General features: G+C 35.2%; 4 protein-coding genes, 1 long non-coding RNA gene and 1 pseudogene across 17 annotated transcripts in view; 1 reads left to right on the top strand and 5 right to left on the bottom strand.

Annotated features, from left to right (window-relative positions):
• Nucleotides 1–2558, top strand: part of LOC136205856 (transcription factor LHW-like) — a 5815-nt gene extending 3257 nt beyond the window's left edge. For both annotated transcript variants that reach the window (XM_065996683.1, XM_065996684.1), the window contains exons 7-11: nt 1–1114; nt 1211–1312; nt 1781–1891; nt 1979–2104; nt 2221–2558. The exon at nt 1–1114 is cut by the window's left edge and continues 71 nt beyond it. In XM_065996683.1, the coding sequence (XP_065852755.1) occupies nt 1–1114; nt 1211–1312; nt 1781–1891; nt 1979–2104; nt 2221–2310 (1543 nt within the window). In that variant the 3' untranslated portion in view covers nt 2311–2558. The remainder of the gene's footprint in view (nt 1115–1210; nt 1313–1780; nt 1892–1978; nt 2105–2220) is intronic.
• An 840-nt stretch (nt 2559–3398) lies between these two features.
• LOC136205333 (ultraviolet-B receptor UVR8-like) lies at nt 3399–7299 on the bottom strand. Of its 4 annotated transcripts, none has more exons than XM_065995877.1 (11): nt 6986–7299; nt 6535–6608; nt 6359–6443; nt 5811–5942; nt 5526–5729; nt 5012–5335; nt 4867–4910; nt 4538–4720; nt 4042–4132; nt 3881–3924; nt 3399–3800 (listed from the first exon to the last, which is right to left on the bottom strand). In XM_065995877.1, the coding sequence occupies exons 1-11, from the start codon at nt 7188–7190 to the stop codon at nt 3678–3680; spliced, it is 1509 nt and encodes a 502-aa protein (XP_065851949.1). In that variant the 5' UTR covers nt 7191–7299; the 3' UTR covers nt 3399–3677. The 4 variants fall into 4 exon arrangements, 3 of the variants coding, with proteins under 3 accessions (XP_065851949.1, XP_065851950.1, XP_065851951.1); XM_065995878.1 differs by having other exon boundaries at nt 3881–3921; XM_065995879.1 differs by having other exon boundaries at nt 5096–5335.
• A 4451-nt stretch (nt 7300–11750) lies between these two features.
• Nucleotides 11751–15792, bottom strand: LOC136205634 (uncharacterized). 9 transcript variants are annotated; one of them, XR_010676038.1, is made up of 8 exons: nt 15560–15792; nt 15193–15491; nt 15016–15086; nt 14880–14924; nt 14387–14444; nt 14095–14248; nt 12197–13240; nt 11751–11955 (listed from the first exon to the last, which is right to left on the bottom strand). It is a non-coding gene; the product is annotated as an uncharacterized lncRNA (long non-coding RNA). The 9 variants fall into 9 exon arrangements; XR_010676044.1 differs by lacking the exon at nt 12197–13240 and having other exon boundaries at nt 15560–15787; XR_010676045.1 differs by lacking the exon at nt 11751–11955 and having other exon boundaries at nt 11962–12246; nt 15560–15787.
• A 15079-nt stretch (nt 15793–30871) lies between these two features.
• Nucleotides 30872–32397, bottom strand: LOC136207209 (tropinone reductase homolog). Its single transcript, XM_065998522.1, has 5 exons — nt 32282–32397; nt 31992–32199; nt 31682–31898; nt 31486–31604; nt 30872–31292 (listed from the first exon to the last, which is right to left on the bottom strand). The coding sequence occupies exons 1-5, from the start codon at nt 32356–32358 to the stop codon at nt 31110–31112; spliced, it is 804 nt and encodes a 267-aa protein (XP_065854594.1). The 5' UTR covers nt 32359–32397; the 3' UTR covers nt 30872–31109.
• Nucleotides 32398–40524: 8127 nt separating this feature from the next.
• On the bottom strand, nt 40525–41929 carry LOC136206134 (tropinone reductase homolog; annotated as a pseudogene).
• Nucleotides 41930–65374: 23445 nt separating this feature from the next.
• On the bottom strand, nt 65375–70638 carry LOC136206493 (tropinone reductase homolog). The gene is made up of 4 exons (XM_065997560.1): nt 70509–70638; nt 66710–66926; nt 65874–65989; nt 65375–65794 (listed from the first exon to the last, which is right to left on the bottom strand). The coding sequence occupies exons 2-4, from the start codon at nt 66855–66857 to the stop codon at nt 65606–65608; spliced, it is 453 nt and encodes a 150-aa protein (XP_065853632.1). The 5' UTR covers nt 66858–66926; nt 70509–70638; the 3' UTR covers nt 65375–65605.
• Between the last annotated feature and the right edge of the window lie 1451 nt (nt 70639–72089).

Below are 72089 nucleotides of genomic sequence, written 5' to 3'. Positions count from 1 at the left end.
TACAATGCCTCTCTCCTTGGAGGGGTCTGAAGCTCAGCTGTCATCATCATTTGAATCTTATCCCATTGAAAACTCAGATGCACAACTTTCCACTGTGCTCACATCTGTGAAAACTGAAAATTTGGAACCATTAGAACCTGTCAGTGCTTTTGAGTTAGAAAGTGACTATCCGTTTGTTACAAATCGAGATGTTATGCTATTAACTGTTCAAGATGCGTCTATGCCTGCTTTTCATAACTTTCCAGAAGCTTTTAACTATGGAACAGAAAATATGGTTGATGTTCCGTCCACAGAGAGCAAGCTGTTGGACCTGTCATCTCTGATGGAAGAGCTACATACATCTTCCGACTTTTATGACTACAGTGGGGGATTCTGCGGAGAATCCTTCAACCAAATCATGAACTCTTATCCCATTGACAGTTTGCCAGGAGAAATGTCTATAGGCAAGGGTGATAGTGATATAAGTAATGGCATTAGAAACAGTTGCCTTCGACTTACAGAGGAAAGTGAGTTGCACAAGGCAACTCGACCAACAACTGAGAAACAACCAAATGAAATATTCTGGGACTCAACTTTCTTGGCCAAGGATGCTCCTAACACCAACAAAAGTCCTACTGAACGAACTGAGCTCTCCTGGTTTGCAAGAGGACCTGATGCTGGATATCTGTTGGAAGACGTGGTTGCCAAAGCCAACACCAGTATAGATAACAACACCAGTGTAGATAATAGTTACAGCATATCCAAGAATTTTGTATCATGTAATAGCTTTTCAGGGAGTCTTACCGCGTGGCCTAAACCTCACAAAAGGTCAAATTCAAGTTCCCCGCCAAGCTATGATTCTATACCATGGAGCCAGCTGACTTCTGAAAGTACTGATGTCAGAACTGCTAACAGTACTCCAGACAGTTTTGAAAGCATGATGAACACAATGTTAAGGAAAGAACAACAGAGTGGAGACTCTGACGACATGAAACCGCTCAAAGGATGCAAGACCTCGAATACCAGCAAAAGAAGGGCAAAACCAGGTGATAATCAGAAGCCAAGACCAAGGGATAGACAGCTGATCCAAGATCGTGTAAAAGAATTGAGGGAGCTTGTTCCAAATGGTGCAAAAGTAAATACCATTACGTAATCATTAGCTGTTATTTCTTTATCAAATACCGTTTTATTCATTTTGTTAATATCTTGATGTTCGTTTTATAAAATCCAGTGTAGCATTGATAGTCTCTTAGACCGTACTGTAAACCACATGGTGTACTTAAGAAGTGTTGCTGACCAAGCTGAAAAGTTGAGACAATGTGCCCCTCAAAAGGTACGCCGAGGATCCATTAATCTTCGTTTTCTGTTCTCTGTGACAATTGCTCTCCTGCTGGTTTTACATGTAACCGAAGTGCTATCAAGCACATCAAATGAATGCACTTAGACTAATTGTTATATGGTAGACATCTCAAGATAGTCCAAAAATACTTTCATCACCAATATATTCTAGATTTCAAAGATAACAAAACCTTTTCAAGGAAAATATCTCATATTCGTATCCGTATCCATAAATCTTATCAGAATCAATCATGGTAATTTACCTTCCATTATGATTGATTCTGATAAGCACTTACCACTTACCGACCTACTCTGTATGTTATAGAAATTAAATACATAGCGCACCCCACTTTAAAAAAGAAAAAGTTGGGAAACTGAGCTAAAATTTGTACCTTCAGCTTGCGCATTACGCATGTCATTTCATGTTTGCCATGTTTGAACTTGTTTAAATGATGCTTCACAGCTTGATGGTTCAGCAAATGGTACAAGCAGGGCTATAGAATTTGGTAATGAGTTCCTTCAGTGCCCTATAGTTGTGGAAGATCTTGGCTATCCTGGCTGCATGCTCATTGAGGTTTGCCTTGTCAGAGTTGTCTTATTTTTGCTAAAGAATTTATTGCTTTCGCCCCTAACAACTTGAAGTCGAACGAACATTTGACAGGTACTTTGTAATGACGATGGTGTCTTCTTAGAGGTTGCTGACATAATCCATGGATTGCATTTAACCATCTTGAAGGGTGTACAGGAGAGTCGATCGGGTAACACATGGGCTCGGTATATTGTCGAGGTAAATATATTGTTTTCTGGCTTGACTTTTTCGTCAGAGGTAAATATATTGTTTTCTGGCTTGACTTTTTCGTCAGAAATTACGAGCATTGTTGTGACGTGTTCAAATTTTCACAGGTTTCAGACGGGTTCCATAGACTCGATATATTCTGGCCTCTGGTGCAGCTTTTGCAACGCAAAAGAAAACCCATTTCAAGTAGGATTTGATGCTTTATTCAGCTTTATGGAGGGATTAACCAAAAACTGGCAAGACTTTATACTTCCATGTCATTGTGTGATACTACTATCCTCCGACTAAACACTACAATGTATAATTAATGATTGCATACAAACTCTAGTTTCTCATGCAATGAAATGTAAGAAGGATGGCTAACCTCCTATTATTACTATTACACTAGTCAGTTTGTATATTTTTAAAAACAATTGAGATAAGGGTCAAGTTTGATCTTAATGCTTCTGGGGAAGTGTAGATTTAACCTTTACTTCTAATATTTGACCAATTTTAATTTTACTCCTATCTAATGAAAATTTGAACGGAGTGGTTTGACAATTATTTGACTCACGTATCGGACTTTCTGAATAAGTCTATTGATAAATTAATGTTTTTGAAAAATTAGAGATTTAACCTTCATATATGAAATGGTACAAATTTATTGCTAATGTTTTCAAACAATGTCAATTTTATCTTTATGTTATCGAAAATTTAAAAATGAAAGTTTGACTGTTATTTAATTATTATATTGAACCTTTCAAACAACAATTATATCAAATATATAAAATCTAAATCCTATAATTATGACATCTATGCTATTCTCACACAACTATTCACACACATTCACATTATAATTGTAATACTCCCCTCAAGCTCGATCACAAATATTGGGTATGAACAAAATTTACCCAAACTCTATTTAAGGCTAGTGAAGATATCTCTAAGTTGCTCATACATTTCTATGTAGAGCGTAGAAATGATATTCTCTTTTAGCTTCTAACAAAGAGAATGACAAACTCTTCAATATGTATTGATTGGTAATTTATTGAACACAATGTTGAAGCAATCTAAAGAGCTAATTAAGAGATTGCTTGATACTCAGATTTTGCTTCTTGCTCTTCCAACGATCACCGGAAATTGATCACACGATGATAATGCAAAACCGATCACCGGAATTGTAAAAACGCCAAGCAGAGAACAAAAGATAAAACAAAAGTTGAAACCCAATATCCCCAAATGTCTACTCACTACAGCATACTGTAAACCATAAAAAAAAAGCTATTTAATGCTATTCACACACACATTGACATTATAACAGTAACAAAAAAAATAAAATGAAAAACTTTACAAGATTTGACTACAACAAAACTTTAAAAAGCTTAAAATACATTAACAGAAGTGCAACAACATAAGTAAAAAACATAAAAACAAAAAAGATAATAAACTGTTTACCTAAAAAAAAACACACCATGCTAAGGGGAGCATACGTTGAGCATAAAGAGGATGACATGTTAGGGGGGAAACATCAGTATCCTAGCAACAAAACTTTCAACTTTGGTTAACCATCAACCAAATATTGTGTTCAATGTGGTGCATCAGCCAACAGTAGCGTGTGCCACCAGCCGCATGCCACATTTTTTGGTACATATCCTTCAGTTGAAACTTGAGACGGGATGTTGCGGTCTATTGAATCGCCCAAGCCGAGCTACACCAAAATGTTGACAGAAGCACATTATTACTTACTAGCACATCAGAATTGCAGGTTCAGGAATTCAAGACCCATACCTGTCCGTACTTGTTCCATCCCCAGCTATATACTTGGTCATCTTCTACATGTACAAACAAACAACACAGAGAATTTAATGACGTTATCTAATTGTCAGAGATATATGATTGAGCTTTAACTATCAGTTTTGGTTCCTTGCTTCAAGGATTCTCAACTTTACCTGTCAGAATGACACTATGCCGAGCTCCACAAGATACTATTTTTGCATGTTTACTTTCCAAACTCGAAGCATCCAATTTCCTTGGCCGAGTCTGGAGAGGAAGTATTAATAACATGTTTAGTAAATTACAGCAAAACAAGATGTTTCTTTCATCAAGTCAACCGAAAGCAATGAAACACCGAAAACCGAAAGGGCGCATATATATGAAGTATCATGCATACAAGAATTGATCCCAAAACCATTTAAACTAGCCAACTTCAGTCAGTATATCCCTCAAACTGAGACAAATATGGATTCTAAAGCTTATCATATTGCCACATAAAAGTAAAAAAGTAAAGACAAATAGTTTAGAGACTAGCCATTCGGTATGCTTGGACGTTGGAGCGTAGTTCCCAATGTCATATAATCTCGAAAGAAGAAGTGCTTGAGAGTTCCTAGCAAGAGCGTAACGCTAACGAACCTGAACGTTACTACTATACAAAGTTATGGAATTTACCTGAGCCTGGTCAGCCCCAGTCCCCAGTTGTCCAAACTGGTTCCCTCCAAAGGCATAGACACCACCATCAGCAGTAATACACACAGTATGCCACAGTCCAGCAGCAATTTTTTCTACTTCATATCCCAATAAAGAAGGAACACAAGCAGGTCTCAGCACATCATTTGTGTTCCCTTGTCCACACTGGATCACAATGTAAATTAGCTACTTTTTCATATATGGATGACTCCAGGACTTGTTAAGAAACAGAAGAGCCTAAGCCACCTGCCCTTATGGACCTTCTAGCATGCAACAAAAATTGGAGCCACCAAATAGAAGCAATAGCTTACCTGTCCATAGAGTCCCCATCCAAATGTAAGTAATGCTCCGGTATCTACATCGCGATCGAGGTCTGATTAGTGCAACTCAGCTTATTTGCCAACCAAGTCCAGTAAATTCAATCAAGAATTCATCAAAGAAGCTATGAGAATGTACTTGAATGGCCAATAATTCCAGGGGATTTGTGCAGGAGCTTGAATAGTTTCATCAGGGCCAAATAACAAGGCATTGAATGCTTACCTGTAACTACTGCACTATGCCGACCACCACAAGCAATTTCCTTCACATAACTTCCGGGAAGTTTAGAAGCTTGAGCTGATGATTTCATGCTTCCTTGATGGACCATCAGCGACCTATCTTTCCCAGAAGCACATGCATCAATGCAGGGAATGAGATGAGGTGAAGACACCATTTTTATCCGCGATCCCAAACCGAGCTGTCCTTCGCCTCCATAGCCCCAACCCCATACCTGTCCCATATCTGAAACTTTATGTTAAAAACATGATGCATCATGTGTCTTGCCATACATCAAAATTCTTCCAGTAGCTTCGTACTTCATACAACCTACTTCGTTCATATAACCTATACACAACTATATAGCCTAACTATGGAGGATACTACACTACACCTGAAATGTACAAGGTCGTGACCCGAGAAGCATTCAATCTACCTGAAAGCGCTAAAGTGTGGCGTCCACCAGCAGCGACGCTGGTGACTTTCACTCCAGGACCTGGTGCTACAAGAGAAGGTGAGTGTGTGAAAAAATCATCTCCAGGTGATGAAGTTTCAGAGTCTTCTCTAGCAACTGATGCTTTTCGTTTCTTCAGAATTTCCTCTCCAGCCTGAGAAAGTGACCCCTGGGCCCTTGGGCTTACTGAGGAATAATAACCTCTGTGACATTCATATAGAAGAAAGAGGGTTTGCTAACAAATGCAAAGGCCTCAACAGAGCTAACCTTGTTCCACCAGCAATGCATTTAGTGTTCCAGCAGTATCCGTTCGGACGCTTCCCGAAGCTGTTGAATTATTAAGGAATTTCATAGAGGGAACACACTCTTTCCAACCCCATGTGTACACTTCTCCTGTCTCTGCATATTGAGCATTCACAAGACCTTATTGAGATGTGTATATGGAAATTTAGACACGATACCGAAAAGAGGCAATCACTAAAGAAACAAATCGAGGTTGAATTGGAGGAAGACAGATTTTCTTTTAGAATTGGCACAGAAAAGAACACATTCTGATAAGCACAATGAAGAGAAATTACACTATACTTCCCTGCATATCAACAATGTTCGAAGAAATCTCCAAATCTTGTAACTACTCCTAACAAAAAATGTCAAATCCAACAATAATTTAGCCACAGTACCATCAATTCTACAAATGGAAAATTTCATTAACGCACAAAGGTGAAAAAAGGCTCAATGCTGAGTTTTCTTCATTTTCCTTCAGAGAACATGCTATCAAAATTGAAAGCAGAAATAAATGGGAATAAAACAGTCACCTGTTACTGATGCACAATGAGACCAGCCAGCAGCGGCCTTCACAGAGCAAGCCTCATCTGGCAGAGGAAAAGGCTCTGGTATCTCCTGAACAATGTGTAGCAGAAAAAAGATGTAAAATCAATTCAAACAGAAAATTTCATCAAAGTATTCACTAATCAGAAGTTCATTGCATTACCCCATGCTTTCCAGCAGTCAAATAGCTTTGGCCTTCTTCATCCGTGGAACCCAATGTCATAAGCTTTCCGGATCCTAGTTACAGGTAGTTGAGTAACCATAAGCATAAACAATTATATAGCAAAAATAATTAACAACAAATTGGAAGAGAAGTTTCCACATTTCATTTGCACATATAAATCTAACAAATGATTACCTTCTGTAATTTGAAAATGTTCTTAATGTAAAGCACTTTGATCACATAACTAATGTCACCTAGAATTGCAAGGTTTACTGGAACAAAATCTTATACAAATAGCAGGCTCATGAAACAATAGGCATAAACAACAAAGTAATCCTGAAGTCAAAACTATAACTAAAGTATACACTGGACAAATAGAAATACACAATTCCAATTCCTTTTACTTAGCAACTTAAAACAGAAATAAAATCAAAGATAAGAAAAAAGCAACCTGAAATGGCCATAGCAAACCCACAGCCTCCGCCACAAACGTCCTTCCACGAATCACCATGGTGAACCAGTACAGGCACCGGAGTGAGTATGGACGATTTCTCTTGTGAAACTCCAGGAAGATAGCCGCACACGTATAGCATGGTATCTATACATTCCTCCATTTTCAGCTTAACTTCCTGGCTTTTGTTGCCATTGATCGCCATGCCCTGAGAGAGAACAAACAAAAATCCAAAAACAATTTTTGGCTCAGAGATTTGGGTGTTTGGAAAGATGGATCAGGTGAATGAACAGTGAAGAATAAGAGTTGATATATTTAAGCACCAAAACTTTTAAAATATTTGTAAAACTGACTAAAAGTTTTGACGTATAATGTACTATGTTACACGTGGATGCCACATTTAAGTTTAGGACACCTGGCTTGCATCTTTGGATTTATTATTTATTTACAAAGAATTTGCTGGAACTTTCTGGAAGATAAGAACCTTCTCCTAGTTTTATAATGTTCTACTTGCTTAACACTTGTCTAAGGTTTTTTTATTTTATTCAGACCAACCGAATAGAATCAATTATTTTATGATCTGTGGTTGAATGGATGGTGATGTCCATGAGATTAACCCTTTTTCTAAATTTAATGGATAAGAATGGTGATAGTAAAGGATAGACTATTTTTTATTATATTTTTTTTAATCAGTGTTTATATATTTTATTGGATTTCTTTTATCCGTTTGAATTGCATCTTCTCTCGATTATTCTGCTATTTATACCTTTTTTGGATTTAGCAAGAGCGGAAACGATTTATTTTATACGTGGATCAATATATCTATGTGGTTGCAATAAAAGAAAGGACTCAGATCCGAATGTTCGGAAGGACCTAAATGATGAAGATTCGATTGCAGTTGCTTTTCTACGGAATTTGATTTCCATGAAGTATATGTATTTTTGTTTTTCTGTATGTTTTATGCCTTTTATGGCCTTTTATGCTCTTTGTAGTCGTTTTGGTCCCATTGTGGATTTTGTAAGGTTTTTTACCTTTTTCATTTCTTGTTGTAATTGTTCTTTTCGTATCTAATGAAGTTATTAACATTTTCATCAAAAAAAAAAAGGATAGACTATTCGTAGATAATATCATAATTTTTTACCTGTTTGTTTTTTTATTATTCATATTCGTTCTATTACCTAAATTGATAAATGGAATAAGGTACCAAAATAGGTTTAAGGTTTTCAGGGAAATACCAATTTAGGCTCAATATTCAAAATAGCACTAATATAGACTTAACGTTTACAATATAATACCAATTTAGATTTAACGTTTATAATATAGCATCAATTTAGACCTCACGTACAAAATAGCGCCAATATAGGCCTAACGTTTACAAAATAATATGAATTTAAACTTAACGTTTACAAAATATATCCAATTTATGCTAAACGTCATAATTAAATTAACCATATTATATTCTTTTTCTATTAACTTTATATGTTACTAGAAAACTCCGCCTGTGAGGGTCACTTGGTGGCCTTTACAGCCGGTCCCAAGCCCGGACAAAGGAGGAGGGTTGCGGTAGGTTTGTGGCGGCCAGCGTAAAACTTAACCACATCTTATGACATGAACCATAATATAAATACCGTTGGGGCGTTCCCTACTCAGCGACGCGCTGCACTTCTTAGACCCGGGTGTAGTGATAAATGTGCAAGGGTTGCTAGGTCGTCGCCCCGAAGCGGCGCGCCACCCCAGGACCCGGGGGTGGTGTCAAATATGCAAGGGTTGCGGGTAAATAAGCTAGTCCACGGTAATGGTAGGGGTAGGGGTAAGGGTAGTAGGTTACGCTTTGGGACATGGAACATAGGTTCTTTGACAGGAAGATTAGCTGAAATTGTAGATGTTATGAAGAGGAGGAGAATAAATATATTATGCCTACAAGAAACCAAGTGGGTTGGAGCCAAGGCTAGAAAGATAGCTCCTTGGGGTTATAAGCTTTGGTACTCAGGAAAGGATAAGGGTAGAAATGGAGTAGGTATTCTTATTGATAGGGAGTATATTGATGAGGTAGTAGCGGTGTCTAGGAAGAGCGATAGAATTATGAGTGTTAAGCTAGTGATAGGGGATGAGGTTGTGAATGTCATTAGTGCATATGCGCCACAAATAGGATTAGATGTGTCTATAAGACAAGCTTTTTGGGATGACTTAGAGAAAGTGGTGCAACAGGTTCCTAGGGATGAAAAAATGGTACTAGGGGGTGATCTCAATGGACACGTGGGTTCTAGGCGAGATGGGTTTGAGAGTGTTCATGGAGGGTATGGTTTTGGAGATAAGAATGAAGCAGGAAATGATATTTTGGAATTCGCATCAGCCTATGACTTGAGTATCATGAACACATGGTTTATGAAGAGAACATCCCACTTAGTGACTTATCGGAGTGGCGGTAATGCGAGCCAAATTGACTTCTTCTTAGTAAGGAGTGCTTGGAGAAAGAGTTATATTGATTGTAAGGTGATCCCTGGTGAGAGTACGACAACCCAACATAGAGTAGTGGTGCTAGATTTTCGAAGTAGGAAATGTATAAGAAAACAAACACCTCAAGTAGAGACTAAGATTAAGTGGTGGAAATTGCAAGGGGAGAATCAACAAAAATTTGTGGATGAGATGACCAAAAAAGATATTTGGACTTGCAATATGGATTCAGATATAGATTCGATATGGAATAAGATGGAGCATAGTATACGGGAAGTAGCGAAGGAAGTTCTAGGGGAATCTAAAGGTAGCATGCCACCGGGTAAGGACACATCTTGGTGGACAGAAGAAGTACGACAAGCAGTAAAGAGTAAGAGAGAATCCTATAAACTATTGGGGAAATGTAGGAGTGACGAGAACTACGAAAAATACAAAGAGGCTAAAAGGGAAGTAAAGAAGGTCATACGAGATGCTAGAGCAAAGGTGAATCGGGATCTGTATACAAGATTGGATACGAAAGAAGGGGAAAGAGACATATATAGAATTGCTCGGATGAGAGATAGGAAGACGCGAGATCTCGGAAAAGTTAAATGTGTGAAGGATGTGGACCAGAAAGTCCTAGTTGGAGATAAGGATATCAAGGAACGATGGAGGTCCTATTTTGATGACTTATTTAATGGAGATCGCCAACAAGATGTTGGAGATATAAGTATCCATCACGATATGATAAATCATGAATGCCTGCGGAGAATTCAAAAGGGTGAAGTCAAAATGGCATTAAGTAAGATGAAGTTGAAGAAAGCAGTAGGACCTGATGGCATCCCTATTGAGATTTGGAGATGTTTGGGAGAAAGAGGAATCGAATGGTTGACGACGTTCTTCAACAAAATTTGGAGAAACAATAAGATGCCATCAGAATGGAGGAAAAGTACCTTAATCCATTTGTATAAGAACAAAGGCGATGTCCAAGATTGTGCCAACTATCGGGGAATCAAATTAATGAGTCACACTATGAAACTTTGGGAGCGAGTGATTGAACAAAGGCTAAGGAGGACGGTGAAGATCTCGGAAAACCAGTTTGGCTTTATGCCGGGAAGATCAACTATGGAAGCCATCCATCTAATGAGAGAATTAATGGAGCACTATCGAAATAAGAAGAAAGACTTGCATATGGTTTTCATTGACTTGGAGAAAGCATATGATAAGGTACCAAGGGAAGTACTTTGGTGGGCCTTGATAAGGAAAGGCATTTCGCGAAAATATATTGACATCATAAAGGACATGTATGAGGGAGTATGCACGAGTGTACGTACTAGTGTTGGGAAAACTGAAGAGTTTCCTATTACGATTGGAGTGCATCAAGGTTCCGCACTAAGCCCATTTCTTTTTGCCATCGTTATGGATGAACTAACAAGTTCACTTCAAGATGGTATACCATGGTGCATGCTGTTTGCAGATGATATTGTGTTGGTTGATGAGACGAAAGAAGGAGTGGAGATGAAGTTGGAACTATGGAGGCAAACTCTAGAATCTAGAGGCTTTAAGTTGAGTCGAAGTAAGACAGAATATTTGGAGTGTAAGTTTAGCGGCCGTAGGAGTAGGGAGGTGTAGATGGAGATGTTGCCCATAGGATTAAAGCTGGTTGGTCGAAGTGGAAGAGTGCTACGGGTTTCCTTTGTGATCCCGGCATGCCTAATAGATTGAAGGGAAAATTCTACCGGACGGCAATTAGACCAGCATTGTTATATGGTACGGAGTGTTGGGCAGTGAAACACTGCCACATCCATAAGATGTCGGTGGCGGAGATGCGTATGTTGAGATGGATGTGTGGTCACACGAGAAAGGACCGGGTGCGTAATGAAATAATTAGGACAAAAGTAGGGGTCACATCTATTGAGAATAAAATGAGAGAAAACCGACTAAGGTGGTTTGGCCATGTGAGACGTAGAGCGCTTGATGCGCCGGTTAGGAGAACCGAAGAGTGGCAAAGGGATGTAGTGGTGAGGGGTAGGGGAAGACCTAAGCAAACTTGGAGGAGGGTGATCGAGAGTGATATGAGTTTATTGGGAATTGAGGAAAATATGGTAGTGGATAGGACGGAGTGGAGGGAGCGAATCTGTGTCGCTGACACGACTTGATTTTCACGGTTTTATATGATGGTTCATGTTAGCCGACCCCGAATCATTTCGGGACTAAGGCTTTGTTGTTGTTGTTGTTTATATGTTACTAGAAGGACACCCTCGCTTCGCTTCGGAAGAAAATTAGTTTAAAATATTTTATGCTAAAATAATATGGCTATTGGTAACAGCAATAAAAAATTAATAGTATATTTTTTATATATATAGTTATAAATAGAAGAAAAGTAAAGGCTATGTTGAATAGTTTTACAATAGGAAGTTTGATTGAAGACTAATTAAATTGCAACAGGAAAAGCGAAAGTTGCAAATACATTTTTAAGATAGCTTTGGATGAGATTAACATTGGGGATCATGTAATTGACAAAATGAGGTTGGTACCTGTTAAGAAGAAAAAAAAAGATCAACGTTATTAGCATAGGATAGTTAGAAAAAATCTAAGTGAGTCTTGTAAGAAAAGTAAATATATTGCAGATGAACTATTTTATTATCAATTAATAAAATACACTGTCATTCAATAAAAAAAATTCAATAGAAAAATAATAAAATGTATGCAAATAACTAAATAAACCATAAAGGATATATAAATAGAACAAAAGAGGAAAACAGATAGAATGTGTACCTTCACAAACATGCAGCAAAGAAAATTCTTCATGGATGGCACTACTTAGACTACAAATAAATTAATCATTTACAGAACAAAGAAACATGACTTATATAACCATTTCAATACGTGTCTCCAAAGAAAAAGAAAGAAGAAACAGATTGTAAATAAAGGAACATAACAAAACAAACAAATGATTAGATGATAGAAAAGAAACCTACCAGTAGAAATTGAGTTAACAAAAAAGGCTTAAAGCATTATTTGGTCCGTGACCTATCCAAAATTTTATTATTTAGTCATGACCTATTATTTGGTTACATTTGGCCCCTGATCTATGCTAATTAGTGAAATTTCATCCAATTTATATTAAAACTTAACCGAATCTTTATCTCATTGATAAGTAACAATATTTTGACACTTGAACTTAATAGATTTTAGTTTAGAGTTTGTTTTTTTATTGTTTTCTTTTTTAAATCTAAATAATTATTTCGACAATGTGGCAATAAAAACTTTAAGAAATACCGTGTCAAGTTCAAGTGTCAAAATATCGTTATTTGTCAATGAGATAACGATTCCGTTAAGTATTTATTCAAATTGGGTAAACTTAATATAATCACATGTACCCACCATGGAACCATAAATCCTTAATAGATTAATTGAATCAGTGATAAAAAAAATGTAAGCAAATTAAAATATGAATATCCATTTCTTGGTGTATATATAAATCTCCCTCTTGTATCCACTAAGATGTTGAACCAATAATGCTGATGAAGGAAAATATTTAACTCTTAGTAGCCAATCCTCGGATCATGTCATTTTAATTCAAATGGAATAAAAGAATATAGCAAAATTCATCAAAATCCATCAAAAGGGAACATCCCAGACATATGAAAACATATTAGAACTCTTTCCTAATATGACACTAAGAAGGAGAAAAATAAGAGTTGGACCTCCACAGAAAAAGATGAAATTTACTAAACCCAACAGCAAAATACTCCACAGAAATAGATCCAGCAAGGACAATTTGGGATAATAGGGTCGCTCATCTTAATCGAACTTAAACTGAAAAGGAAAAAAAAAACAATAAGAAAATACGAATAGTGAACAAATCACTAAAACTCAATGCATCAATAAACTAAAAAAACCCTACAATCAACAGCATAAAATCTCACTCTCAAACTTCTTTATATTTTTTCCAACCATAAACATCCACCCACATAAATAGATCAAGTTTTGTTTGAATTTTATCAGACAACATGAAAAATAAACAGGTATTTACAATGCATATGTTCCATACTAATTTGCACTCCCGTTAAAGAAATTACTAACCGAACATTTTATAGGAAAAATGAAATCTTACACAGCAAATAGAACCAACTCTTAAGGATGGTTCCGATGGCACCCCGTGCCTCATCTTTCTACTTGTATAAGGCTGATTGACAAAATAAATATATGCAGGGTTCTAATAAGATGGTAGACAGCATTATTAAATGCAATTGACTTGCATTTCCTAGCACAATCTCTGACCAATTCGAAATTATATAAACAGCAAGGAGAATAACACCAACTGGATCAATCCATAAAAAATGTTAATATCAGATAACAAAAAAAAACGTTAACACCAACTGGATCAATTCGATGACAATGCAAGAACTGCCACATATTTATTCTATTATATATGTACACTATCACCAAAAACAAAATTAAAGATACAATTATAAGATTTCATAATCCATTGTAATAGAAATGGAAGAAAGCATTGTGACAATTTACTTAGAATAATTTGAATGTCTATTGATCGTAATAAGAAACTTCCTTTTTTGAAATCATGAAAGGAACATTATCTGCAATGCTCATCTCACCCCAATTTAAACACATAATCAAAATACAAGTGCAACATAAGTAATTCGACTCACCTTGTAATCATTAGGAGCAGAGTAATACTTCTCATCATACGATGCTCAATGAAAGGCACACAGGTTTTGCTCTAGACTGATGTGACAGTGGGTTGTCTCTTTCCTTGCACGCTTCAGTTTCAACATCTATTATTTGCTTGCCAAAGAGCTCAACCTGAATCATACGGTTACTGTTGTATTATAACCCTTAGTCTCACTGTCAATAAATATGAATTGATTATCAAATAATCAATCATTAGCATGGAAAATGGAAGACTAAGATTGTATAGAGAGTAACTTTTAAGTAATTTACCTCCACATCCTCGGTCTGAAACCATTTTCCTTTCAACATAAAGGCCCAATCCGCAGATCTTGTTGGAAAAAAAATATTTGTAAGTGATTAATGGAAAACCATTAAAGAGGTCTATAATATTGTCCCTTCGCCATGTTTTGACATCTCTGTGCAAAACTAACATACTTATTACCAATCAATTAAGGCATTTTGAATTAACAAATGAAGTAGGTAAATAACATCTTTATGAAACAACTAAAGAACCAAAGCAAACAAACAGGCTGCCAAATAACATCTTTATTAAACAACTAAAGAACCAAAGCAAACAAACAGGCTGCCAATCGACTAATGCATTATAAGAAGTGGAATTGCAATATTGAATATTTAGAAATCAATGAGTCTATAGTAAGAACATAAATTTGATTACATCTGTAGCATAACTATATAAATTGCTAACTGGTTAACAAAAAAGAGACAGCTTTATAGGTTGGCAAGTAAAAAAAAACTCCAATACCTGTATAAAAAAGCCTAACATTTCAATTGCAACGTCTTCTTGGATCTGCACATAAGTAAAGTGGAAAAAAACCACCTGATCTAATTCAAAATTGAAATGCAATCACCAAAAAGCAGAAGATTTAAGAAGCGTATACCATCCATAGAAGAAAACTGTCTCAAAATCCCTGCCTCAGTAGCCTGGATGATGGTGGTGCGCCATAGGTCTCTATAGAAGAGAGAGAGAACCATTTTCAGATCATAAAAAACTCAAATGAAGAAAAATAGGCAGAGAAAATAATTAAATGTTACAGTAACTGGCCATTGAATCAAACCTCTATAGAAGAGTGGGAGAGAACCATTTTTAGAGTACGAAAAATCTCAAACAAACTGCAAAAAGAAAGCACAAAAATTAGGAATACATAGAATCCAAGGCAAATAGAAATGATAACTTAATCGTAAGTAACAAAGGAAGAGCTAGCGTTTGTGGAGGACGATCTGAGGTTAATCGTAAGTAACAAAGGAAGAGCTAGGGTTTGTGGAGGACGATCTGGGGTTTCCAATCTGCATATGGTGGTCTACGGAGTAGCCGAACTTCAACAATCTAGAGTTATCAAACTTCAGTTCCTAGATCCTGCAAAAGGAAACCAAAATAAAGCAAACATTATAAATCAAATATTATTAAATGGAAATCGGTCTTACCAGTCCGGCAACAGTAAAAGCGATAGGAGGCGCAAATAGAGAGGGAAACAAACCAGCAAACAAATAATAGAAATTGGTGATAAGAACATAGTACAAAATTAGGGAAAGAAAAGAAAATCGCCAAGAAGAAGAAAGAGCCGCAAATTGGCAGGAGAAGAGGAGGAAGAAAGATAGGGAATGAAAGAGTAGATGGAGAGTTGGAGTAACCCTAAGAGCTCGTTTGGATGGAGGTTAATTAAAGTAAGGTAGGGTAAGTAGTTCATTGAGGGTAAATTAAAGAGTAAGATAGGTGAGGGTAAATATTCTCTTATTTTCTTTACACTCCAATTTGAAAGGGAAGGAAGGTTAAGTATTTTCTTTGACAAAATTACCATTTTTTTTGTTTCATCCGTATTAGTTGATGTGTCATCAAACTCACAAATATTTGTGTAAATAAAATGAAATTCCTATTTACGCCAATAAGTGGGCTCACAAATATTTAAAATTACATGAACATTGAGTTTAGCAGTGGGGTGATTTTCAAAGATATTATTTCAATAGTTAGGTTAGTATGGAATTATTATTTGGATAATGCCCTTCTGTGGTCTTTCTCTACCTTCCTAAAGTAGGCCTTCTTCCTCTACTCTAAGTGAAGGGTTCTTACCGACCTGGTTTCTGGTTTGTTTTATTGCAAGATACATGTGTAATTTTCTGGGAAAAGAATTCGTGCAGGACTAGTTTTCATATTCTGGGAAAAGGATTAATGGCCGGGCATATTGAAGACATGTTAGCAAGGATAAAGCTAACCGGGCCAGAGGAGATTATTACAGAGCTGGACAATGAACCAGTTGTGGATAACGCCCTGAAACCCAAAAATTGTATCATTGGCAAGGTTATGACTCACAAGCCCCTTAATCTGAAGGGGATGGCTCAAGCATTTCAGATAGGGTGGAGAACGCAAGGCTTCCAACTGAAAGATATAGGTAATAATTTGTTTCAATGCGAGTTTGAGTCTAGTCGGGATAAGGAGAGGGTCCTCAATGAAGGCCCATGGCATTTTGAGCGTCAACTGGTTGTTCTTCGAGATGTACGGGGAGACGAACAGCTAACTGATATCAAGATGCATCTCTGTGAATTCTGGGTAAGAATCTTAAATCTCCCTCTAAACCGTCGGGACGAATCATCGATCACAACGGTGGCGGGCAGAATAGGACAGGTACGAAGCCTAGATACTGAAAGTATAAGCTCCTGGGACAGCTATGTAAGGGCGAGAGTACTAGTTGATATCACTAAACCTCTCCTTCGGGGGGCTAAGGTCAAGACTGGCAATGGTATGGTGGTGTGGGTGTCGTTCAAATACGAAAAGCTTCCAAGTTTCTGCTATTGGTGTGGGTTGATAGGGCATAACCATGTCGATTGTAGTGAGGTTCCTGAAGACTTTCAAGGAGAAGATTGGCCATATGAACAGTCACTCCGAGCAACTCCGACCAAACTTAGAGCAGTCAAATATGATCCAAAGCTGCTAAAAGTAAAGGAGACTCCCCCTAACAAGCCCAATTTAGTAAGGCGGAAGTTAAATACTGATGTGAGCCCTCTATTCACAAGCTGGGGTCAAACGGAAATCGGAAACGACGTTGCTGAGGGTTGCACAGCTATGGAAATTGTTGAAGATTCATGTCCGAATGCAGAAGGGCAAATATGTCAATTAGCAAAAGAAACTCAAGAGCAAAAAAAGTCAAGCACTTTAATGAGCCCTGGAAGCTATAACTCTCCAAAGCCACCCTACGCCAAAAATCAGATGGATGTGGACAAGATAGGGGCTGACATGCTAAAGGATATAGCCAAAAAAGAAGTCCTAATTGGCAATAACCTTGTCTCTGGCACACCTCTGAACCCCTCTTCATTAATGTACACAAACAAAAGGGCCCAGGAAATTGAATCAGCTACTCAAAGTACAGGACCAATTAAAAAAGCTATTCTTAGTGGGGAACACTACCTCAATTATGAAAAGTCAAACCTCCCAGCCACCCAAATCACAAATTACTCCACTTGTGTGACAACTCAGGCCAAATCCGAACCAAGTGGTAATCAAAATAGCAGAATGAAAATGAAGAAAATTGCAAGGGGAAGAGGGGCTGGCACAAAAGAGACGTTTTCTTCAGGCAATGGAGAGATGTTGGTCTTGGGGAATAATAAAAGAAAGGCTCCAGAAGTCTTTCAAGAGGTAAATTGTGAGCCAGGGGTAGAAGAGAAAAGGTTCAGGGGAGACTCGGAGGACTCAAATCCAAACAAACCGGCGGAGGCTGCTTGCCCGCCCCGCCCACAACTATGAGGTTCTTAAGTTGGAACGTCCGAGGTTTGGGTAACCCCCGGACGGTCCGTGAACTCTCTCACCTAGTGAGAAGTAATTACCCAACTTTGGTATTCTTAATGGAGACTAAACTAAGAAGAGAAGAGGTTCAAGGAGTAAAGAATAGATTCTGTAATTTTGAGTTCTTTATAGTTGACTGTGTGGGTAGGTCAGGTGGGTTGGTATTGATGTGGAAGAAAGATATAATGGTTCGAATCCTCGGGTACACACAACACTGCATTCACTTTGGCATTGAAGATGGTACAGGACAGGTTGTATGGAGGGGAACCGGAATTTACGGGTGGTCGGAAGCAAGTCGTAAACACCTAACATGGAGTCTTATGACGGAACTGCACCGAAGAGAACCATTTCCATGGATGTGCATAGGTGACTTTAACGAGATCATGTACTCAAAGGAGAAGGAGGGGGGCAACGAGTCAGAATACAAAAATATGGAAGCATTTCGGAACTGCTTGGACACATGTGATCTTTTCGACTTGAATTTTGTGGGTTCTCCATTCACTTGGACAAATGGAAGACGGGGATCAGCACTGGTTCGGGAGAGGCTAGACAGAGCTGTTTGTCAAGTTCAATGGGAGATTCTTTTCCCGAATACGGTCGTTACACATTTACCTCGCATAGCATCTGATCATTCCCCTATTTTGCTTGATACTGATGGCTTCACCCCTAAGAAAGCTAAACCTTTCCGATTTGAAAACATGTGGACGCGGGACCCTTCATGCCGGGAAGTGATCATTGAAGCATGGAATGAGAGGCCTACTACAGATCAGCTCTCAGTCTGTGGGAAGATTGGTAATTGTAGTAAAAGGCTTAGTCACTGGAACAAAGTGACGTTTGGTCATGTGGGAAAGAGGATAAAATCCTTATACCAACAACTTGTGAAGATGGAAAGTCTGCCAAATTGCAATTTAAGAGCAGAATCTGTAAAGAACATCACAAGGCAGATTGAGAGGCTTCAAGAAGCGGAGGAGGTTATGTGGAGGCAACGGACCCGGGTCAGTTGGTTACGCGAGGGGGATCGAAATACGAAATTTTTCCACTCGAAAGCCAGTTCTAGAAGGAAAACGAATGTTATAACAAAGCTACAAAATGAGTGTGGAGAATGGAAGGAGAATGAAGAAGAAATTGAACAGATTATTGTTCAATATTTCAGAAACCTATACTCCACCTCTAACCCGTTGCAATCCTCGGAAGTTCTAGAAGCGGTTGATAGATTCTTGACTGATGACCAAATTGAAGCCCTTTCACGACCTTTTGACAAATCCGAGGTTGAACATGCGCTCCATGAAATGGATAGCTCCAAGTCACCAGGCCCTGATGGGATGTCAGGTATGTTTTTTAAAACTTATTGGGATATCATCGGGTCTGAAGTTACAGACTGTGTCCTAGGTATATTGAATGAATCACAAAGGTTCCCAGATAACATGAACCACACTTACATTACCCTCATTCCAAAAGTTAGGAATCCGGGTAACCTCAAGGACCTTCGCCCTATTAGTCTCTGCAATGTGTTATACAAGCTTGTGTCTAAGACAATTGCTAATAGGATGAAAGGGATCCTGTACTCCATTATAAATCCTACTCAGAGCGCTTTTGTTCCGGGGCGGTTAATCACGGATAATGCACTGATTGCGTTTGAATTATTTCACTCTATGAAGCATAGGATCAAGGGAAAAAAGGGCATTTGTGCGCTGAAATTAGATATGAGAAAAGCTTATTACCGTGTTGAGTGGGGTTTCCTAATTGATATGATGAGGGCAATGAAGTTCCCCGAAAGCTGGTGCTCCATAATCCATCAATGTGTCAGTTCAGCAACCTTCTCTTTCCTGATAAATGGGGTTCCAAAAGGCTTCGTTAAGCCGACAAGGGGTCTCCGACAAGGAGATCCGATTTCTCCCTATTTGTTCATTATATGCGCGGAAGGGCTCTCAGCACTGATTAGGAAAGCTGAAATGAACAGACATTTACATGGTATCCGTGTACACAAGTCCAGCCCCTCAATCTCACACCTATTTTTTTGCAGATGATTCAGTAATCTTTTTCAGAGCTACTGTAACAGAATGCACCAAGGTCAAACAGATTCTTCTCCTATATGAAGTAGTCTCGGGTCAGAAAATAAATTTCGACAAGACGGAAGCCACTTTTAGTAGGGGGGTAAGCTGTGCGAGCAAGGAAAGCCTCATCTCCATACTTAACATACAAGCTGTTGAGCGGTTCACTAAGTACCTAGGCCTTCCGGTGATGATTGGTCGATCAAAGAAAGTTATGTTTAAATACCTTAAGGAAAGATTGATGAAACGAATCGGGGGATGGCAGGAAAAGCTGCTTTCTAGAGGAGGTCGAGAGGTCCTAATAAAATCTATAGCACAAGCAATCCCAGTATATGTCATGAGTTGCTTCTTACTGCCGAAGACGTTTTGTGAGGAGCTCCAACAACAAATTGCTAAGTTTTGGTGGTGCAACGATCCAAAGAGGGATAGAATTCACTGGAGTAAATGGGACAGACTCTGCCAGTCAAAATTGTATGGGGGCCTGGGGTTCCGAAACCTTTATGCTTTCAATATGGCACTTCTCGCAAAACAAGTTTGGAGACTAATAGAGAATCCTAACTCCCTGTGTGCCCAAGTCCTAAAACACAAATATCATCCCAGGCATGAGATTTTGGATGCTAACGTTGGCTTTTGTCCTAGTCTGGTATGGCGCAGCTTGTTGAAAGCTAGACAAATTGTAATTGAGGGATCTTCTTGGCGGATTGGCAATGGTCACCTGGTGGATATCTTTGAGCATCGCTGGGTTGAAGGGGTCCCTTGCAACAGGCCGCTAACTCTCTTTCATGATCTGTCATCTCGTAAGGTTTCGTGCCTGATAAATCTTGATGAGTTTCAGTGGAAGCAGGAATTAATAAAACAGTGCTTTGCCCCGGAAGTTGCAGCTGCCATTTTAAGATTACCTTTGAGTCGTTCTGCTGGGGCTGATAGAATCTACTGGAGGGACACCAAATCAGGAAGTTACTCAGTAAAGACGGGTTATAGGATTGCAATTTCTGGTCTACCTTGCTGGACGGAGTATGCTACAACGTCTATGAATCCCTCCTCTTTCTGGCGGAAACTTTGGAGCTTAAATCTGCCCCCTAAAGTTATCCACATGGTATGGTGCGCCTATAAAGAGTACATTCCCTGTAACTCTATCCTCTATAGAAAAGGGGTAATTAAGTTTGACAGTTGTTGGCTCTGTGGTTTGTCTGGTGAGTCAATAATTCATCTATTTAGGGACTGCAAAGGTGCTAAGGATTTCTGGAAATCGTCTATGTTGCCGCTGAAGGTCTATAAGATTGTTGCGCAGAATTGCTTGGATTGGTTGTGGCAGATTTCCTCTATGACTACAAAGCAGGAATTTGCAACTGTTTGCGGTATCCTGTGGATTATCTGGGCGGAACGCAACCGCCTGGCTCACCAGCAACCTCCAATTGGCACTGCTCGAGGTATGGCGATTGTCAATGAAATGGTGCACGGTTTGGAGGTTTTGTCAAGGGTTACTGATACAAGACCTGTACGGGAAAATGCAGGGAGTGAAGGCGAAAAGAATCCAAATTGCTTGTGGCGTCCTCCTGATATAAATGAATTTAAAGTGAACACTGATGCAGCTTTTCTACCTAATGGGAACAGAAGTGGATTTGGTTTCGTCATTAGAAATCACGAAGGATTGGTGCTGCTGTCGGGAGGTGGTCCAATTGGCTCCTCACTTTCGGCCCTCCATGTTGAACTTCAAGCGATTGCTGCTAGCATGAGGATTTCCCGGGATGCAGGCTTCCAGTCTATCACGTTGGCAACTGATTCACTAGAAGCGGTCAAATTAGTTCAATCAAAGTTCACGGGTCCAAATTGGTTGGGAGTGTTGGTTGAGAATATTCTGCAGATCAGCTGCTGTTTTCTGTGTTTTAGAATTGTTCATGAACAAAGATCTGCAAATATCCCAGCACATAAACTTGCTGCTTGGGGATTAAATTTAGCACAAACGGAAATCCTTAAGGATGATTTTCCTTCTTTTATCTCTGATTGTATTAATGGGGATGTAACTTGCTGTTATTCTTAATATAATGCATCGTTTACTATCAAAAAAAAAAAAACAGTGGGGTGATTTTCTTGGCATCACTATAATAAACTAAATTCATAGATTCTACCCTCCTCGTCATAGCTTTTTTTTAAAAAAAAAATTAGAAAAAGGTTGATACTTAATTTCAAAAGTAATTAAATCAATTAACCTTTAAAAAATGTATTAATCTAAGTCTTAGTAACACAACGAGACATGTTATTGATATTATTCCGTTAAGTTTTGCCAATTGTATGTGGAGTAATAGAAATGACGTGTCCAATTCGTTATCGATGCCTAAATTAATATCATTTTTTAAACGTTAAGCTTATATTGGTGCCATTTTGTACGTTGAGCCTAAATTAATATTTCTCCAAAAACTATAGACCTATTTATTTTGGTACCTTATCCCTTCTTTAAAAAAAAGTAAGGATATAAGAGTAATTTGATATAACTTTACCTTACTTTACCTTCAAACCAAACACAATTACATTATTTAACCATCACTTACCTTACCTTTCATCCAAACACAACAAGTTATTTTATAAACTTCACTTACCTTACCTTACTCTACCTTACTTTAATTAATCTCCATCCAAACAAGCCCTAAGGAACCAGTTGAGAAATTTCGAAAGTGCCCATTATGCAGACGACGTCGTTTTTCACTCAGTGTGATAAATACTCAAATGCCCACAACATGTGTTCTCTTGCAGTGATGCAATTGGCGGACAAATTTGGAAAAAAATATCAATATGTTACTGTGTTGAATCAATTGGAATTCACTGTTTTTCATTGGATTCATCTTTATATAATAGTATAGATATTTTTATTTAGTTCTATTTTCTTATAATACAATTAATTAGTATTCTTGCCCATTAAAACCTTATATTTGTTTTTCATTAACCATTTCATGACTCCTAAATTCCATGGCTCATGTAATATATGCAAACTAAAAGTAATGGAATATCTAGGGGTGTAACCGAGTCGAACCCTAGGTAGGCTCAGTATTGGCTCGTTAATATCTCGAATCGAGCCCTCTCGAATCGAGCTTTGACGAGCTTTGACCGAGCCGAGCTTTGACCGAATCTGACCGAGCTTTGACCGAGCCGAGCTTTTATCGAGCTTCTAACGAGCTTTAACCAAATTCATCATACATGCACAGAATAAGTAGCGTAAAAAATAGAAAAGCCTTATAACATACTCCATATGAGTTTAAAATATTTATAAAGAAAAACAATCATGTTATTGTCGAGATTCCAAAACAGTATATGGTACTTGTGATCGGAAAACATAAGTTCGGAGAAAAATTTCAAACAATGACATATATATTAAACTTTGTAATGTATTTTATTCTTTATCAAAACCTAATTGTCTTGCTAAATATTCAAATGTCTAAACTTTTTTGTATCATTTTTTATATGGGTTAAATCTTATTTGATTTGTGAATTGTGATGAAAACTAATAATAACTAATGAAATATATATTAAATATATATAATGAAATATATATAGTAATTAAAAATAATCGAGCATGCTCGCGAGCTTTCGAGCCGAACCTGAGGAATCTCGGACTCAGCTCGTTAGTGCTCGAGCCGATCCCGAACTCGAGTCGAGCCATATCGAGCCGAGCTTTGATCGAACTTTCACCGAGCCGAGCTCGAATAGTTTGCGAACTACCAAGGCTCGCTTGCACCCCTAGGAATATCAACAATAAGCCTATATTGGTGATATTCCATTACTTTTAGTTTGCATATATTACATGAGCCATAGAATTTAGGAGTCATGGAATGGTTAATGAAAAACAAATATAAGGTTTTAATGGGCAAGAATACTAATTAATTGTATTATAAGAAAATAGAACTAAATAAAAATATAACATATAAAGTTAATAGAAAAAGAATATAATATGGTTAATTTAATTATAACGTTTAGCATAAATTGTATATATTTTGTAAACGTTAAGCTTAAATTCGTATTATTTTATAAATGTTAAGCCTATATTGGTGCTATTTTGTATGTAAGGCCTAAATTGATGCTATATTGTAAACGTTAAGCCTAAATTGATATTATGTTGTAAACGTTAAGCCTAAATTGGTGCTATTTTGAACGTGGAGCCTAAATTGGTACTTCTCCAAAAACTTAGGCCTATTTTGGTACCTTCTCCCTTGATAAATTGTATCGTTCCATCTAAATTGCGAGTACTTTTATCAGTTAAGAATCAATATATAAAATAAAAAAATTACAAATTTAATAAATCATCGATAAATAATTCATCTATAAATTTAACAAATATTCTAAATCAACATAATCAGAAATTTTCCCATGCACCTTAATGAGTAAGTGAATTTGCTCATTCATCGTTAGATATAGGCTTATTAAATCTATGGCTCAGGATGCTTTGAATCTCCACCTTAGGATTCTAATAAGCATAGATCTAACGGTGAATGAGCAAATTCTACATGCTCATTAAGATGCATATGACCAAGACTGCAACATAATTAATAAAAATAAATTAGATTAGTAGTTAAAATCAATGGATAAAAGTAAATATTTGACGGGTAACAAGTACTAGATACCTGAGAATATTCTCATACCGGTTTCATACCCATCACAGATAAAAAAAATTTGAGTTTGTTGACCCATAAAATAAATTTTATATATTTACCATATTGTAATTCTTATTAATGAATATAAAAGAAAATAATAAATAAATAAATGAAAAAATTGAAAAAAATCGTCCTTCGACGTTACTGGTCTCTAGTTCGGCGAGCTGGCCTCTAAAACAAGGAAAAGAAGAGAAAAAAGAAAAAGATAAAAAATGACCATCTTTCCAGCAGTACCAATATCACTTCCACGGACCATTTGAGCCATCAAACAGACGGATTTTTTCACAAGGTCGAGTGTTCCAGAAACTAAACATCCCGAGGAATCCGTGGTATGCTCATAGGCCTAATTCGGATCCATATGGAGAGAGAAATAAGCTTCAAAAGTTAGAGTATGTGTCTACCATACCAACATCACTTCAATTAGCCATTTGGCGTATCAAACAGACAAATTTTCATACGAAGTCTAGTGTTCCAAAAACCAAACATCCCAAGAAATTTGTGATGTGTTCATGGGCCTAATTCGGGCCCATATGTAAGGAGAAATGAGGCTTGGAAGTAAGACCCATACCTACTTTTACCCTAACCAACTTAACTGCCCACTTACTCTAACCAACTTAACCATCCACTAGCAACTAAATAAGCTGAAATTAAGGGATAGCATAATCCATTGTTTTCACCATTTATTCAAATTTTATTGTTTGTTTTTATTAAATTTCTTTGAGACTTATAATCCATTTTATAGGTATGAATTATTTATTCAAGAATTTGAATTCCTAACACGAATGGAAGCATGTAAATAAGAATGAATTCTATGTCGAGCTCACCAACTATAAAGTATCACTTCTTGGGAGGCAAGCCAAGTTTAAATAAAAGTTTTAATTTCAAGTTTTTTCATTTCAATAAATTTACATTTACGTATTTTGTGTTTGTTTTGTGTGTGATTTTATAATCTCCAAAATTGTATACTCCATTCGAAGTTGAACTTAGTTATTTATTTTTTAGAAAATGAGAATCGAACTTGAATTTGCATACTAACTAGTTTATGTGGGAGACACAAATCTTGTATCTGTAAACTCATGGTCTATGATTGCATCTAGTTCTACTTTGTTTAGTTTGCTTATTTTCAGTCCATCGTTTTCATAAATTAAGAATTGAAGACATGTGTGATTGAACTTGATTTTATGGAAGTTATTTAGCATAAAACAACCTAACAAATTGTGAGTAATTTTGAACCTGAAAGCGCGAACATCTAAAAGCTCTATTTTCTTTGACATTTTCTTGGTGTGCTTTTTCTTGTTGAAAGTTACAGATTTTTCACCAAATGCCGAATTAAGTTTACACGCTTTGGTTTGAATAATAAACGATGATTGCTCTCCCTATAATTAACCTTTTCTTTCTATTTTTCTTCATTTTTCACCACCTCTAGGAAGTCTCGTTGAGCAATTTAACAAGTTTTATTTTGTTTCTTAACCATTTTTTTTTGCAAATGATACTCGTTTGTTCTAGCACTATCCGTTTTGACATTTTTATCATTGAACTTTATCATTAAGCAAGTTGCTTACCCAAAAAATGAATGAGCAATTCCTTACGTAAATAGACCATCTCTAACTACTGGTCTAGTTTGTTTTTATTTGACCTTGTTCTTTCGGGTCAATTCATTTTATCTCCATCCCTTATGACCGTGTTACCCTCGATCATATTCTTTAAAAAAAATCAGAAAAGAATAAAAAAATGTAGTTCGTTTTTGTCGCTTGTTTCCTTTAAAACAACTTGCTAGTAACACATCTTTTATGTCATTTCTTGTAAATATGTTACTTAGTGCTAGATTTTTAATCCAAAATGACTTTTTGACACACCCATAACTTAACCTCATTACAACCCGAACTTCAAGACTGTTTTTGATATTGTTAGAATGTTAGCAAGACAAGTGTAAATATGAAAGTAAACACATGGCCATCTAAATATTGTATGATTGAGTGAACAATCTTCAGTGATGTGTTTATTTAGTTTTTCCTTAAATCTTGTTTAATCAAGCCTATCTCCCTTTGCTTAAAAGTACGACCTTTGTGAATTGAAGTGCCACTTTTTGAGCATTGTGTTCTTGTTTGCTTTTTGAATACATGTATTTACAGCTGATCATTTTTGCATCACTTACTTGATCAAACCAGAAGGTTTTCTATCTCGCTTAGTATACTTAATGACAAGTAAAGCTTCAAAGTATGAGGAAGGATGGTTGTCATCCTTTACTATTTTAAGTTTTTTTATTTTGTGTCGCTCACTTGGTCAAACCATGAGGTTTTCTATTTCAACTAGTCTATCTTTTGGGTTTGGTTTTAGTTTACTTGAGGACAAGTAAAACTTCAAAGTGTGAGCAGAAAATGTTGTCATCCTTTAGTATTTTACGTTTTTGTTTTGTGTCGCTCACTTGGTCAAACCAGGGGGTTTTGTAGTTCAGATAGTATATTTTGCGGGTTTGGTTTTAGTTTATTTGATGTCAAGTAAAAATTTAAAGTGTGAAGAGGTTTGATAGGGATATTTTATTCCTATTTTTTATTACGGTTTTCAGAATTATTTCGTGTCTTTTATTATCTTTTTAATTAATTTAAATCAATTTTATCTTTATTTTGTCAAATCTAAGTTTTTAATTACATATCTAGTATTTAGTTTATATTTCTCAAATTTTAGCAAGTATTTTGCTACTTTTAATAAATTGATTTTCATATTTGATTTAGAGTTTTATATGTGCCAAATCATGGAATTAACTTACCAAAATATTATTTGACTTGGTATGGATAGAGGAGTTTTGGTAAGTTAATTAAATGATTTGGGTAAATATTTGATATGATTTAGTGATGTATTGATATATTTTCAAGGGATTGAGCAATTAGGGAAGGTTTGACTAACGTTTAAAGTGATTTTGCATGCATCCGGACCTTTTTCCACCTAGCTCAACGAGCTAGAAATTAAAAACCGAAGCTAGCCAGAAGCTCCTGCCCTCCTGCTCGACGAACTAGAATTTCTAGCCTGCTGAGCTGGTGCCCAAAGGATGGATTATGTGTGGCTGATGGCCAACTTATCGAGCTGGCCTTGAATCCTCTATCTTTAACTCGTTCTTGCTATTTTGAATATATAAATCAAACAAAATATTTCATAGCTTATTTTTAGGTTTTTGTTTTCTATTTAAAGACGTTGGATGTTTATTTCTAAAGCATACAACATTCAATTTAATTCATAAAATTATCTAGGATTCATTATTAATTAATAACTTTAGAATTAAGCATTCATTGTTCAAAATTCATTTTCAGTATTTAATACTCATTTAGTATTTAATATCCAGAGATAACTGTTAGCTTTACCCTTCCCATCAAGGTTCATCCTCCGATTCAAACGACGACTGTTTGAATTAAATAAAGCTCCGAAGGCGATTTCCTCTCCTTTTTCTTAGTCAATTTGTAAGATCTCTCCGGATTTGAATTGGTTGTAACAATTATTCCATTTTCGTCATATAAAAAATCATAAGTATTGGTAATACCATGGTAAACATACCCTGATTTTTGAGCCATTTGAGTTAGTTACGGCCCAGTCAGAGAATCACGTGCTAAGAACAATCATGGGATAAACCGGTTCGATCCTTAATCCATTTGTGCACCAATAGTCTATTCATAATTAAGTTTAGAATATTATTTCAATCTTCTGATTATCATATCATTTTCCATTATCATTCACAGGGAATAATAGTTAGCCTATATCAATAATTAGAATTAGAATTAGTAATTAAATTATGGAAGTAGAATAACAAAACAGAATCCAACTTTTTACTGCTTAAATAACGATTACGAATTGAGTAGTTTGATACTTGTGGTATGAATCGTGGATTTGATACATGGACTTTCTAGATTGTTACTTGATAACGATGAGAGTACACTTATCATTTAGTGAGTCTTTGAGTTTTAGCTCGAGGCGCATCAAACGTGTAGTTAAAATTCCATTATAAATCCACCTTCTACAATAGCTTCAGCTTCAAAAACTGTCGTGGCTGAACAAAACAAAGACATAAACCTTAATGGAGTTAAATATAATTAAGGTGATGAGTATTATAAAAATCCAATATATGTTTGAAGAGTAAAAGGCATGAGCCTTTTGAGTTAGTTATGACTAAACGCGAAAAAGAGCTACACCTTAGCATATAAAATCAAAAGGCTTATGTAGCCTTGAATAAAATAATCTCATAGCTCGTATCATCTTGTTCAGAGCGATTATGATGACATCACTAAGAAGTTCTGTAAGTATGGGAACACAATGCATTTATGGACCGCTTTGAAGCACAAGTTTGAAAGTATGATTCTGACAAATCTTCATATTCTAATGATCAAGTTCGAAGCTTACTAGAAACGTCATGATCATACATCACCTAATGGCGATTTAAAAAATGATCCGTGAGCTTAATGATATTTGTAATAATTTGACCCATGTGCAAAGGTCCAAGTTGTTATCCGTATAAATTGAACTCTAGAAAGGTTTGACATCATTAAATTTTTATTACAAATATTTATATTAAAAATAAAATTATAATATTTAACAAATAAAATTAAATAGGGTTAAGGTGCAAAAATACCCCTAACATTTTGGGTCAGGAGTAATTTTACCCCTAACGTCTAAAATGGTACAATTTTACCCCTAATGTTTGTAGCCAAGAGCAATTTTACCCCTAACGTTGATAAATTGAATCAATTTCAGATACTATTATAAAATACAGTCATTTTTTTTCTTTATTTTGCACCAATTGCATATCAATTTGTTCTAAAAAAATGATATAATGTTTTTTGTAATTTAATAATAAAATTGGAGATTAATATTTATAAATTCGGTGAATTTTTTGAATTTTTTTTGTCTAATTCGTATAAAAGACAGTATGTTTTTAATATTTTTTTCACATCCCAACATATGTTTGTGATTTGTTACTGATAAAATAACCCATGTGTGAAGTGTAGCTGACAAGATTCATGACCGAGAAGACAGTTTGATGAATTATTTCTCAAATTGACCCAATTTATCAACGTTAGGGGTAAAATTGCTCTTGGCTTCCAACATTAGGGGTAAAATTGCACCATTTTAGACGTTAGGGGTAAAATTGCTCCTGACCCAAAACGTTAGGGGTATTTTTGCACCTTAACCCAATTAAAATATTAGAAACATACTCAAAATTAATTGTAGAAGTAGGGTCAAGTAGAAATTAATTGAACAAGTAAAATCGCATTGAAAATTAATTGAACAAGCAAACTTATGCTGATAACGTGTTATAAATTTATGAATTATAATATGATTCTAACCACACTTATATATAAATTAATATATATGTAAATACATATGAATTAATATAGTGGAGAATTTAATTGGAAACTTATTAATATTAGTGTCATTACAAATGAAGATAATAAGCATATTATACTAATAGGCTACCTTCTCAGTATGTGGTTCTTAACTATGCTTATCTTTTATCAAAAAAAAAAAAAAACTATGCTTATCTTGATACTCGTATGTGTATAGTGCCATTATAAATACACATGTTTAGTTGTTAAAAGTATCTCTAATGGAGAGTGTTTAGAAGAATGCTCGGTGATGTGACAATGTTTTTGACAATTTTTAAAGAGTATCATCTATTGGAACAATGATGGTAGCTTGAAATTTTCAAACAATCTTGCTTAAGGTTGTCAAACTTTTTTTAATATAAAAAAATGATTTACTTGATTACTATTGATATGCACATGTATGACAATATTTATCATTAAAATAAATTGTATATAAAGTAATGATATGTACTGAAGCATTTTTTAACAAAAAAATTGACAAAAGTGATTTAGAGGATTGATGAAATAAAATATTATATTTTAATATGAGAGCATCTCCAACAATCTTCTAATTTGATTCTTAAGTTAAAATTTGAGAATGGGGAGTTAAAAATCAACTCCAACAGCCTCTTAGCGACTCCTCAAATCACGAAGAGTCTCTTCATCTTCTCTATTAATAGAGAATCTCTCACCGCTCTTAGTACCTTCTTATTTTATTTTTTTATTAATAATTTATTATTAAGTAATCTCTCTCCTCTCACTATTGGTAAGCATAACAATAATACGAGGAACATTGTTAGAGATAATATGTATTAGTCACTCTTAAATCACTAAAATCAATTATTTATATTATTTTTAGAGAGTGGACTGTGAGTCTCTTAAAGATGCTCTAATGTATTATATTTTGGCACTCTTTGAAACAACCTCTATAAAAAAAAATTTCAATATAAAATTTCTGCGTTACATAATAATAAATAATTAATAATTTCATAACAAAATGAACTTATTTGTGGAAGTAAAGTCTCATAATTAAGTTACAAAAAAATAAAATCAACTAGGGCCCATAAGATTACCAACCATGGAATTTTCTCGTTTTTTTATAATTATTATTTGTTTAAAATAATAATAATAATAATAAAAAGTCATCGATGAGGATATTTAGTTAGTGAGTGCATTGATGGTAAATCCTCCATCAACAGTGATAGCTTGACCAGTGATATAAGCAGCACCTGGAAAACAAAGATATACCACCATTGACGATATCTCTTCTGGCTTTCCTGCTCTTTTAACTGGAACTCTACTCAAGAATTGTGATAAACCTTTAGAGGCATTAACAGGATCCTGTCAACATTTTTTTTAACTTGGCTAAATTAGTTTATATAACAATTTTTTTAGCATATATATGTATAGATGCGAAATTTTTTTCTATACTTTCTGAGCAACACATTCAGTTAATCAATTGATCTTAAATATATCGAATAATATACACAACAACAACAAAACCTTAGTCGTGAAATAATTGATATTTATTTACCGTTTCACCATAGGATTCCACAAGTGAAGTATAAATGAGTCCTGGTAGAACTGCATTAACGCGAATTCCATCTTTCGCCCACTCACATGCAAACCCTTTCGTCAACTCATTCATAGCTCCTATCGAAAAGTTCCATACATGTTATGATGACAAAAAACGGACAAACCACAAGTATTTGTTTTTATATGTATTTTACCTTTAGATGCGGCATAAATAGCACCAGGCACAGTAACAACAGTACTTGCAATGGAAGAAATATTAACAATACTTCCAGATCCTGATGCCTTTAATAGAGGATGTGCAAGTTGACATAGATGGAAACATGATTCAAAATTTGTTCCCATTATCATTGACATATCTTCGGATTTTTGATTTAAGGCTTCTTTCATCTTAGCTGTTCCAGCGTTATTCACCTATTCAAAGCATAATTTTTATGTATGTAATATAGTTCTTTCTCTTGATAAAAAAAAAAAAGAAAGAAAGAAAGAATTAAAAGGAAAACATACAAGTATATTGAGTTTTCCATGGAAAATAGAGGAGACGGTCTCTATGAGTTTCTCTCTTTGATCTCTTTGTGATACATCGCATATAGATCCCGTTACTTTGAAGCCTTTATTTTTCCATTCTTGTAAAGAGTGGTCAAGTTCATTTTGTTTGCGGGAACATGTGTGAACGACAACCTCAAATTTTGCTAACTCTTCTACTATAGCATGCCTGTATTTATGTAAAATGTAACAAAATTTTATGTTTAAAGAAAGAAAAAGAAAAACTTGAAAAGAAGAAGATAGAAAATTACCCGATTCCTCGAGATCCACCGGTGACAAGAGCAGTCATTCCCTTGAGAGACCATCTCTTATCTCCCAATCCTTCCATCTTATTCTATGGCCATTTCTTATGACATCTCATCCTTATATACTATCACATAGTTGCATACTAACTCATGCCCTTTTGTATTTTTTTTGGTAAATTACACCCATGACCACTAAACTTTATTAATTTTCACAGTATGACCACTGAACTTCAAAATGCAATATAAAATTGACTGAACTTTACACTTGTATACACTAAACTTTAACTAATTGCTCAAAATAACCGTTAACAACCTCAAAATAAAAATATTAAAAAATTAAAATTGTTTCGAACGATTTTACTATTTATATACATTTTCCCTTATTTATTTACCATGAGTTGATTACGGACTAAAATATACATTTTACCTTATTTATATAATTTTGTACCATTTTGAATTTTGTATCTACCATTTTCAAATGGGTAAATGATCCGCTTAATATCAATCCTAAACTTTTATATGTTCCGTCCTATTATTTTCATAGATTTTTTTTAATTTTATTCTCGTCCTATTTAATTTACTATTAAAAATCAAAACATAAAATAAAAATTATAAAATTTAACAAAACAGAAATTTAATAAACCATCCATAAATTTTATAAATAATTTAAATAACTTAAATTATCAAAAAAATTAAAGCACACTAAAAATAAAAATAAATAATTCATAATGATACAATCTTTATTTTTTTTTAACACATAGCGGGTATCGAATACCGGATATCCGGTCTCTAATCTCATACCCGAGATACCTACAAAATCCGTACTCTTTCTAATTCCTAATTTTGATTGTAAGCTTACACTATTTTAAAATATTCTTATTATTTCAATATTTTTTATATAAAACATTTTTTAGCTTTGTATATTTCTTTATATAATTGTGTTTCTCTTTTCAACCCTTTGAAAATTGGTTAGGAAATCTAAATTGGACCCTTAAAAAAAGATTTTTATTTAACTACACTTCATTGAAGTCTGAATATATATTTGTAATTCTAAAATGAAGTTAAAGAATAAAAATGTGAAAACGATATAAGTTGGAGGTTGAGAAGTGAAATTGGCCAAACTTAATTTGAATTATGAGACGACAATTACATTTGAGCCGTCGATATGGGCCATTACAAATTGCGGTCATCAAAATAACAAAAATAAATAAATAAATAAAAATTAGTGGCCTTCATGTTTTGGACAGGAAATACATTTATTTCTTGCTGCATTTGTCCAACCAAAGTCTCATAACAGATGGCATCCAGACACTTCAGTTGGAAGCTTGCACCAACCAATAAGTTTTTTTTTTTTTTTTTTTTTTTTTTTTTTTTTTACAAATTTCTAAATATAATTGACTAAAAAAAACATGAAAGTGTCCAATGGGTTAACTAACAAAAAAAAGCCCAAAATGTATATCGCTATATTATATAGAGTCTAGAGTGTAGTTAAAACCATGTTTATATAAACACGTTTTTCTAGCCTAAATACCCTGATTTATAGCGTCTTCAGCCTATTAACTATCTAACGAATGTTTTGAGTTGTTTCAGGAACAATCGAATATGAAACTGAGCAAAAAGGGAAAATATCCAAAGAGTTGCTCGACGAGCTACATACATGTTCGTCGAGGAAGTCATCAACGAGCAATCAACCATTAAAGACAAAGTCAACAGAACAGAAATCGTGAAAAATACATGTTGCTCAGTGAGCTGAAGTCATGCTACTCGATGAGTTGCGTCTAACAGACAAACCTTTTCATAACGCATCTCTACTTCGGGAATTCCGATCCGAATCAAATCTCATACATCCTATTCCAACTTTGAAGAGACAAGGATACCTAAATAGACTAGGAGGGGACCCTAGTACTATAAATAAAGGCTTAAACTATGTATATATTATTCAGTTTTCATTCAATTTAGTATTTAATATTTTTTAGCTTTTAGATTCGGTTCGGTCATAGTTTAGTTTACCTTTCAGTTCCATTCCGTTATTCTGTCGTTTTTATACAAGGTTATTTAAGGTACATTCATTCTTTACGACTTCAATATCGGCTTGTCTTATATCCTTAATTATCTAATATTTGCTGAATGTATCTTTCATCGGAGATCGTCCCTGTGAGGTGCCGTTGGGATCGACGGGGGAATACTCCGATGCTAAATTTAGTAAGTTGATATTGAGAATAATAATAATTAACAAAAGCACTTTTGTGAATATGAATGCATATCTCGAATACCTTGGATTGAGGTATTTATATGAGATTACGTAAGATATGGTTATTAATGGAGTAGTATATGAACAGTCTTGCTATTAATGCTCTTTAACACATTAATTACTCATTCTCTGGTTTTGTATACCATTAAAGCCTTTAATGGCACTAACCCTTGGTTATCTTCGAGGACGTTCTAGATAGGTATAGGGGTGGATCCATGTCGTTGGGCAGATCTGAATCTATGTTCCATTTGGCGGATGCACATTCCAAGCGGGTCTAGGTCCATGCCATATGGCCCGTCTTTATGTTGATAAATATCCCTTTCTTCTTATAATTACATTTTGACCCCAAGGATAACATATGTATGTTATCATTATCTTATTGTTTTATTATTCAAGTTCTTCTCTATCTTTGTTCTCACTCATTCTACCACTAGAATTAATAAACCTATTCGATAAACATGAGCTAAATCACTTAGGGCTCGTATGGTGGCAAACCGTGTTTGAGAAATATGGATCAATAAACTATTGTTTAAACTCTGTTGTAAAAAATATAAAATGAGAGATTTAGTTAAGATTTATTTACTCACCTCGAACTAAAAGACCCAATCAAGTAATTAGATGTTGAATTGTGAAACCTAACCAAGTAAAAGATTCAACCGAATAACTTAACTTTACCCGTACAGCCATAGTACGATACAAAATGTCCATGTACTCTGTTATTTTTATCTATCTGTTTATGTCAAATATGATAGTTAAAAATCTAAAATAAATAAATAGAACGACCAAATGGTTAATATCGACAAAAGATAAAGATCTTATAATATATTTTTCAAAATAATAGACTAAACAATGTATGAAGTAAAAATATGAACACTAATAAATTATTTATCCTATTTTCAATATTGGAAACATTCCACTCTCTTGCCTTGTATACCATAAAATGGTCTTAAAACACTGAGGTGCCGTTTGGTTCGCGGAATAGAATGAAATGGAATAGAATGGTTATTCCAAAGAAATAGAATAGCAAAGAATGGAATAGAAATTCTTAGGAATTACTATTCCTATGTTTGGTTGGTGGAATAAGGTAGAATGGAATAGATAATTTTTTTATTAAAAAGACAATATTATCCTTAAATGTAATTTTTTATTTATTTTAAAATTTTAATTTTTTACTATAAATTGTTCAAATATTTAATATATATTATTTTAAAAAATATATAAAAAATAGAAAAATGAGAAACACGAAATACGAAAAAAACACGAAAAATACATTAAAAACGAAAAAACAATAAGAACATGAAAACGGAAAAATTGTAAAAACACGAAAAAAGAGAGGTAAAAAAACAAAATGTAAAAGTGCAAAAAAAAAACATTAAAAACACAAAAACAAAAGAAAAAAATGAGATAAAAGTGGAAAAGGGTGAAAACGCGAAAACATATAAACGTGTTAACACAAAAAAACATGAAAAAAGTGGAAAACACGAAAATGTGAAAAAAAAAATGAAAAAATCGAAAAACACGAAAACATAAGTGTTAAAAACACGAAAAATGCGTTTGTAACGTTTTTTTTATGTTTTTCCGTGTTTCCCAAGTTTTCTTGTTTTTTCCGTTTGTTCACGTTTTGTCATGTTATTGTGTTTTATTTTGTATTTTTTCGATTTTTCACGTTTTAGTTTTTCGGTTTTTCCCCTTTTTGTTTTTTTTTCGCGTTTTTGTATTTTTCGTATTTTGTTACTTTTTCGTGTTATTCATGTTTTTCCATGTTTTTCGTATTTTTTCATATTTTTTTTTGTTTTTAACGTTTTCGTGTTTTGTTTGCGTTTCTCGCATTTTCATGTTTTTCACATATTGTCACGTTTTTGTGTTTTAGCATTTTTCGTATTTTTTCGCATTTTCGTGTTTTTATTTTTCACGTTTTTTAATATTTCGTGTTTTGTCACTTTTTCGCGCTATTCCTATTTTGTGTTTTTCGTGTGTTTTCTTTTTTTTTTTGCGTCTTCGTGTTTTTCGCATTTGTTCACGTTTTCATGTTTTTCGCGTATTTTATTTTTTGCATATTCTCGTGTTTGTAACATTTTCACATTTTTCGTGTTTCATATTTTTCGTATTTTTACATTTTTTAACGTTTTCGTCATTTTTCCATTTTTCACGTTTTATATGATATAAATTATGGATTGACCAAAATTTATAAGATTTGGGAAAGTGATTAGAGAGAAGATTGAGGATTTAATGGAGGATAATTTTGTAAATTACAAAAATATAATATTAGGAATAGGCTATTCCTAACCTAAATTGAAGAATAGCTATTCCATGAAATCAAGGAATAGGGATTCCATGGAATAACTATTCCATAAAAAAATCAACCAAAGATGAGAATAACTATTCTTTAGGAATAGGCTATTCTATTCCCCCTCTATTCCGCGAACCAAACGAGCCCTAAGGTGCCGTTTGGTTCGCGGAATAGAATGGAATGGAATAGAATTACTATTCCAAAGGAATAGAATAGCAAGGAATAGAATAGCTATTCTTGAAGAATAACTAATCCTAAATTTGGTTGGTGGAATAGAATAAAATTGAATAGATAATTTTTTTATTCAAAAGACAATATAGCCCTCAAATGTAATTTCTTATTTCTTTTAAAATTTTAATTATTACCATCAATTCAAATATTTAATATATATCATTCTAAAAATATAAAAAAATGGAAAAATGGAAAACATGAAAGACGAAAAAATACAAAAAACAAACGGAAAACAAAAAACGGTAAAAACACAAAAAATGGAAAATTTAATAATTCAAAGAGCATGTAATCTAACAAAAACAACAAAAACTGTTCCACGGTTGTGATACGTCATTGTAACATTAAGGGTAATTAATTTATTAGTCCCTATATTTTGACAAAACAAACTGTTTAGTCCCTATATTTTAAAAAACACATGATAAAGTCCCTAACCTTTTTCTAAATGAACTGTTTAGTCCCTAACATTTTTCTCAGTGAACTGTTTAGTCTCTGCCATTAGACTCTCACGAAGATTTTATTAGTCAATTTGGATTTGCGTTCTTCTTTTCCTTTCCTTTAAACTCTAATGCATCTGAAATCAACTTTGAGTGTTCTTCTTCTTGATTTTCTTCTTAATCGTTCAAATTCGTAAGCATTGGATCTTTTCTTTTTCTTGTTCTCCATACAAATAGCTTCTTCTTCTAAATTGGATTTCCTCTTCTAAAGTTTGAAGGTAAATAGTAAAGGGTAATTTAGTCATTTCTGAAGTCATAAACGGTAAAAAAATCTAACAAACAGACGGAAGGACTAAACAGTTCACTAAGAAAAAGGTTAGGGACCTTACCATGTGTTTTTGAAAACACAGGGACTAAACAATGTGTTTTGTCAAAATATAGGGACTAATAAATTAATTACCCTAACATTAATAATAAAAGTCTGTCACATCAAGATGATCTCGCCTAGAAGACAAACTCAGCAAAAAGAGACCTCATGCCATATTTCCATAACTGCATCAATATTGTAGACTAATTAGCAATGATTCAAAGAAAATAAATTACAAGAAATATGTATGTGGAATAGCTTATTCCTGACTCAAATTGAAGAATCCCTATTCCACAAAATGACAGTCGGTGGGTGGCCGACGATCGGTGGATGGCCGAACAAACGTCGGCAGCCGGAATGGTGGTGGACGGTGGCCGAGTAAATGGAGGTCGAATGTCTTATCGATGAGATGCAGAAACGTTGGGAGCGGAAAAGGTGAAGCGGGATCGACAAATTAGGGATTTAAGTGAAAGGGTAAATTTGTAAATTACAGGAAATATGTATGTGGAAGAGCTTATTCCTGACTCAAATTGAAGAATCCCTATTCCACAAAATTAAGGAATAGTCTATTCTATGGAATTGTTATTCCACAAGAAAAACCAACCAAAGGTGGGAATAAATTTTTTTTAGGAATAGCCTATTCTATTCCACTCTATTCCGCGAACCAAATGAGCCCTAAATTTTAAAAAAAGTTCACGTATAAGACAAGCTCAACATACACTATCTTTGTTCTTTTAATTATGTGGAATACATTGGCCATGTTTGGTAAAAAGCTTTTTGGGATAAAATTAGAAGTTTGAGATACTTTAAAAGTTTTGACTAGTCAAACCGCTAATTGTAATGTTTAGTGAATAGAAGTTTGAAAGTGCTTATTGATTCCAAAAAGCTAGTTTTATGAGTCTTTTCAATTAGCTTATTGTTTCATCTTTTTTGAAGGACATTTTTACCCCCTAATTACTATCGTTTAACTTCAAATAAAGTCTTTATCATATCTTTATCTATCATTTTATACAAACAACAAACGTAATCCGTTAACAACTAACAGCCTGCCAATTGGGCAAATACCTTTTTCGAATAACTTATAGTTGTAATATAAAGAATGGTATGCATCATATAATAACGTTAAGTAATTGAATGTAATAGAATCAACATTTCCTTATTGTGTTTAGATATGTCTATAATTCGTTTAAAAAAAAAGATATGTCTATAATAAATTTGTAATGAATATTAATTATAAAATTTAAACAAAAACTCACAAATAAAGAATGCCCTCAAAATTTGATGCAATTTTATGTTTAATGATCATTACATATATAACATTGGTCTAATATATCATCAGCTCTCTCAACTTGTCCATAACAGTAGATTGACTCTTTGAAATTTGTAAGTGTCTCACCAGCTTCCTGAACTTGCTTATTTCGTATCACCACCTTCCTAAACTTATCTATAAAAATTTATTAGCTCCCGGAACTTTACAAATGTCTCACCAGCTCCATAAACTTGCTTATTCCGTAATAACTAAATACAAAAACTTATTAAACCTAAATTCTAAAAATACATCTTCATCTATTTGTGAGGTAAATTTTCTCTTCCCCTAAACCTATTATAAGAGTTAGTGTTGCAGGATTGTGAGATCGAAATGATGAGGATCGAGAGTTAGTAGGGTTAAGGTGCAAAAATACCCCTAATGTTTTGGGTCAGGAGTAATTTTATCCCTAACGTCTAAAATGATGCGATTTTACTCCTAACGTTAGTAGCCAAAAGCAAATTTACCCATAACGTTAATAATTTGGGCCAATTTCAGGCACTATTATAAAACACAAATATTTTTGTTTCTTATTTTGCACCAATTGCATATAGATTCGTTCTAAAAAAAGGTTTCATGTTTTTTATAATTTAATAATAGAATTGGAGATTAATATTCATATGTATAGTATCAATACACATATTTAGTTGTTAAAAGCATTTCCAATAGATAGTGCTTAGAACAATGCTTGGTGATGTGGTAATGGTTTTGACAACTTTCAAAGAGTGTCATCTATTGGAGTAAGGGTGGTTGTTTAAAATTTTCAAGCAACTTTGTTTAAGGTTGTCAAACTTTTTTTAATATAAAAAAATAATTTACTTGATTACTATTAGTGCACGTGACAATATTTATCATTAAAATAAATTATATATAAAGTAATGATATGTAGGGCCATTGTGTCAAGTTTTGGAGTTGCTTACTAGAGCATTTTTTAACAAAAGTTGACAAAAGTGATTTGGATGATTGATGAAATAAAATATTATATTTTAGTAAGAGAACATCTCCGACAACCTCTTAGTTTGGCTGTTAGAATTTGAGGAGATGGAGTTAAAAATCAACTCCAACAGCCTCTTAGCGACTCAAATCATGAAGAGTATCTTCATCTTCTCTATTAATAGAGAGCCTCTCATCACTGGTAGTACCTTTTTATTTCTTTTTTTATTAATAATTTATTATTGAGTGAGATGATATGTAATAGTCATTCTTAAATGACTAAAAGTTAATTATTTATATTATTTATAGAGAATGGACTATGAATCTTTTGAAGATGCTTTGATATATTATACTTTGACACTTTTTGAAGCAACTTCTATTGAAAATTCCAATATAGAATTTCTGCGTTACATAATAATAAATAATTAATAAGTTCATAACAAAATGAATTTATTTGTGTGGAAGTAAAATCTCATAAGTTACAACAAATAAAATCCAACTAGGGTCCATAGGATTGCCAACCATAGAATTTTCTCGTTTTTTTATAATTATTAATTGTTTAATAATAATAATAATAAAGTCATCGATGAGGACATTTAGCCATTGAGTGCATTGATGGTAAATCCTCCATCAACAGTGATAGCTTGACCAGTGATATAAGCAGCACCTGAAAAACAAAGATGTACCACCATTGACGATATCTCTTCTGGTTTTCCTGCTCTTTTAACTGGAACTTTATTCAAGAATTGTGCTAAAGCTTTAGAGGCATTAACAGGATCCTGTCAACATATATATATTTTTTTAGCTTGGCTAAATTAATTTATATAACTATTGTTTTAGCATATATATGTATAGGAGAATTTTTTTTCTATACTTTCCGAGCCATACATTCGATTAATCAATTGATCTTATAATGCATTAGTTTTTTTATTGTTTGAATATATTATTTTAGAATTATGATAGATATTCTTGATATTTACCGTTTCAATATAGGATTCCACGAGTGAGGTATTAATGACTCCTGGTAGAACTGCATTAACGCGAATTCCATCTTTCGCCCACTCACATGCAAACCCTTTCGTCAACTCATTCATAGCTCCTATCAAAAAATTCCATACATGCTATGATGACAAAAATGGAAGAAACCACAAGTATTTATTTTTATATGTATTTTACCTTTAGATGTGGCATAAATAGCACCAGGTATAGTAACAACAGTACTTGCAATGGAAGAAATATTAACGATGCTTTCAGTTCCTGATGCCTAAGAGGATGAGCAAGTTGACATAGATGGAAACATGACTCAAAATTTGTACTCATTATCATTGACACATCTTCAGCTTTTTGATTCAATGCTTCTTTCATCTTAGCTGTCCCAACGTTATTCACCTATTCAAAGCATAATTTTTATATATGTAATATCGTTCTTTCTATTGATATAAAAAAAAGAAAGAAGGAATTAAAAGAAAAACATACAAGTATATTGAGTTTTCCATGGAAAATGGAGAAGACGGTCTCTATGAGTTTCTCTTTTTGATCTCTTTGTGATACATCGCATATAGATTCCGTTACTTTGAAGCCTTTATTTTTCCATTCTTGTAAACGCTCATCAAGTTCATTTTGTTTGCGGGAACATGTGTGAACGATAACCTCAAATCTTGCTAACTCTTCTACTATAGCATGCCTGTATTTATGTAAAATGTAAAAAAATTTTATGTTGAAAGAAAGAAAAAGAAAAAGTTGAGAAGAAGATAGAAAAATTACCCAATTCCTCGGGTTCCACCGGTGACAAGAGCAGTCATTCCCTTGAGAGACCATCTCTTATCTCCCAGTCCTTCCATTTTATTCTATGACCATTTCTTATGACATCTCATCCTTATATATTATCACATAGCTGCATAATAACTCATGCCCCTTTGTTTTTTTTTGGTAAATTACATCAATGACCACTACACTATATCAATTTTCATAGTATGGCCACTCAACTAATATAAAATTTAGTGAAGTTTACACTTTGTTACACCTGTATACACTAAACTTTAACTAACTCATCAAAATAACCATTAATAATATCAAAATAAAAATATTCAAGAATTAAAATTGTTTAGAACGATTTTACTATATTTTTTATTTTCCAAAATCATTATTATTGGAGCTTTCTTTCTCCTCCAAACAACACCTAAATGAATTTAAAATAAAAAATTTCAAGAATTAAAGTTGTTTAAAATATCATTAATTTTGGGAATGTTTTACTTTGAGACGGTCAACGGTCATTTTGAACCGTTGATTGAAGTTTAGTGGCCACATATATAATAAAGTGTAAAGTTCAATGACTTTTATGTTTCATTTTGAAGTTCAGTGGTTGTACCGTGAAAATTGATAAAATTCAATGGCAATGAGTCTAATTGGAGACATTAAGCTATTAAGCTTTAAATTAGAGACATTAAGCTATTGATCATTTGTATTTGAGTGCATTAAGCCTCTTTTGGACGATCCACTTTTATGTGTGATTCGAATTCCACTTAGCGCAAATAGAATAGCAAATATGTTTATGTTTTAACACATTAATTGATATATAAGTTTCCATATCAAATCATTGTTAACTATTTTATTTTAGAGTAATAGTGGTATCCTGACAGAGTTATGCATGCTAAACGGATTTTAAAGTATCCACATAGCTGACCTGTTAAATAAAGGGTTAAGGTGTTAAAAATAATTGATCAAATGTTTAGTATATCCCATTAAAAGATCATGGACTTAATGTGTTAAAAAAAATAATTGGTGTTAAAAAAATAATTGATCAAAGACGTAAGGTATGCATTTGAAAGATTAAAGACTTTAATCAATAAAAAAATAGGAACTAAACTATGCATTTTATCTTATTTATATAATTCTATACCATTTTGAATTTTGTATGTTATTTTCAAATGGATGGCAATCGATTAAGTAAGCGTGTAATGTCAATCCTAAACTCTCAACTCTCATATTCCGTCCTATTAGTCTAATAGATATTAGTGATATCTTAATAGATTTTTTTTTTTGGTAGATAGTGATATCTTAATAGATTTATGCATACTAAACTGACTTTAAATTATTCATATAACTGGTGTATCAAATATAACATTAAAAATAATTGTAATTCTAAAATGAAGTTGAGTACAAATGTGGAAACAATATAAGTTGGAGGGTGGGAAGTGAAATTGGCCAAACTTAATTTGAATTATGACACGACAATTACATTTTTGACCCGTCGATATGGGCCATTAGAAATTGTGGTCCTTACTTTGTGTTCATCAAAATAACATAAATAAATAAAAATTAGTGGACTTCATTTTTGACAAGAAATACATTTATTTCTTTCTACATTTGTCAAACAAAAGTCTCATAACATTTTTCCATTTGAGTATATGCTTAATCTCTAGCATTAACAATTTATTGGCATTTAGTGGAGACTTAATCATGGAGGTTAGAAGTTAATAATGGCATTACCCTTAATAGATCTAAAGGTTGGTAGGATAAGAAACTAGCAATTTGTATTTACTAACAATTTTCCAATATCTCAATCTTCCAAGCCTAATCTAGACTTGCCAAAACTGAGATTATAAAGATCCTATGTGTATTCTGAGTTTATTTTTTATTTTTTGTTATTTTTTGAAGTTCTTTATTTTGTTAGAATTCAATTAGGTACTTACCTTACCCTATGACTTTCTTGGCTAGTATTAGAGCGGGTGGATCGCAGTCTCACGCACTAATCCCTACAAGTGCATCGACGGACTTCTCTACCGCAGAGAGAGTCGTCAAGACTGAGTCACAAGAAAAGGAAGAGCTTGCTTTCCAGCTTTCTGAGTTACTTCAGGTGGCGAATAAAGGAAAAGCGCCCGAAACGCGTCATGTTATTATGCCCCGACGAAAGTCCGATTGTTGAGAATAACGTATGAAAGTCACTTGGTCTATGTATATTGGATCAGAATTCCTTGTATCCTCCAATTTTCTTTCTTTAAAGGAGGGCGATACTCTGATAGCCGAGCCCCCCGTTTCCCTTCTGGTTAATTCACTCTTCACTTTACGAGACAGGTTCCTTGCACCTTGTGCTACAATAAACTGTTAGGGACATGTTTGGTTTGATTTCATTTGTACACAAGCTTCTGTTATGGGATCCAGCAGGTTCATTGTTGGCTTTATGCTCCAAGGATTATAATGTTAGGGTATGTACACTTCTATGTTCATTATTCGGTTTCATATTTCATGTCTATTTCTTGTCAGAGATTAATATAAGATATATTATTGCGCCTTAGCTATCAACTTGAGCTTTTAATTCAATTGGTTTCATGACATGGTATCAGTTCCTCTAGGATCAAACCGTCGAGGGTTTGAGTCTTGACAACCTCATTAATTTGTGGAATTAAAAACACATGGTGTGATGAGCCTCTGTTGTGCACGTTGCAAACCCAATGCACATTTGCGTTCCATGATCTTTCCAGTTGAATTTTAATAGAATATATTGTATAGGAAGTAATTAAGAATTAGACTTGTATAGGGAGTCTTAATCCTATTCCATGTAGGATTCTGCTAAGCTTAGTGATACAGATTGAAAGCGATAAATGAAGGTTTTAATCGTAAACCAACAAAGAGGTTCTTCTCTAGCTAAACTAGAAGGAGTGAATCCCAATAACAAGGTATAAACCTTAGGTTCTCAAAGAGAATGATATTCGATTGATAAAAGTTAGTTCATCCTTACAAAAATGAGGGTTTAAATACATCCTCCTAATGATAGTAAAAGACAGGAACTACCCCTTACTAGGGTTTCAACAAGGCTATCCATAAAGGGTAAAATAGGTGATACGCCCCGACAATCAGTACAATGGTACAGGTATGGATTGTCAGGGTTGTTGGTGAATTACTTCGGGAGGAAGTAAACCGAGATCCGCCCAAGCGAAGATGTTGATTCGCCTCTTTGTGTACTCCTAGATCCGCCCCGCTCGTATGTCCTGGTGATCCGTCCTCCTAGGTACAACCTCCGTGGGTCTGATGTCTGAGGATCCGCCAGAGCGCGTGTGATCAGCGATCCCAGTTAGGATGTCCGCATCATTCTCTCCTTCTTTAAAAGAGTTCGGCCCTGATTTGTTTGTGTTGAACTCCAAAGGACCATCCGGCTTCCACGGGCTAAGGTCATGAATGTTGAACGCTGGTGAGATTTTACCGAGCCAATTCGGCAATGCTATATGATAGGCATTGGTATTGACCTTCTTGGTGACCTTGTATGGCCCGTATTTCCTAGGCCGAAGCTTGCTGCTTGTGGCGTTGGCGAGTCTCTCTTTGCCCAAATAGACCATAACCTCATCCCCAACTTCAAACTGTAGGTCCCTACGGTGCTCATCTGCCTTAGCCTTTAATTTCTGATTTCTATCCTCAAGAGTCTCTCTCACCTCTTGGTGCATCTGTACATAATCCTTAGCCAGCTGGTTGGCAGTCACGTTTCCTTTAGGGAGATGGGCTATATCAAGGACGTGATTTGGGGTCTTTGTGTATACTACCTCAAATGGGGATCTCCCGGTTCCCGAATGTACAGAGCCGTTGTAGGCGAACTCAGCTTGGGCTAAAACCACATCCCATATCCTGGGCTTATCCTTACATTTGCTGCGCAGTAAGTTTCCCAAAGTTCTATTGACCACCTCGGTCTGTCCGTCTGTTTGAGGGTGGGCGGTGCTACTAAACTTCAGAGACGTATCAAACAGAGCCCACAACGTTCGCCAGAAGTGACTGAGGAACTTCGTATCACGATCCGAGACAATGCTCTTAGGTACGCCATGTAGCCTGACAATCTCTTTGAAGAATAGCTTAGCAGTCGCTGAGGCATCATTAGTTTTACGACAAGGTATGAAGTGGGCCATCTTTGAAAACCGATCAACCACAACAAAGATGGAATCCATGCCTCTCTGAGTTCTGGGTAACCCTAGGACGAAGTCCATGGATAGATCCTCCCATATGGTCTCTGGCACAAGCAAAGGCAACTGCAATCCAGTATTTATAGTGCGTCCTTTGGCGGTCTGGCAAATATAGCATCGTTCTACTAAGTAGGAAACATCTCTCCTCATCTTAGGCCAGAAATAACGGGAACTCACTGCTTCATATGTCTTGTCTCACCCAAAATGTCCTCCAAGGGATCCGCCATGTAGATCACGAATAACCTTCTCGCGGATGGAAGTGCAGGGTAAGCAAAGTTGGTTGCCCCTCATGAGATACTCATCCATCAGGTGATACGCCCCATCCCCATGCTGGTGCTGACACTTTTCCCAGATACTGCCAAAATCAGGATCCGCCAAGTATTCTCCTCGGATGTGTTCAAAATAATCGGTCTCCAGGTTTACTGTCTTGATTAGTGATACCCTTCTACTCAAGGCGTCTGCCACCTTGTTCTGTTTTCCAGCCTTATGGATAAGCTTATAGGGGAACTTATCTATGAAGGCAGACCACCGGGCATGCATGGAGCTTCGAAGTTGCTTCTGACTTCCCAAGTACTTGAGAGCTTGATGGTCAGTGTAGAGGATGAATTCTTTTCCCACCAAGTAATGCTCCCACACTTTCAACGCCCTTACTACAGCATAAAATTCTTGATCATACGTTGCCCACTTTTGCCGTGCTTCATAGAGCTTCTCACTGAAATATGCAATGGGCCTCTTTTCTTGCATCAAGACACCACTAATCCCAACTCCACTGGCATCACACTCAACTTCGAACAGTTTATCAAAATTGGGATACGCCAGCATTGGCGCTGTACTCAGCTTTTCCTTGATCAGGGCGAAGCTCTTCTCTTGGGCGTCCGCCCACTCAAACCCCTTTCCCTTCTTCAAACATTCCGTCAATGGGGCGACTATAGAACTGAAGTTTTTAATGAATCGCCGATAAAAGGTTGCTAGCCCATGAAAACTCCTGATGTCCCCCATATTCCTCGGAGTAAGCCATTCTCGGATGGCTCTTACCTTCTCTCCATCAACTTGGACCCCATCGACACTAACCACGAACCCAAGGAAAACCAGGCTCTCCATGACAAAATCACATTTCTTAGTGTTGGCGTATAGCTGGTGTTTCCTTAATAGGTCAAATACTGTCCGCAAGTGCTCCACATGTTCCGCCAAGGTCTGGCTATGAATCAGAATATCATCAAAATACACAACTACAAATTTGCCAATTACCGGGCGGAGCACCTGATTCATCAGCCTCATAAATGTACTGGGGGTGTTAGTCATCCCGAATGGCATTACTAACCACTCATACAATCCATCTTTGGTCTTGAAAGCCGTCTTCCACTCATCCCCAGATCGAATTCGTATCTGATGATAACCACTCCTGAGATCAATCTTGGAGAAGACTCGGGATCCGCCAAGTTGGTCTAGCATATCATCCAACCTTAGAATAGGGAATTTATACTTGATCGTGATCTTGTTAATAGCCCTGCTATCCACACACATCCGCCAAGATCCATCCTTCTTGGGCGTAAGTAGGGCTGGGACGGCGCATGGACTCATACTTTCCTTAACGTATCCCATCTCAATGAGCTCTTCCACCTTCTGCCTCATGATGTCAGTTTCCTTTTGACTCATCCGATAATGGGGGAGGCTTGGTAAACTAGCCCCGGGCACAAGATCGATATGATGTTGGATGTCCCTCAAAGGTGGTAACCCACTTGGCAATTCCTCAGGGAACAAATCTTGATATTCGCCAAGTAGGCGGGTCACCTCAGTTGGCATCTCCCTTTCACCCCTTTGGGCGGATTCGTGATTCGCCTTAACCATTACCACATACACCATCTGGCTCTCTTCACATTCGCTGAGAAATGATTTGTGTGTAGGACAGACTATCAAGGTAGACTTCTCGTCGGCCTTTGGCTCTCTTATCATTGGCGTAAGGATGAACTTCACCCTATCCTTCACAAATCTGTAAGTGTTCTCTCTTCCTGTGTGGATGGCATTGTTATCAAACTGCCAGGGTCGGCCCAACAATAGGTGGCAGGCATCCATATCGACCACATCACAACAGACTTTATCACTGTAATCACCAATCGCAATAGGTACCCTGCATCTCTGGGTCACCCTAAGTTCACCCACATTTTTTATCCATCCCACCTTATAGGGGTCGGGATGCGCCTCCGCCAACAACCCGAATTTCCGGACAGGACTGCTGCTCACAATGTTCTCTTGGCTCCCACTATCTATTATCACATTGCATCGCCCACCTTTCACGAGACAGCGGGTCCTGAATAGTCTGTGCCTCTGATCTCCCTCTATCCGGCTGGAGACTAACAAACGCCGTACCACATGAATGGCGTATCTCTCTTCATCCGCCTCATCATCATCTTCTCCCAAGGGTTCACAAAATACTTCATCCCCTTCGTCATAGTCATCTTCATACCTTTCCACCATGTTGGCGCTCTTCCTCCTAGGACATTCGTTGGATCTATGGCCTGGCTCATTGCACCGAAAACATTTAAAAGGCGGTGGCCGCGTATATGGATTGTTGCTCTTAGGTGGTATAGGTGCTTCCTTGTACGGCCTAGTATCTCCGATAGATCCCCTTCCCACACGGTTGACCTTGGCCCCACTAGCACTCGCCACCTGTTTGCCTTTGTCATAAGATTTCACGTTATCTCTTCCTCCAGGCGTATACTCATTAGTGGCGGATCTCCTGGATCTCCCGGTTAGTTGGGACTCAGCCTTGAGGGCTAAATTCCTGACATCTTGTACCCGGACCACCATCTGTGTGCCAATACGATCCTGGATGTTGTATCTCAACCCTTCTAGATACCTAGAGGTCTTTTGGCTCTCAGTTTCAGACAAGTTGGCCCTTGCCGAAAGCCTCAAGAACTCGGAGGTATACTCATGGACACTTCGGGTCCCTTGAGAGCATCCCCTGTATACTGCTCATAATCCGGCGGTAGGAACCGCTCCCTCAACATCGCCTTCATCCGTAGCCAAGATCTAATCGGATCTCTGCCCCCCTCTTCTTCTCTCTTCCCTCATCTGATCCCACCAAACTGATGCACCACCCTTCAGGCGATACGCCACCAGCCTCACTTTCCTCTCATCAGGAATCCTAGCATATTCAAAGAAACGTTCCACTTCCGATAACCAGTCTAAGAATCCCTCTATATCCAGTTTGCCTCCAAAAGACGGTAAGTCTATTTTTAGCTTAAAGGCATCATCTCTATCAAAGTTTCCTAGACCTGGGTATACTCTAGCAACAACCACACGTCTGTTGTCAACAGGCCCAACATCCCTCATAGTTCTAACGGTATTATCATCCCCAATACCCTCAAAGTCATCACTATCACTATCCGCATTATGCACAAAGACATAGTTGGGTCTTCTTACCTCAGGATCCCTAGGACCCATTTGTGGAAGCTGCGGTTCAGGGGCTCCTTCCTTTCTCTGGGTTGAGCCTCCCGCGGTTGGTCGGATTAGAGCCAGGACCTCTAGTTTGAAGTTTTCTAGGGAGGTGGCTAGCTCTAGGAACCGTTGGTCGGTTTGTTTCTGCCGCTCATGGCTGGCTTGGATCTGCTCCGCGAGGTGCTCCCTCAGCTCCTCATATCTCTGGTCACTAGTTTCCATGGAGTCTTGCGGTTGTCGGGGTTGAACCATTGCCAAAAGAAGTTTCGGGTCAGGAAACGATCGGCTCTGATACCAACTGATACAGATTGAAAGCGATAAATGAAGGTTTTAATCATAAACCAACAAAGAGGTTCTTCTCTAGCTAAACTAGAAGGAGTGAATCCCAATAACAAGGTATAAACCTTAGGTTCTCAAAGAGAATGATATTCGATTGATAAAAGTTAGTTCATCCTTACAAAAATGAGGGTTTAAATACATCCTCCTAATGATAGTAAAAGACAGGAACTACCCCTTACTAGGGTTTCAACAAGGCTATCCATAAAGGGTAAAATAGGTGATACGCCCCGACAATCAGTATAATGGTACATGTACGGATTGTCAGGGTTGTTAGTGAATTACTTCGGGAGGAAGTAAACCGAGATCCGCCCAGGCGAAAATGTTGATTCGCCTCCTTGTGTACTCCTAGATCCGCCCTGCTCGTATGTCCTGGTGATCCGCCCTCCTAGGTACAACCTCCGTGGGTCTGATGTCTGAGGATCCGCCAGAGCACGTGTGATCAGTGATCCCAGTTAGGATGTCCGCATCACTTAGAGTATGCTTTTTCGAACGCCTATTGTATAAATACGTGTGTAATCTTCATTGGAGAAATTATACTATGTGCCAGGCACACCACACTAGAATCCTATGTGGTGTGCCATGGCCAATAACATTAAAAAATCAGGCACTTAATTAAACACATGTCATTTAATTAAAGTTCTCAATTAAAAAAAATACTTTAGTTCTCTAAAAAAAATCTGTGATCTCATCCCTTCTCCCAAAATCTTCACCGTTCACACCTTATTGTCACTCCGTTCGTTGTCTTTCTCCGTTCGTCACCCTCCTCCACCCACCAAAACTTTATTGCAGTTAGAGAGAGGTTTCGAATAGGAAAACGATTACAATTCATTGGTGTAATCTGCATAAGATCTAGAAATTTCTTTTTCTCTATTGAGATTTTACTTCTTATATAATAGTTATCGTAATGCCTTGAATTAGTTCCTATTCGGAGTAGTATTGGGTTTCGGATTCCTAGTTGGATTAGGATCATGGGTTCCTAGTGGAATTGGAATCATGGGTTCCTAGTGGAATTGGGATCATGAGTTCCTAGTTGGATTCAGATCATGGGTTCCTAGTGGGATTAGGATCATGGGTTCCTAGTGGGATTAGGTTAGATTGGGTATTATAAATACCCCATTATGTAAACCTAATCATTATAATCTGATTTTTGCCTCCTAATAATACTATTCTCCTTCTGCCTGTGGACTAGCCAACACAACGTTAGTGAACCACGTAAATCTGTGTTTTTCGATTGTTTATTATTTTATCTTTCATTAATTCCGCACAACAAACTGGTATCAGAGCTTTCGGTTTCCGATCGGGGTTTTGTTTTCTGGAGAGAAAGATGTCTGCGATGAATGTGAAAATCGAAAAGTTTACTGGGAGAAATAGTTTCAGTCTATGGCAGATCAAGATGAGGGCTTTGTTAAAACAACAAGGTCTATGGACGCCGTTGAAGAAGGCAACGGGAGAAGTCACTGCTGAGATGACGATTCTGGAAGAAAAGGCACATTCAACAATTATGTTGTGCCTCGCAGATGACGTCATCACTGAGGTCTCAGACGAAGAGACTACTGCGGTCTGTGGATGAAGTTAGAGAGCTTATACATGACGAAATCTCTAACGAACAAACTTCTTCTGAAACAACGTATGTTTGGCCTGTGAATGCAGGAAGGTACGCAACTCAGGGATCATTTAGATCAATTGAACACATTATTACTAGAATTACGTAATATTGATGTGAAAATTGAAGATGAAGATGCTGCTTTGATTCTATTGGTGTCTTTACCGCTTTCATATGAGAAATTTGTTCAATTATTTATTGTTGGTAAAGATTCTGTGACTCTGGAAGAAGTTAGGTCATCTCTTCATAGCAGGGAGTTGCGCCATAAGGCGAGCAATACAGGTGCAGATAATCAGGCCTCTGGACTATTTGCCAGCGGCAGTAAGGGAAAGGGAAACGGTGGAAAGAAGAAGTCTAAGAAGCCGTTCTCAAAGGGTCCCAAGCCAGACGACACCTGTAATTACTGTAAGGAGAAAGGACATTGGAAAACTAATTGTCCAAAGAAGAAGAAATTAGAAAATCAACCAGGTTCTGCTGTTGTAGCAGATGGCGACAGTAGCTCTGAAAACGATATTGCTCTAGTTGCTGATGGACACACTCATCACTCTGATGTGTAGGTTCTTGATTCATGAGCATCTTATCATATTTGTCCAAGGAGAGAGTGGGTTTCAACTTATAAGCAGGTAGATGGAGGTAGCATTTCAATGGCTAATAGTCATGTCTGCAAAGCAGTTGGAATAGGCTCAATCAAGTTGAGGACACATGATGGTAAGTTCTGCACGTTGAACGAAGTCAGGCATGTTCCGTTGATGATGAAGAATCTGATATCTCTGAGTCTATTAGACAGCAGGGGTCTCAGCTGGTCAGGAAAAGATGGAGTTCTACATGTCTATAAAGGTTCTGATGTGATTCTGAAAGGTGTGAAGCATGGTACTTTGTATTTCCTGCAAGGTTCCACTATCACAGGTTCAGCTAATGCTGCATCGTCAGAGATTGATCAGGAGGATATGACAAAGATATGGCATATAAGACTTGGTCATATGGGCGAAAGAGGGATGCAGATTCTATCAAAGGATGATCTTTTTGATGGTCATAAGGTCAAGAGTCTAGAGCTTTGTGAACACTGTGTCTTTGGGAAACTACATCGCAGCAAGTTTCCCAAAGCTATTCACATAACAAAAGACACACTTGATTACATCTCGAGTTGAGTCTTTGGGAGGTCATAGATATTTTATGTCTCTGATTGATGATTATTCAAGGATGACTTGGGTCATCATGATGAAGCATAAAAGTGAAGCTTTCAAGAATTTCAAGCAGTGGAAAGCATTGGTGGAAAACCAAATAGGAAAGAAGATAAAGAGGCTGCGAACTGATAATGGTATGGAATTCTGCTCGTCTGAGTTTGATCAGTTCTGTAAGGATGAAGGGATTGCTCGGCATCACACAGTCAGGAATACACCGCAACAGAATGGTGTAGCTGAACGAATGAACCAGACATTACTGGAGAGGGTGAGGTGCATGCTCTCTAACGCTGGGTTAGATAGAAGATTCTGGGCTGAAGCGGTGAACACAACATGTTATCTGATTAACCGCGGACCACACACCGACATACAACTCAAGATGCCTACAGAAATATGGTCAGGAAAGGTTGCTGATTACTCAAATTTGAAAGCTTTTGGGTGCACAGTTTACTATCATGTTAATGAGGGTAAGCTAGAGCCAAGAGCCAAGAAGGGAGTGTTCGTAGGCTATGGAGATGGAGTTAAAGGCTTCAGGATCTGGTCTCCATTAGAGAAAAGGGTCATTTTGAGCAGAAATGTAGTCTTTGATGAAAAATCTGTGCTTAGACCCATTGCGAAGCCTACAACTGCAACAGAAACTGATAGCATTGATAAACAGGTGGAGTTTCAGGTTATACAGAGTGAGAGTGGCTTGAAGGAACAAAAGTTAGAAGCAAAAATAGAGCTACTAGAATCTACACCATTAGTTTCTCAACCATCTGAAGCTACACATCGTAGCTTAGCTCAAGATCGACCAAGGAGGGTTGGAGTTAGGCCACCTAAGAGGTATGATGACATGGTGGGCTATGCACTGCAGGTTGCTGAAGAGGTGGACATTCGTGAACCATCAACTTACCAGGAAGCTGTTTCAGGTGCCGATTCTGAGAAATGGCTTGCTGCTATGGGAGATGAAATGGAGTCCCTTCATAAGAATCAAACATGGGATTTAGTCATACCACCTCCAGGGAGAAATATTACTACTTGCAAGTGGGTTCTCTAGATGAAGGAAGGGATATCACCAGCAGAGGGAGTCAAGTATAAGGCTAGAGTTGTTGCTAGAGATTTCAATCAAAGAGAGGGAGTGGATTATAATGAGATATTCTCACCAGTAGTCAGACACACCTCTATTAGAGTGTTGCTAACTATAGTTGCACATCAGGATTTGGAGCTTGAGCAACTTGATGTAAAGACAGACTTTCTGCATGGAGATCTGGAGGAAGAGATCTACATGACCCAACCAGATGGTTTCCAGATTCTTGGAAAGGAGAATTATGTTTGCAAGTTGAATAAGTGCTTGTATGGACTTAAGAAGTCTCCCAGACAGTGGTATAAGAGGTTTGACAGCTACATGATGCAGCTGGGCTACACCAGGAGCCCATATGATTGTTGTGTCTATTACAATAAACTAGAAGATGGGTCATTTATCTATCTGGTGTTATATGTACATGACATGTTGATAGCTGCAAGGAAGAAGCACGACATTCAGAAGTTGAAGGGTCTTCTCAGCGCAGAGTTCGAGATGAAGGATTTGGGTGCAGCTCGGAAAATTCTGGGAATAGAGATTTACAGGGACGGTAAGGACCAGTCCGAATTTAAGAGTTAAATTATGATTGGAAGACTTCTATTTTATAGTTTTTACTATTTGTAATTTTCATTATTAATTTTAATTATATTAAGACATTATTATAGGATTGAATTCTATTAGGATTTCAAAATACAGAATCCTAATGGGAGTTTAATTCTATATAGGATTTTTATTATTAGTTTTTTATAGGTAGTTATTTAGTTTTCTCCTGAGAGAACAACGTGGAAGGTGGGAAGAGTGGGGATTTTACGTTTTAAAAGACAAACAGAGAATCAGGGATCATCATCTTTCATCATCGACATATTTTTCTTCCAGCAACATCGATTCTTCTTCAAGCTTCGTCATCTTTCTTGTGTATTCTCTCTTCCATAAGGAACTAAACTCCAATTTCTAGCTAGAGGATTTAGGTCTTGAACAATGGAATTGTGAGATCATTGTATACTTCATCTTTTTCATCTATTTCAAGTAATTGATTTCTATTATGTTCTTATTCATATTGCATGATTTAATTGAATCCTTGATTTGATTATTTACTTGTAATCGTTTGGCTAATTAGATGTTTAAATACGTAATAGTTTATTCATCTGATACAAGTAACAAATAGCATAATTAATTGCGAAAAGCTTTTAATTTATGTTATGAATTGATGATTGATATACTCTAAATAATCCCGCTTGTGTGATTGTTGAGTAGAGTTAGTATCCCTTTTACACTTTAATGCTTTCAATCAAATTAAATTCTAAAGCTTGTTTAGAACTGTTTGATTGAATAGAGGTAATTAATGAACGTTTCCTGATTATCTAAACTGTAAGAAGAGATTAGTTGTTAATGCTTTTTAATAACTAGCTAATTATTTGAATGGCTGAAACATATATTTTCTATGATTGATGATCAATTAGTTAATTTCAAGACTTGAATTTAGCCTCTAGCTGGAATCGCCTCATATTAATTCACATCATTGCTTGCTGTTTAATTATTTTGCTGCTTAATTACTTCTAGTTAATTTTATTCACTAAAATCCACAAACCAAACCCCACTTTTTACTTTTAAATTGTTCATTCTACAAAGTTATAATTCAACCAGTCTCTGTGGATTCGACCCTACTCCACATTTACTACAGTTTTCTAGTTCCAAGAGTAGGTATTTTATTTTTGGTGAATTCGACACTCATAAATTTTTGGCGCCGTTGCCGGGAACTGGTGTCATTAACAGAATTATTTCTTTTTATTTCCTTTTTCTTTTGGTGATTTTGGAAAGAAATGGATCATGTACTTCAACATGTTAATGAGTTCCAATGGAACAATGGCCATTATGTTGATCATTCATGTCTTAGTTTTAGTTCTAAGAATCAATCAATTCAAAATTACTATCAATCTCCTCCTAGTGATCACTGTTCATCAAGCTCATGTATGTCTCTTGAAGAAATTGTTCATGCTTTATGTGCTAATATTTTACAATTTCAACATAATACTTTGATATTTCAACAAGAGACTCGAACCAGTCTAGAAAATTTGCAGTCACAAATGAGTCAAATGTTTACAATTGTGAGTAACTTAGAAACACAATTTTCGGTTCGAGATTCTAAGTTATTGCATTTGGGAGAAAAGCAAATTGAGGAGACATTAATTCATGATGGAATTTCCATTGTCACTAATGAGTTGGTATGTGAAAAAGATGTTTGTTTCTTGGATATTAATGATAAAGCAATAATGAATCCATTTTCAATTTTATCAAGTAAATTACCTATAAAGACAAATGCAATGAAAATTGATAAGCATGTAGGTAATATAACTGATGAAATTGAATTAGTTTTTATTATTAACATGGTTGGTTCAAGTGTACAGAAAGAAGACATGAAAGATTTGTCCCAAATTCCATTCATCAATAACTGGGATGATGAAAAGAATGAGCGAGTGGGCATTAAATGATGCATGATCAATTGTCTAGCCAAAGACAGTAAACAAAGGCGCTCTTTTGGGAGGCAACCCAAATTTATTTTCCTTTATTTTATTTTAATTTAGTTTTATGATAATTTCATGTTTTGGTTTTAATTTTACTTATGTTTGAATAAATTTTCGGAAATAGCCCCAAGGTATGCCCATAGGAAATTTTAGTGCAGATTTTTTTTAAGCCATGGGCATGGCTTAGACATCCTAGTCTTCTGTCCAAATTTTTTTTAGGGATAAGTACAAAAAAAATGTCTGTGATATACCGGATTTGCGAACTCGGCCCTGTGATATTTTTTTTTTTTGCAAACAGAGGTCTGTGTTACAAACCGTTAGCAAACAGAGGCTAAATTGACTAACGGTGTTAAAATTCAAAGATAAAAGAGTTAATTTGGTCCTTATATTTATTTATTTTATAAATTAACCCCCCTAATTATCTAATTATCACAAATAAACCCCAAAATCAAAAATAAAAATAAAAAATACATTCTTCTTCTTCTTCTTCTTCCATTAATTTCTTCTTCTTCTTCTTCTTCTTCCATTAATTTCTTCTTCTTCTTCTTCTTCTCCTTCTTCTTCTTCTTCTTCTTCTTCCATTAATTTCTTCTTCTTCTTCTTCTCTTCTCCTTCCTCTCTTTCTTCTATTTTTTTAAGTTCCAAAATCTGGAAATTCCAGATTTCTAGAAATTTCTAGGAATCTGGAATTTCCAGATTTCCGATTTGGGAAATCTCAGATTTCCGATTTCGGAAATCTGGAAATTCCAGATTCCTGGAAATTTCCAGAAATATGGAATTTCTAGATTTTCGATTTTGGAAATCTGGAATTTTCAGATTTTCAATTTCGGAAATCTGGAATTTTCAGATTTTCGATTTCGAAAATCTGGAATCGAAAAAAAAAAGAAAAAATAGCAGAAGAGAAGAGAGAGAGGAAGAAGAAGAAGAAGAAGGTATTTTTGATTTTTATTTTTGATTTTGGGGTTTATTTGTGATAATTAGATAATTAGGGGGATTAATTTATAAAATAAATAAATATAAGGACCAAATTAACTCTTTTCTCTTTAAATTTTAACACCGTTAGTCAATTTTGCCTCTGTTTGCTAACGGCGTTTAGCACAGACCTCCGTTTGCAAAAAAAAAAAAACCACAGGGCCGAGTTCGCAAATCCGGTATACCACAGGCATTTTTTTTTGTACTTATCCCATTTTTTTTATTAAGTTTTGCACACATTTTTCTCCCATGGGCATGGCTTAGACATCCTAGTCTTCTACCCATATTTTCTTTAATTAATTTTTGCACATTTTTTTTAAAAGCTATGGGCATGGCTTAGGAACTCTAGTCTTTTGCCTATTTCTTTTCTAAGTCTTACATTTTTTTTTGTTATCTTTATTTTAATTTTTTATTTTTCAGTTTTAATAAAATAATAATAAAAAACCTAAAAACTCTATTTTCGTGGTGCAGCTCCCTTTTAATTCAGTTTTCAGCCCTCTCCCCCGTCAACCTCCGTCTACGTCGATCTCTTCCGCTATTCATCTTCAACCTTCCTCTGCTTTCAATCCTTTTGCAGCAGTCAACCGAACCCTCTACTCATTCGTTCTCTACCATCGTCGTGTCTCTTTGAGTTTCATACGTTCCAATCTGTTTAATCCGTCGATGTTCATCTGTTGTAAATTCAGGGGAAATCGGAAGCCACGAAATCAAAACTCGGAGCCATGCTCATTACCAGAATAAACAAACAAACAAACGTGGAGTAGAGAAGAAAGAGCACACTAATTACATTGAACAAAGCTTTGCTCCTCAAGCAGCAATTTCAGGGAAGTTTTCAATTTTATTTATTATTTGCACTCTGAATTTTGAGAATTAAGCATGCTTTTGTTATACATTGAGGACAATGTCTGTATTAGTGTGGGGAGATGATTTCTACGAAGAGATAATTTTGAGAAAAATTTTGCATTTAATTTTTAAATTTAGATTGAAATCTCCATATATAGTTCATTTTGTTTTTGTTGTTTGCATTTTATTTTTACTGTTGCATTTTGTTTTAGTTAGTTTGTGCTTTAGTTTAAGTCATTTTAATTCCATTCTCCATCACTTGACAACTTAACTAGCTCGTGTTATTTGATTCAATTCAAGTGTTTGATAAATGCTAGGCTTAGTAATAGTTGATTTAGTGATCTTCAATTTAAGTAAGTCATTTTATGAGGCAATCAAATTTAATGAAAAATCTGCATAGCTTGATACAAATTACCCTCAATATGTGAGCTTTTGAGCCGATGGAGCAATTCGCTTAAATAACATCAAAATTTAACTTTTGCTCCAATTTCTTCATATTATGTGTGAATTCATGCTTGGTCTGTAACTCTGAAATTTGCATCAAATGCTTTTCGAGAACACACATTTTTAGTCATACATTAAAATGATGAAGGCAATTAGGATTAACCATTTTGACTTAAATAGCCTAACCTTTTTTATAATCTCATAGATAACCAAGTTTGAGCCTTTAACCTTTTCGTTGTTGTACACACTAAATTAATTTTCCTATTAACCCATCATTAACCTTTACCCTTAATCTTAAGAATTAGTAGGCAAGCTAGTTTTACTTGTATTCGAAAAATGTCTGGAGTAATCATTGCTCCGATTTGTTGGCTGTTTTCATAATTTTTGCAGCCAAATATATAAAAGGAAGATAAAAGGAAGTTCTGAAAAAAAAGAATGAAAACAAAGTTTATCACAAAGTTATATTTTAGCATCCAAATAGCTCAAAAGAAACCAAATCTTCGGGTGTTGTGCTGAATACAAAAAAAAGTGAAATGTTGAATTTCCTCTCACTTCAGATATAATAGATTTAGTTTTTTTTGTTGACTTGCCTGCTAATTTCTTTTGATTAATAACCTACATTTTTCCTTTTTCCATACCTTTAACCCTAACCCCGTTACAACCTATGAAAGACCTTCTGATTTTTGTACTGATTATATAACAAGTGGTGAAGATTAGATTGAAGTGCAAACTCATTGTAGTTCATTCCTTGCATAGAATTTGAGAGCTTCAAATATATTTACCTAACCACATGTGTGAATTGAGTGACCACTTTGTGAGAGTTATCAAGCTTTGTGTATTTGATTTGGTAGCATTGTTAAAGAAGTGTCTTACTTAACTGTTGATGACAAAAATCGACTGTGAAACGTCTGGTGCTTTGATTATTATCGAGATCCGATCTATAATGCTTGCTGATTTGAGTTTGATAGTTTTGGAGAATAAGGATTGTTTCTGTTTTGTATCTTTGTCATATTTAAGTTTTTTGTTTAGTTTTGTTCTTACTTGAGGACAAGCAAGGTTTAGTGCGAGGGAATTTTGATGTGTCCATATTTATGTACATCTTTATATCTTAATTCTCTTTAGTTTAATGTTAGTTTAACTTTAATAGTGCTTATTTATCTTGTTTTGTGTTTTATAGGTGTTTTTGGAGATTCAATTCAAATTGGAGATTCAAATGCTAATTTTATGGAGCTTAAAGTGAAATTGGAGAAATCTGTCAGGTCCTAACCCATGCCCATGTCTTAGGCCATGCTGAAGAAGGAAATTATTCACTAAAAAGCTAATTTGTCCTAACCCATGCCCATGGGTAAGGGCCAGTCCGAATTTAAGAGTTAAATTATGATTGGAAGACTTCTATTTTATGGTTTTTACTATTTGTAATTTTCATTATTAATTTTAATTATATTAAGACATTATTATAGGATTGAATTCTATTAGGATTTCAAAATACAGAATCCTAATGAGAGTTTAATTCTACATAGGATTTTTATTATTAGTTTTTTATAGTTAGTTATTTAGTTTTCTCCTGAGAGAACAACGTGGAAGGTGGGAAGAGTGGGAAGAGTGGGGATTTTACGTTTTAAAAGACAAACAGAGAATCAGGGATCATCATCTTTCATCATCGACATATTTTTCTTCCAGCAACATCGATTCTTCTTCAAGCTTCGTCACCTTTCTTGTGTATTCTCTCCTCCATGAGGAACTAAATTCCAATTTCTAGCTAGAGGATTTAGGTCTTGAACAATGGAATTGTGAGATCATTGTATACTTCATCTTTTTCATCTATTTCAAGTAATTGATTTCTATTATGTTCTTATTCATATTGCATGATTTAATTGAATCCTTGATTTGATTATTTACTTGTAATCGTTTGGCTAATTAGATGTTTAAATACGTAATAGTTTATTCATCTGATACAAGTAACAAATAGCATAATTAATTACGGACAAGCTTTTAATTTATGTTATGAATTGATGATTGATATACTCTAAATAATCCCGCTTGTGTGATTGTTGAGTAGAGTTAGTATCTCTTTTACACTTTAATGCTTTCAATCAAATTAAATTCTAAAGCTTGTTTAGAACTGTTTGATTGAATAGAGGTAATTAGTGAACGTTTCCTGATTATCTAAACTGTAATAAGAGATTAGTTGTTAATGCTTTTTAATAACTAGCTAATTTATTTGAATGGCTGAAACATATATTTTCTATGATTGATGATCAATTAGTTAATTTCAAGACTTGAATTTAGCCTCTAGCTGGAATCTCCTCATATTAATTCACATCATTGCTTGCTGTTTAATTGTTTTGCTGCTTAATTACTTCTAGTTAATTTTATTCACTAAAATCCACAAACCAAACCCCACTTTTTACTTTTAAATTGTTCATTCTACAAAGTTATAATTCGACCAGTTTCTGTGGATTCGACCCTACTCCATATTTACTACAGTTTTCTAGTTCCAAGAGTAGGTATTTTATTTTTGGTGAATTCGACACTCATCAGTTGCCAGCTTTTTTGCCTACTCCGAGTATGACTTTTCCATTGATCTCACATGTATCTAAAGTGTCTCCTAAGCCAATTCATCAAAGAGTGTCTGCCCCTGCCCTTGCTGCAACTGCAAGTTCTGATGTGATAGTATCCCCTGTTGAAAAATCGGACATTCAATCACCCAGTTCTGTGTTTTCTACCACTGAACAAAACTCGACATTTGAAACACCGAGGTCTCCACGAACATCACTGGTACCTATTCGAGTTGTTGCCTCTCAGCCCTTAGTCGCTAATACGTTACCATTAATGAGTTTACAAGATGATTTGGGTGCCTTACTGGCTTCAGATCAATCTATGCAATCTGCCACTCCGTCTCTTATTGTGTCGGCTTCACCCATTTTGGATGCTTTGTGGGATCCTAACCAACGCTTGGTTACTCATTCTCAGGTTGGGACATTCAAACCTAAGATATTGACTACTGCGATCTCCACCAAACCGTCTACGTACCTACATGCATCTAAGATTCCCGAATGGAGACATGCAATAGTTGAGGAGTATAATGCTCTTATGAAGAATGGCACTTGGGAACTTGTTCCACTTCCACCAGGTGCTAATTTAATTGATAATAGTTGGTTGTTCAAACTCAAAACAAAGTCATATGTTATAATTGATCAATACAAAGCACGTTTTGTTGCAAAACGTTCTCATCAATGACCAGGTATTGATTATATTGAAAAGTTTAGTCCGGTTGTCAAACAAACGACTATTCAGCTTATACTTTCTTTGGCAGTTTTGTTTGGGTGGACTATATTGCAATTGGATGTTTGAAATGCTTTTATGCATGGTGATTTGCATGAGGATGCGTATATGCTGCAACCCCTAGGGTTTGTTGACTTCTCAACCAAATAGTGTTTGCAAACTTCGAAAGTCATTGTATGGTTTAAAATAGTCCCATTGTATGTGGCATGAAAAACTCACTTCTAAGTTTCTCTTATTCGGATTCTGTGGTTCCAAGACGAATAGTTCGTTGTATTTCTACACCAAAGGTACGATGCAGATATATTACTTCATTTATGTGGATGATTTATTGATTACAGGTAATTCACCTCCTATTGTGCGCAAGCTTGTTCGTTTCCAGGAAGGAAATTTTTCTATTCGAGATCTTGGGTCATTTCATTATCTCTTGGGTATTAAAGTTGTGAGTACCCCGAGTGGTCTTTTTCTTCATCAGTCAAAATATTGTCAGGCCATTATTGCCAAAGCTTGGATGTCTACCTCCAAAACTCTATCAAGTCCTACCAATCCGGCCGAAAAGTTGAAATTGGGAGATAGTTTGTGTTTTTATGATCCTACATTATTTCGGAGTATTGTCGGCAGTTTACAATATCTCATATTTACTCGGCCTGATATAGCGTTTGCGGTTAATAAAGCTTCACAATTTATGCATTCACATATTGAATTACACTAGGGAGCAGTTAAACGTATTGTGCGTTACTTGAATGACACATATGGCCATGGATTGGCATTTTGTAAAGGAAATGTGGGGCAGTTGCAGTGTTTCTCAGATGCAGATTGGGGTGGTGACAAAGATGATTGAAAATCCACAACTGGCTATGCCGTATTTTGGGTTCCAATTTGTTGTCATGGATTTACAGGAAGTAGAAACGGTTTCCTGGTCATCTACGGATTGATTGCCACAACAACTTCTGAGCATAGTTGGTTACAAATGTTGATGAAAGAAATTGGTTATCCTATCAGTCAACCGCCAATTTTATGGTGTGATAATTTAAGTGCAGTTTATCTATCAGCGAATCCTGTGTTTCATAATTTTACTAAGCTTTTGGAAATTGATTTTTATTTTGTTCGAGATCGTGTCCGTTCTAAGTTACTAATCATATGAGGCTAGTAAAGGCCATTTCGTTGTCTACTCGTGTGATTGAAAGGGTTTGGCAATACCTTTGTCATATCTGAATGATCCAATTTTTCAAAAGCTTTTCAAGATAAAGAAGAGTCCAGATTGACAAGTGAAGGTGCCGTTACATTTCCATGTGATTATTTCTTTATTAAATATGTAGTCTGGAATATCCAAAAAGGCTGAGATAGAGAAAAACTTGATTGACTCTAGTAGCTATTTGACTATGCTTATTTTCATTCAGGGCATATAATACAATAATCATTTATTTATGGTCATGATTTTGTGCATAGATTTTGTAAATTATTCGTTATATATGATGTAATCCATGGATTAACAATTATTGTCTTATACAAAAGAAACTTCGCTCATTTCACAATTAATGAAAATATTAGCTGATACTTTGATCACAACAGGACTAAGGTAAAACATATGCCAATTGACTTTATTGTTACATGTTGTCCTCTATTTGGTACCATTATTAGTACATATGAATGGATACTTTCAACATTGGCTCAAGAGAAAGGTGTATTTGTTAGGCAAGAAGGATGTAAAAACATAAATATCCAGGAATGTATTTACCCTAAATTTTAATACTTGGCTCTACCTACCAACTATTTGATCCACCAATAAGATTGATCTCAATTATCATAGCTACTAACTAGAGGTACTTTTTTTAGTCAGGTTAACACTAGAATAGAAGCAGTGTTTAACATGTTCCTGCATTTACGTGCCATGTGACTCGGTTTCCCGTAATTAAAGCAGAGAAAGATAATGTTATTCTTAGATGGCTACTACTGAGGTATATTTTGGTTCATTTGTGAGTTCCAATTATAATTGTTTCAAGTTTTGCGGTTCTAGCTCTGTTTACGGTTCTGATTTTTGAAACTTTTCTAATTAAGTTTTAGAACACTAGTAGATCTTTTAGTGTTGTTTGAGATAACACACTTTTTCTTCCTAGTTATGTTTTTGGGCTTTCTCCTCAATACGGAGACGACTGATCAAACTTTCCAATAAAAATTTCATAGTCTTATGCTTGCGAACATTTTTAAAATCCTTTTAGGAACGAGGAATCTTGTTAACAACTTGAAATTTTTCATCAAGATTCATACCTTCCAATATAATCTAGTAAACAATTTTTTAGAGTTCATGAGATTGTGCCTCTATAGGTTTATCATTAGTCATCTAGAATTTGAGGTAGCGACTGATAACATACTTCTTCGTTCCAGCCTCCTCGGTATCATATTTCTTTTGTAGTGCATCCCAAATGTCATTGACAACTTTATCTTCAACATTTTAGTAATCATATAAAGATATAATTTTTACAGAGGAAATCCGTCTCTATCCACTTATCAACAACATGCATTTTTGCTTCAATGGCAGTTTCAAGAAGGACGAACTTTTGAGAAGTAAGAACATATGCAACCTGTTTTGTGTAAGGTAAAATAGCATCTTTTTGTTTCGATCGTCGAAAGTATGCCCCCTCAAACCGAAATAGGTCTTCATTCTTCCATAAAATTTGGGCAAAGAGTCTAGAAGTCGGTCGATGGCAATACGCTTGTAATGGTCATGCATCATGTATGTAATTACTCTTCTATAAAAGTGGAAACCCCTTTAGACGCATTTCAAGTATGTGAGGACATCCTATATAAACCATTCTAATAAGTGTTTTATTTCGCTATTTCCATTGCGAGATCCATTCCATTCTCTTTCTTTTGTGTCTATATACATAAATGGTGACTAAACTTTTCACTAAAAAGTTCACATATAAGAGACAAGGCCAACATACACTTTGTGTTCTCTTTTTTTTTTTTTTTTTTTTTTGATCAACCACTCTCTGTGTTCTCTTAATTATGTGCAATGCAATACCTTTTTGGAATAACTTACAGTTGTATTATAAAGAATGGAAGGCACGTGTAACCACATTAAGTAATAGAATGTAGTAGAATGAGCAATTCCTTACTATGTTTAGATATTATGTCTATAATAATTTGTAATGAATATTAATTATAAAATTTAAATAAAAAATCACAAATAAAATGCCCTCACAATTTGATGCAATTTTATGTTGAATGATCATTACATAATATTTGACAAGGCGTACCAAAATATGCTTATGGTTTTTGGAAAAGTATCAATTTAGGTCTCGGTAACGGATTGGACATGTCATTCCTATTACTCCGTTAAGTTCTGATTTCTCCCTCCACGTATAATTGACAAAACTTAACCGAATAATATCAATGGCATGTCTCATTTCGTAATCGAGGTCTAAATTGGTACATTTTTTTAAACGTTAAACCTATATTGGTGCTATTTTATACATGGAACCTAAATTGATAGTTTTTAAAAACCATAGTCCAATTTTGCTACTTTATCCCATTTGATAAAAGAAAAAACTCAACAAGTAATGATACATCAAATTTTTTTTTTTAACTAAACATTACAACGGACATTGTAATGTAAGAATCATTAATACATTACAAGATTCGTTATGGTGTACAAAACAATCTAATCTTAATTGTAGAAATAAGAATTTACTGATCTTATATATGACTGATGCAAGAGATAAGTCAGTGTCACGGATACAGAAACAGATATGGACAACGTTATTTCTAAAACATATCATTCACAAAATAACCTTCAAACTGTTTCAGGTACGAACACGACACACAGGGACAAAACACTGAAAGGCCACGGAAGAGAAGTTTCCATGCAACATAGTGGATGGTTTCAATCAGAAAAGGGTAGAAGACCATTAACAGTAAAACCGCCGTCAACACAAATAACTTGACCATTAATGTAAGAAGCAGCAGGTAGGCAAAGGAATGCAACTAATGATGAAACCTCCTCGGGCTCAGCCATACGGCATATCGGCAGTTGAGCTGATTGCCCCTTATATGCTTTCAACATAGCCGGATCCTGATCAAATATAATTAAAATTATACAACTTAATTTTTGCAAAATCATTAATAATTGAAAGCAATATAATCACACATACAGGTTTGGTGTTGTGAGAAATGGTGGTTCTGGTTCCCCCTGGTGCCACTGTGTTTGTGCGAATCTTGTCTTTTGCCCATTCACACCCCAAGTTCTTTGTCAATTGGTTGATGGCTCCTGCACAAACATACATATATATAAAAAAAAAGAAAAAAAGTGTGGTTTATAATTACTGAGATGCAAGTGTTAGATCCTTTTCTTTTTCACTGAAATTAAGTAAACTGAATTCTACTAAACTGAAATTAAATACTACTGAACTGAAATTAAGTGACACAAAAAAAAAAAACAGGACCTTAGTTGATATTTAAAAATCTTACCTTAGAAAATCTTAGATGAGATATATATAATTGAGTTACACTCTTTGAAGTTTTTTACTCCGTGTGGTATCAATCCTATAACTGTATACTTTTTTCCTTTCTATAGACAAATTTTAATGTACTTATATTCACCAATCAAAATAGTTTTGTATACTATTTAACGGAAGATGATTCGTTGCAAGAAATTTTAGTTTATTCTATGAATAATAAACTCAACTAATCAACATAGTTTTACATATAAATTAATAGAAGATGATTGGTGCAAAAGAAAAATAATATGTAATAGAGTATTCTAAAATTTTTCCATTTCTTATCATTGGGTCCAAGTGGGCTGGACTGGGCCAGGCCAGGCTTGGCTTGGCTTGGGCCGGATCTAACTGAGTTTGACACCTATTTATGCTGTCCTAGTCCAGCTCAATCCACACCTATGCAAAATCTAATCCTTAATTTACGGTTTAAATGAGAAGCATAAAGTATGAGATTCCACCATATATGAAGACAAATTAATTATATAGCATACCTTTGGCCGCAGCATATACAGATAACATAGGTAATGAAACTATCCCAGCAACTGATGATATAAATATAATACTTCCGTTTCCTGAAGCTTTCAACATCGGATATGCAAGTTGACAAAGATGGTATGGACCCTCAAGATTTGTACTCATTATACTTGAGTATTCTTCTTCTGTACAATCTTCACATTTTTTGAACCTTATTATTGCTGCATTATTCACCTAATTCAACACAAAAACTAGTTAACTTTTTTTATTATTTGTCAACTTTGTCAACTTCAACTTTAAATATTAAATGGATAGATATAGTTTTGAATAATAAGGGCCCGTTTGGTTCAGTTGTTAGCTAATAGCTGTTGCGGTTGCTGTTAGCTGTTTCAGTTGCAGTAAGCCGTTAGCTGTTTGTAGTTGCAGTAAGCTGTTAGCTGTTTAATTACTAGTGTTTGGTAAAATTATATTGAATTGCAGTTGTTCGGATTTAAAATGTCTAAAATGGACATGTTTTAAATTAATCAACGATGAAATTATAAAAGGGAAAATGTGAAAAAATGTCCATAATGTTTACAATTAGGAATAATTTTACTCTTAACGTCTAAAATGATGCAATTTTACCCATAACGCTGGCAGCTAAGAGTAATTTTACCCCTAACATTGGCAAGTTGGGTCGATTTCAAATATTATTAGAAAACATAGATATTTTAGTTTTTTTGGCTTAATACATCATTTGCCCCATGAACTTCATGAACTTTCAAAGTATCCCGATAGCTCCCTCAGCTTGTATAAAAAGTTCAATTATTATTTCTCAAATTGACCCAATTTATCAATGTTAGGGGTAAAATTGATTTTGGCTGCCAACATTAGGAGTATAATTGCACCATTTTAGACGTTAAAGGTAAAATTACTCCTAGCTATAAATGTTAAGGGTATTTTTGCACCTTATCCTGTTATAAAATAAAAAAATGTGATACACAAATTAATAAAAATAATCTATATAAAAAAATAAAAAATTTATTAAACGCAACAAATGTTGTAGAAATATAAACAATGTTAAAAAATAAACATATTTTGTGGAAATAAAAAGGATAATTTTGTCAATAACAAATAACTACAAACAGTTGTTTATGAAAAGCTCCAAATAGGAGCTTTTCGTGAAACGCTTCAAAACGCTGCAGATTCCAGAAAAAATGCTAAATGTTGCGGTTATATAAACCTAACCAAACGCTATCTTTTCTACGGTTTGGAGTGAAACGCTAAACGCTCCTCCGAAAAGCTAAAACAAACACCCTCTAAGTAAAGTGTTTTTGTATTATACTTTGGAAGATCTTTTCGTTGGAGATATTATAAGTTTAAAATGGATAAATAGTGAATGATGAATTAAAGTTCAAAGTGAACTACTTGTAATAATGGTGGGTAAATTACATACGTGATATACAACATTTTCATATTTCTTCAATTTTGCATATAAAACTGTCCAACCCATTAAAGTATACAACCGATAATTGTGACCGGTCAATGCGAAATCAACGCGTCATGTCACCAATTTGACCTCCCTAAAAGTCAAAATAGCTGACGTGGCGTGTTGACTTTGCGTTGACCAATCAACTTTTGAATTTTAGTGAGGTCAAATTGCTATCGTGGCTTGTTGACCGGTCACAATTACCGGTTGTACACTTTAGTAGGAAGTCACCAAAAAATTGTATAATTATGTGTGCAAAATTGAAGGTTTTACACCAAATTATGAAATAGGACAAATGTTGTACACCACATATGTAATTTACCCTAATAATTACTACTAGAAAATTAACTTGTAAAACGGTTTAGTAGTTACATTAGTTCTAATTAAAATTAATATAAATTAATTCAATAAAATTAATTCTTCATTAAATGAATTAATTAACGTTTCGAAATTCTACCTATAAAAGTGATTTTTTTTCCTCATTCAAAATAGTGTGACCAACAAATAAAAGACATGATTGGATCACGAGAAGATATCAAGCAATGGGAGGAAGCTAGATGTCCAGTTTGTATAGAACATCCTCATAATGCTGTCATGTTGAAGTGTACTTCCTATGACAATGGTTGTAGGCCGTTTATGTGCAACACGAGCTCGCACCATTCGAATTGTCTTGACAAGTACTGCAAGTCACCTGCGCCATCTCCATCAAGATTTATCATGCCAGGAATCCTAGGTGGGCAAAATGATACCCCGGAGGACGAATCAAAGCATATGCTGACTTGTCCTTTGTGCCGTGAAAAGGTTTATGGTTGGTTTGTGATGGAGCGTGCGCGAGAATTCATGAACTCGAAAACTAGGAGTTGTTCAACCGAAACCTGTAAATTTAGCGGGGTCCGAACATCCTAATATTCGACCTTCAACTGTGGATAGGGAAAACGCAACACGTCTTTTCAATTTGCTTAGTACGTTGCCTTCCGTGAATCTACAATTAGATGGCAATTCAGAAGAAGAAGCACAAAGGTGGTGGTATTAGATGAGATGGATATTGAAGCGTGATGCTCCGTCAAAATTTGTTTCTATTTGTTTTTCTTATTTATTGGTTTCTGGTGATAATTCAACAAATATGTTTAGTTTTGAATCACGCTTCTGTTGTATTTTACGATTCAGTCTTGTTTGGATGGAGTGTTATTAAAATAAGGTAATGTAAGGTAAAATAAGTGAAGTGTATGAAATAACTTGATGTTGTGTTTGAATGGAAGGTAAGTTAAGTGATGATTTAGTAATGTTTGTTTCTCCATTTTTTTCGAATGGAGCGATGATTTAATAATGTAATTATATATAAAATTGCTCTTATATGTTTTCATTTGTATAAATAAAATGAAAGACAAAGGCTAATTTTAGAAGAAAAAATATGTACCATTATTCCCTCTAAATTGGAATGTAAGGAAAATTATCCAAAATTCACCCTCACATATTAATCACTATGCTTTTCGATTACACCTCAAAACAAACAAAGTTACTTAATTAAACTTAACCTCATTTACCATTAAATATCATCATCCAAACAATTTCTTAGGAAACTAATTTGATCAGATCTCAAATCAAGTTTAAGAAATTATTATTATGTTTCTGTTTGTGTGTTGTATTTTGAATTAATATTTCTAACGTATTTTCTCATTTTTGAGAATCTACTCCAAAAGAACATGAATATCACACGTTTAAAAAAAATCAACAATTATATGGTGTTTGAACAAGAATGTATATTTAAAGGGTTGATATTATAAATTAGGCATTTCATTCATTTGGGTCTTTAAACTAAAGTTTCAAAGTCAATTAGAATCCTAAACTATCAAAATCATCCATTAGGTCTCTGGACTAAATAAAAATCATCAATTGAATCCTTATTCTATCCTAAAATCAGAAACTGTGACCATTTATTATAGACTGTAATAATCTCTGTGTTGGTTTAAAATGAATTTGGTGAAAAGAGTTTAAAACTGTTTAATGGAATGATTTTCGATGGGGCCTTAATTTTGATGAAACTGTTCAACCGAATAAAAAAAAACACAAATATTAATTGCATTAAAAATATCTGGATGCCCTTAATTTTGGAGTCCTAGACGAATCTGTTAATAACATATTGATAGAGCCCGTTCGGTCTAGGGTGGTGTTGGGATGGAAAGCTTGAACAAGATTAAAAGATGACGCTATCAGAATCTAGAGTTGAAAATGAAGAGGAAGCGATTAATATGTATATATAAAAGACGGATTTCTAATGCACATGAAAACGTTTTTAAAGCCGTAAAACTCAATAAGTTGAAGTTTATGTTTGGTTTGTGGGAACTTACAAGGATATTGAGGTTTCCATCAAAAGCAGAAGAGACAGTAGAAATAAGCTTCTCCCTCTGTTCTCTAATGGCGAGATCACAGACAGAACCACTAACTTTAAAGCCTTTAAACTCCCACTCTTTGACCCTCTCTTTGATATCTTTGTCATTTCTTGAGCATATATGAACAGTTGCTCCAAATCCGGCTAGTTCTTCTACTATTGCATATCTGATTCACAGACAAAATTAACAAATTAATTAAAACATGTAATAACCAATTAAGATCATGTATAAACTAAGGAAAGAGTAATAACAACAACCCAATGCCTCTAGTTCCACCAGTGACAAGAGCATTCATCCCTCTCAGAGACCATCTTTTGTCGTCTGTCATTTTGGTTGCACAGTTTACAGATTTTCTAAATTCTCTATTTAATGTTTGTTTTTTCTGAAGGTTCTCTTTTGCTTTTCTTCCTACTCGATTCTTTTCTTATATTGTATAAGCCAGAATGACATGAATCGAGGAACATGTTTATTTTCTTTTTGTTCTTGTTATTTCAGATGTCCTCTTCATTTGGCTTTACTCTTCGTTATTTACTATAAAACATTAATATTCTTACTTTTATATTATTATTCACAGCAATTTATTTAACTCTATATACTCCACAATATATATTATATGTTCTTAATTTAGCTTTACATTTTTAAAACAAGAGAAAATATAATAAAGTTTATTTTAAATAAATAGTCGAACTAATCATAATTGATAAGAAATGCTACACAAATATTCTAAACATTTCCAGTGCTTACTAGTGTTATTATTAGTTTCCTCCTATTAATATAAATCAATTCAATAATTAATGGCGCCTATGTGACCCATGTCTCCATGCCAATATATATATATATTTTTTATTATTATTTCCAATCTGGTATATTTTAGGTTCACATCAAAAAATAATTTAGCTTTCAATCCGGTAGGTGTTTTTCCGGAGACAAAGTTTGTCTCCTTCATCATCTAGTGTTTTAGTCACCATTGTATAAAATGTTCAATTAACCTCTAAAACTTTCATAAATCATAATCAGTTAATCACTCGATTGTAAAAAAGTAAGTTAAATGTGGAAGATATATTGCACGCGTCTTAAATGTTATTATATAATTCAAGAATAAATTATAAAACAAGTTATTACTCATTCAACTATAAAACTTGCCTCTCTAATATTACAACCACATTATCCTGATCTTGGTTGTTTTACTGCATATAATACATATTTTGCATTTTAACTTATTTTTATGCAACCAAGTGATCAATTGATTATATTTCGCATAGATAGCTAATTAGTTGAAGTTCAGGTCCTGATGTACATGGAAGCTTTAAGCAAGCCTCTCCGATCTCCATGAATGTATTTAAAAGGATCAAACTGAGAGCATCCAGAAATCAAGATGAAACAAAATATATAGAGACAACAGACCACATTTAGTTGTGAGGCAGCAAATTCCATATGTTCTTTTTTTCTTATAAGGATGCCACGTCAGCGACAGCACCCAGAAAGCAGGCACTGTATGTATCTGAACTAATCGGTGATTGTTCCATCTCAGGAGAAACT

The sequence above is a fragment of the Euphorbia lathyris genome, chromosome 9 (assembly GCF_963576675.1).
Source record: "Euphorbia lathyris chromosome 9, ddEupLath1.1, whole genome shotgun sequence".
In the NCBI taxonomy this organism is placed as follows: Eukaryota; Viridiplantae; Streptophyta; class Magnoliopsida; order Malpighiales; family Euphorbiaceae; genus Euphorbia; species Euphorbia lathyris.
This window is presented reverse-complemented; position numbering and strand designations above follow the sequence as displayed.

Bases quoted from the DNA above. Each gene is read 5' to 3' on its own strand.
- LOC136206493 (XM_065997560.1), bottom strand. From the start codon at position 66,857: ATGAGTACAAATCTTGAGGGTCCATACCATCTTTGTCAACTTGCATAT. The intron at 65,990-66,709 runs GTATGCTATATA...ATGTTTGTGCAG, and splicing joins TGTATATGCTGCGGCCAAAG to GAGCCATCAACCAATTGACA. The intron at 65,795-65,873 runs GTATGTGTGATT...ATATTTGATCAG, and splicing joins TTTCTCACAACACCAAACCT to GATCCGGCTATGTTGAAAGC.
- LOC136207209 (XM_065998522.1), bottom strand. From the start codon at position 32,358: ATGGAAGGATTGGGAGATAAGAGATGGTCTCTCAAGGGAATGACTGCT. The intron at 31,899-31,991 runs GTATGTTTTCCT...TGCTTTGAATAG, and splicing joins ATGGAAAACTCAATATACTT to GTGAATAACGCTGGAACAGC. The intron at 31,293-31,485 runs GTAAATAAATAT...AAATGTTGACAG, and splicing joins TGGAATCCTATGGTGAAACG to GATCCTGTTAATGCCTCTAA.
- LOC136205333 (XM_065995877.1), bottom strand. From the start codon at position 7,190: ATGGCGATCAATGGCAACAAAAGCCAGGAAGTTAAGCTGAAAATGGAG. The intron at 5,943-6,358 runs GTGACTGTTTTA...CTCAATATGCAG, and splicing joins TCATTGTGCATCAGTAACAG to AGACAGGAGAAGTGTACACA. The intron at 3,801-3,880 runs GTATGGGTCTTG...ATTTTGGTGTAG, and splicing joins GATGGAACAAGTACGGACAG to CTCGGCTTGGGCGATTCAAT.